This window comes from Brachionichthys hirsutus, unplaced genomic scaffold, assembly GCF_040956055.1.
Source record: "Brachionichthys hirsutus isolate HB-005 unplaced genomic scaffold, CSIRO-AGI_Bhir_v1 contig_1405, whole genome shotgun sequence".
NCBI classification, from domain to species: domain Eukaryota; kingdom Metazoa; phylum Chordata; class Actinopteri; order Lophiiformes; family Brachionichthyidae; genus Brachionichthys; species Brachionichthys hirsutus.
This window is the reverse complement of record NW_027180323.1, coordinates 557,743-629,831: the sequence shown is the minus strand read 5'-3', so window position 1 is coordinate 629,831 and position 72,089 is coordinate 557,743. Positions and strand designations below refer to the sequence as shown.

The 72,089-nt window shown below is 40.4% G+C and overlaps 3 protein-coding genes across 3 annotated transcripts; all 3 read right to left on the bottom strand.

Moving 5' to 3' along the window:
* Nucleotides 1-5,005: 5,005 nt before the first annotated feature.
* Nucleotides 5,006-12,711, bottom strand: LOC137912741 (CD44 antigen-like). Its single transcript, XM_068756876.1, has 8 exons — nt 12,645-12,711; nt 7,446-7,611; nt 7,127-7,269; nt 6,974-7,027; nt 6,059-6,451; nt 5,579-5,641; nt 5,357-5,435; nt 5,006-5,219 (listed from the first exon to the last, which is right to left on the bottom strand). Exons 1-8 carry the CDS (start codon nt 12,709-12,711, stop codon nt 5,006-5,008), a joined length of 1,179 nt encoding a protein of 392 aa, XP_068612977.1.
* Nucleotides 12,712-18,416: 5,705 nt separating this feature from the next.
* On the bottom strand, nt 18,417-31,499 carry LOC137912736 (pyruvate dehydrogenase protein X component-like). Its single transcript, XM_068756872.1, has 11 exons — nt 31,364-31,499; nt 30,193-30,276; nt 28,284-28,384; nt 27,122-27,318; nt 25,749-25,847; nt 23,521-23,695; nt 23,186-23,333; nt 21,179-21,237; nt 19,894-20,052; nt 19,439-19,503; nt 18,417-18,672 (listed from the first exon to the last, which is right to left on the bottom strand). The coding sequence occupies exons 1-11, from the start codon at nt 31,497-31,499 to the stop codon at nt 18,417-18,419; spliced, it is 1,479 nt and encodes a 492-aa protein (XP_068612973.1).
* Nucleotides 31,500-33,504: 2,005 nt separating this feature from the next.
* LOC137912728 (ETS homologous factor-like) lies at nt 33,505-38,896 on the bottom strand. Its single transcript, XM_068756862.1, has 8 exons — nt 38,821-38,896; nt 38,097-38,375; nt 36,834-36,878; nt 36,673-36,714; nt 36,499-36,561; nt 36,374-36,418; nt 36,096-36,291; nt 33,505-34,399 (listed from the first exon to the last, which is right to left on the bottom strand). The coding sequence occupies exons 1-8, from the start codon at nt 38,894-38,896 to the stop codon at nt 34,300-34,302; spliced, it is 846 nt and encodes a 281-aa protein (XP_068612963.1). The 3' UTR covers nt 33,505-34,299.
* Nucleotides 38,897-72,089: the final 33,193 nt, after the last annotated feature.

The following is a 72,089-nucleotide window of genomic DNA, read 5'->3' as shown; positions in this document are numbered from 1 at the left end:
ACCCTAAAAATCTAGAAAGCGATAGCACTGCACTTGGCTACCAGGTGGAGATTTGGGTCGCACAAACAGAGACACTTCAATGATAGAAAACATTATTGGAGACCTTCAAATATTAAAAAAAAACAAATATATTTTAGCCACCAGAGCTCAAGACTGTTTCTACAAATCCTAGATGCTGCAGTTATCTTTCCACATTGGTGCGAAGACGATGCACACGTCACAAGCATTATGCCAGACTGTAGGTCAGCTACCAAGTAATAGCATATATATTCCTCTCTCACACACACAAAGCTTGACTAATGGCTGTCAACCCTTTTTGTAGTCTGTGTGAGGAAGAGGCGAGACGTTTGTGACGAGTGCAGAATTGATTTATTTGCCAGCATTGTTTTGTCCTTTTCTGTGTTGCTTCTCTGAACATGTGCTTAATGGAAATATTCATTTTGAATGAACGGCAATTAAAGAGCAGAGCAATCTGTGCTGTAGATCCTGCAACAAGCTCTCAGACGTCTTTCGTCACAACACAGAACACACACACACTTAAAACTCACTACATTTATAGATGTGAATATAAAGCTGCGGAGTACAACACTGATCCCCGTACATCCCCTCGAGTCTGATCCTTAGACTTCAGGCTCTTCCACACACACACAAAAGTAATAAACTCTCCAGCAAAGAGAAAATGCAGAGCGTCATCAGTAAGGGTTCAATGATGAACCACTGCTGCATTCAATCATATGGTTTAAGAAGCATGAATACAAAATATATATATTTGGCACCACTATATTAAAAGCATGATATTTTAAAGTGCCTCCTCGCACTTTTTGTATATAGTGTAGGTAACATATGTCTTTGTTCATTTGCTTTTTTGGGGAAGAGGGTCTCTGAAATGGTATGTAGTAATATAGTTCCATTGCTGTGACATTTTTGTGTAATCCTCTAGAACAAAGTATCATATATGTCCTGAGTAAGATTAGACAAAATGTGTAGGAGAGGAATTTGTGTAATAAATGGATTTGTTTTTTATTTTAGCAGTTATCTAGATCTACTTACCCATCACAAATCAATATATGAATAGCTTTTTTTAATCTAATGTAAGCCTTCTGAGTGTTTGTTCCATGAAGATATAAAGGAGTGTGCATTCATTTCCATTGTACATAAATGAATATATAATTGTTACGTTCAGTGCCGAGGCAGAGTTTTCCAGATATGATGGTGATCCTGAAGCTAAAAAAGGGTTTGCACAAAGATGAGAGCATTAGAGCGAGAGAGGGATGGCGATGTGAAGTTTCTGGTTTTCAAAAAAGGGCCAACGCGCGTTACTTTGATGAGAATAATAGTGTTTAGAAGGTCTCCAATTAGAGAGATGATGCAATGAAATGTCTTACTTATCTGACATGTATGATATAGTGTTGTGAAATGAAATGCAACCTAGTTGTTTCAAACAAAAGAACAAACAGTCATATGAACCATTTAGTCTTAACAGATAATACTCAAGCACCTTGAAGCTGGTGCATTTAAAGCTGCAGCACAGATTCATTGGGACATTGTCCACCTCACACTTACTCATATTTAACCTCTAATGTGCCACCACCATCCCAGAGATATAGAACTCCCCACTTGGTAAACTGCCTTTACTCCACTTTCCTTTTTTCCACCAATTTCCACACATACATTTTGCATGCATAAACTCTCTGAAACTTGCTAAAGTAAAAAAAAAAAATATTATTGTCATCCAATTTATTAGTTAATTGGATGACAGTGTTTCAACACAGAGCCAGTATAACTTCAAGTTTGTCCTTTTTTACTGAAATATGTCTTTCTGAAGAAACTCCCAGGCAACGTTTATAACCCACTTCCTTTCAACAGCGTTCTTTCCTCATCTTACTTTTCTAGGACTTCTCATTGTAAAGCTGTTGTAATTCTGATATTAAGGCAGAGTGTATGTGTTGGGGGGGGGGGGGGGGGGGGGGATACTATTAAAAAATAAAGTATTCTTTTGTGTCTATGATATACATAAATATTTGTTTCTACATATCATACAAGTGTTGTACCTTTGGTGTACATATACAAATATAACTAATAAAGGTTGATTCATAACTAAATATTGGCTGATGGTCTGTCTTTCAAGAGTATTGAATACATTTTAGACATGAACACAAAGATAGAAATACATTTCCCTTTTCATGTCAGAGTAATTATGAGTCTCATGTTTACTGATGTATTAGTCTAAAAGCATTGCAAACTGCAAACCATTAAACTATTCAGTGTGAAACACAAGCCATGACAATCGCATGCATCGATTACTATATTTCAAGATTATTGGCTGAAAATCTTCAGCTTACCTTGTCATTTACCCAGAGCCTCTGGGTGAATGACAAGTAAAATGATGCACATACCAAAAAAGATTATATATCTTCCTCAATTCCTTAATTAATTAAAAAAACACCTGTGCACCTCCTACATGGGTTTGCTCAGGCAATGACCACACCAAGAGTGATACAAATGATTTTTTTTTTTTTGCAGGCATCCAACCCTCAAGCAATCCTACCATTAAAATACCCAATTAAAATAAGCATTTCAATTTCCATATAATTAAAACACTTACCACCAAACACAGCAAAAGGCCTAGCCAACGCCCAACGCCCTGGCATCCCATGAAAACTGGCACACTCCCTTTTGACACAGCTGTTTCTGTTTAACCGCATGTGGCCAATCAGCCCCGCCCCGAGGTACAACCCATAACATCAGGAAATGAGGATTGGAAGTGCCAAAATAAAATAAATAAATACACCATTAAATAATTAAATAAAGGTGTAATTAATTAATTAAACGTTTTATTATGTAATTATATATGGAATTCAAAGAATCAATGTGTTATTAAATGTGTCATTAATTAATTAAATCACCAATGATTATATGAAAAAAATATATATATAATTATTTATCTATTTAATTCATAATTTCATGGTCCCATGTTGCAGTGTTTCCTGAATTTATTTTATTTGTCAAACTCGCCCACTTTTTTTAGCAGGCGGGCTCAAGCCTGGCTAACTCAAATCTTGTCTAATCCATTGCTTTGGCCTGAAGTGTTTGGAAACATGGCTGCTACGATGATGGAGGTTCTTCATGCAAGCCGAGAAAGCATTGGAAAAAATGAATATAAGCTATTGAAGAGGTATGCATTTTAGTCATTTATATTCAACGCAGGGGGCGTGCCCCTCCAGGTGACACCGGGAAGGCAGCACCCTCTGTAAGGACGCTGTCAAAAGGGCTGCCTTTATCTCAGTGTTCCCTTCCTGTATGGATGCACTCCCATCATGACTTCAGCGCCATGGAAGTCTCACTTCCTTTTTTAGTTGGGAGTCAATCATTCCCTCCTTCCAGTCGTCACACACACAAAGAGTACTCGAGTGAACAATTTATTCCTGCATGTCTCTTTTCAATACACATTTGTTCATTTTAGTGACTTTTACACATTTTTTCAGCAACATAAATCATTATTATTTTTTTACCTACACTAGAACATTTGCAACTCCTCCTCAAAATGAATCATCTAAGAGCAAAAGCTGGAAAAAACACAATAAAAACACCAGTCAGAAGCAAAGTCTGTCTTCATGTCTAATTCAGCATTACATTGAAAACGAGCTGTCACTCGTAGAATAATATTGATGACGCAATGTATGAAATACCTCACCAATGAGAAGGTCAGTAGAAAAAACTCTGGCACTTTGTGTTCTTGTGTGAATGTACAGAGAAACACAAGCTTCTTTTGTGGCGCCCCTCCCCCGACAGGAGCACACAGACAATGTTGTCGCAGCCTCTTCTTATGAAAGCACCATCACTGTCGCCGTGTGTTTACAGCCCATAATCATAGGTGCCACGTATAGTTGGGTCTGTAAAGCTAAACTGCTGCTTGTCCCGAAAAAGGGTTCAATCTTGCAAACATTCATTATCCCGTTTTCATTTATTCTCAATCAATACGGACACTGTGTATAATGTAACTGCGCATCATCTTTAACATCTCAATTATCCTCAGGATATAACTTCTTGACTTTAAATGTCCAAATCAGCACACGTGTATGGCATTTCAATTGATTTCAATAAGTGCATTAGTTTTGCCTTTTGGAATACCACACATCAATTGATTCAAGGAATAGCCCCTCTACTTTTTTGTAAAAATCGATTCACAAACGTGCCTCGGAGGGTGGTTAAATAACACTCACACATTTTTTTGTTTTCAAAGTATACAAAGCCCCCTTCCTAACAAACAACAAATAAAAGAGCACAGCTATTGCTAATGCGTCTCTAAAAACACGTACTTATACACAGGGAACAAGAAACGGGGAATAACAGCTGCATAAATAAGGAACTGACATCCTTGAAAATGGGACAAACGAAATTCAGTCCACGGACAATGAAATATACACAGGTCCACCCGCCATAAGCAACCGAAGCATGTGGAAAATATTGAGGAAGTTTTTCTGTAATATATCCGGTAAAATACCACCCAAGTCATTGTTGATGTACCTTTATTGATTTTCATCTGGGCAGAAACGCCCTGAAATTTAAAACCACCCATTCCATAAAAGACAGTAAATTAATTGAAATTTGGGTCCTTGCAAATTAGATTCTCACAAATTCCTTTCTTTAAAACCAATTTCCATCCAGACGCATCGCAAAGCAAAGCATGCAAATGAACAGCTGCGACACAGTGCACGCTCACACACACCACCTGCTATGCACCAGCGCTTTCAGCCTGAACAGCTTGGCATATGGCACAAGCAGAATTCTCCACGTGCTTTGTTGGACCTCTCACTTTGTGCCTCAGAAATATACTCTTTCTTGACAAAAAAAGCAGACACGCCCTCGCTCAGTCTCCTTCCAGTGTTGCCACCAATTTTACCCCCATCATTTGGAGCCCCCCCCCCCCCCCCCCCCCCATCCACCTCCATCCCTCCATCCTTCCTAATCTCACCTACGCTTTACTCTCCACCTCTAAACTCCCTCACGCCAGCTGTTCTTTATCCGGCGACTCTTCCAGCGTGATGACGGTGAACTCCTCTGTGTTGCCGTTCTCTTGGATCTTTTCTTTGTTCATGAGGGTCACCATTTCCTGCTCTCTCTCCTGTGTGTGGGAGCTGGATGCTGATGCTGCTGCCCCATTTCCCTCACCGCCATCTTTGGAAGTGATCATCAGCGTCTGCTTTTTACCGCACCAGCTGCAAGGGCACATTTTTTTTTTTTTTTGTCACATCTCAGTTTGAAGCAAAATATGTAAAAACAAATATTATTGACGATCGCCTGCTGTCTCAGGAAGTTAACTTTGTAAGTTTAACAGCAAAAAGAACAGTCATACCTTTTTCTTTTGGCAACAGCTGCACACACAAGCAGAATAGCAGCAACTGCCACAATCACGCCGATGACTACCAGCCAGTCTGGAGGGAGAAATAACAAGCCAGCAGGATTGAAGCTGTCAGTCAAAAATAAAAAAGTGTGTGGATCCACATAGAGACTTTTCCTCAATATAATCTCACAATGTGCTCTTCAAGATGTGTGTGAAGTGATTTTTGCCACTCACTTGAGGAACCACCGCTCTCCTGTTGACCTGGCTCGGGCACTGCAGGACTCGGGACCTGCTCATCACCATTTGGCTGTTGCGGTTTTGGAGCTGCATGTCAGTCAAACATTTGAAATTGGCTAAAGCTAAATATATATAAAAGAATATAACAATGTGCCTTATTTCAAAGTGTTCTGTTTGTGTTGAATATAGTAACCTAGAGAGAAAACTACTGACACACCTCTTGTCAAAAATGTGCTCCAGAGCTGCGCTCAACACTAGGGGGCGCTATGTGTTATTAATGTTCCTTTAGTGCCCCTCAAACCTGTTGTATCTAATATCACAACGTGTCGTCCTTCATTAAAACTGCTTGCAGTGCTCCTTTTTTTGTCCTGTAAACTTTTTTCTTCATTTCACTGTGTAGAAGGTATCGTATGTGTGTGTGTGTGCGTGTGTAGGCGTGTGTGTGTGTGTGTGTGTGTGTAGGTGTGTTTGTGTGTTTCTTACGTCCCGCCCTGCCATCACGTCCGTTGTCCTCTTTGTCTTTTTCTACTGGAGGTAGTGGATTCTCAGGCTCTCCAAAAGGGGCTGTGGGAGAGACCTCCTCTTCCCCTTTAGCGAGAGGTGGGAGCATCCCAGAGCCAGCGGGCTGGTCAACCTCTCCAGGAGAGAAAGTGATCCCTGTGTGGTTCTTGCTGTGTTCAGCCAGGTCCTCTACCAGAGCAGGACCCGCTGTGAAATTCATTGCCTCCTTTGGATCCTGGGTTGGGGAGGCAGTTTTCTCAAGAGCTCCTTCTTCTTCAGGCGCCACAATGGGGTCACTGCCGTCCCAAGGTTCTGGTTTCCTAGAGGTACCCTGGCTTACTGCTGCTGGGGACTGTGTTGAGGACTCATCTGATTGGACAATGGAGAGAGCAACGCAAAGCAGTCACTTTTGATATGTTTCAGAAATATTGTCAGAATCTACTTTGAATATTCGTCTCAGTGCTGCGACATCCCTCCTGGACTGTACATGGTTTCTTACATTTCAGGCTGCCTTATCAAGTCAACATTTATGTCGGAAATAAAAGACGCATGCTCATTATCATGCATGGCTGACAGGGGCTGTATACATATTTAGATTAAAATTAGTCATATAAGAACTGTTCGAGAACGGCCCCTTCATCGAGGAAGAGTCCAACTGAGTCCTGCCTTTACAACAACAACAAAAAAGAGGCTTCATCAGTTGTGAAAAATGTATGAAAGAATTCTGAAATATTAGCTTTGTCTGTTTCATCAACGAGGCCAAATACATAAAGACCCAAATTGGTTTAGAAATGCTGTATGTTTTTGAAAAATGTTATGTATACATAATATGAACTGTATACGACTGTTTAATTTTGAATATATTGTCACAAATGTGCGTATTGTACTAACCTGATTCATCTGGGGATAAGTGGAACTCGTTTTGACAGTCCTCGCCACGTTCAGCTGTCTCATGGGAATCAAAGAAAGTAGATGTAACCAAAATGGAGATGTAAACGGACATAATATTACGGTGTAAAAGCATTATCATGTGGATAAAGTCACCCGATTCATCGTAACAATAGGCATCAAACAATTCTGCAGCATCTTCTTGTGGCTGCTCGATCAGTCCGGTCAGGTTCACGGCACAGTTCTCATGGGGCGTGTGTCTGAGGATGGCCGTGCTCATATTGTTGGTCCAGCCATACCTGAAGGCACAAAGAATATGATGTTTGCATTTTGAGTTTTTAATTTAAATAGTGGACTTTCATAACAATTTCGGGTTGATTGAACACAACCCCCCCGAAACTGACACATTTCAGAACTTTGTTTTGTTTTGTTCACAATAATGAATATAGTTCAAATAATTGCTTTGTGTTTTTACCTGCACGTTTCCATTCCAATCAAAAAGGCGTCATTGACTTGTTCTGGACTTGCCATAACAGACTCCAGCTGCAAACACACCTTCTGAGCAATGTCAAAGTTCAGGGAGTGACGCTTTTCTCCCTGCACAAGAAAAACGCCGTCATAGCTGCAGCTGCGCTCGTTCACTGTAGGGACAGAAGGAAAGATGCAGGTTCAGCCGCATCATCAACAGTTGGAAATCTGTGCAGAGTTTGCACGGCTTATGTTTTTAGTGATGAGTCTAAATAATTTCTATAATAATATTTGAAAATGTTATGCAGAGAAAATGACATTTAAACCTGGGCATTTGAGACTGATTTGATTTCCTTGTAAAAACATGTTGTTTAACATATCATTGGATTTTAATCCTCTTTTCATATATCTCCTAAAACAAATATATATTTACAAATATTTACAATAAACAAGTAGTTAGATAGAGAATAGGTTCTCGACATGACACCAACCGCCATCTCCGTTTTCATCCCAAACCCTGACACCTTCCTCACGTCTTTGCTGACGCTGTGGTTCAGACTGAAAAGGCTGAACATAGGAGCTGATCGCTGCTATAGATTGCTGCTATAGACCGCTACGATACTCCACAACAGCGGTGAGCTGGGTGGTGCAACCATAACTTCACACCCAGGACGCCTTGTGACGTAAACAGCATCAGCGCACCCCAAACAAAATGGATTTTACAGCTTATAAGAAATACTTATATATTTTTGTCTATGTATTTACGTAGTAGAGGTATATTCTTGTATTTTTAGGCTGATTAGTAAAAACCAGTCAGGGGTCCCTTTAAATGCACATATCGTTTGATCGGGATCATCACCAAAATGTTTCTTGCTATCTTTATACACCAACTATGAAAAGTAAGTGAATCGGAGTTGTTGTGTATTTTTAACTGATTTTTGGATCCGTAAATGGAGTTTTCAATGTTAAAATAAAATACAAAATCCTGACCTAATTATGGATCAGATCCACAAGACATTTTGCATGATAGTGCATATCAGACCCTTTTATCGGTGAATGAATTGAATGCATATTTTACAAGATAAGTTTTTTTTTAAAGCCTCCATTATAAGTAAATTGAAAAATCCAGATTTGTTTTGTACCCAGATGGGTATCCGGATCGCTTTCACAGTTTAATAGGATTTAAGTTCGACCAAGACCCATCTTCAGATTTATTTTTCATCCAGCCGTTTTTCAGTAAAACTGACAAACAAACAAACAAACAAACAAATGCTGTCAAAAACACAACCTCCTTGGCGGAAGTAATAATCAGTGAAAACATACTTGCGAGTTGGATTTTGAGTCAGCGTTTAAATGGGAGTCACGAGTTCACTGGTTTGCTCAAATGAGCTCTCTGTCAGAGAAACACGGATCATGAGACCGGCAGCATTTTCATTTTCTGTGTTTAGCCCCCAGGCCTCGCCGAAGAGATGGTACTACTCCAAACAAAGTGTGCAAACAAGCACGTGTTTAACACTTAGAGAAGAGGGAAGGACCGATCAAAAGAATGTGTTGGGAGAGGCTGTGAAAGATGCCTAATTTTAACTCACAAACAAGACACCACATCTAGAACTAACCATAGGTCACACATAATAATTCCCTGGAACCATATTCCCTTTTCTAGTTTGGGAGGAAGTAAACATGAAAACATACAAGGAGTTGGTGAGAACGTTCTTCCTAAGCTGCAGTCGAGGAACCATGGAATCCTGATTCCTGTCATATCTCACAGTCTTATAATTCAAAGACAGAACAGTGTGCTTAAATATAAGCAAAACTAAACTTCAGTTCTTCATGTCTGAAGCTTCGTTCAGAGTTATTAAACAGAACTTATGGCCATTTGTTGTTGTATTTTAGCGTTTGGTAACAGACTACAGCAGTTAAAAGTGAGTCGGCAAAATGACTGTACAACTCAGCCTGCATTATGAATAGAGACGCATAAATGGCAGAAGAAAAGCAAAGCAATGTCAAAATATTACCATGAGGAGAGACAAGCCAGAATCCAAACACTTATGAGACTAAATGAGAGTCACAAAATTGTTATTTGTTAATTTCTGTCCATGTTTGGTGCGGTTCTTTTGGACAAAACCAATTTTGAAAAGAATATTATCGATATATCATTCTCCCCTCAGGCCGTTATGAGTAAACAGAGCACTTGCAGCGTGAGCAACTTGCTGTCTTGGCAAGAAGAGTCTCTCTTTCTCTCTCTAACAAACACACACACACACACACACACACACACACACACACACACACACACACACACAGAGAGAGAGAGGTCTGAAAGAACCTTAACACATGCCGCCACATTGCCAACGTGTCCCTGAAAGCAAAGGGACCTGGCCTTGCAAGCCTGCCTGCAGAGATCAAAGTGAGGGCAGCTTACCATCGCTGAGCTGAAAAGGGGTTTGACATGAATCTGAGGCGTTATCATTAGTATGCAGAGGGAACGGTCATGGGTGTCTTTAAACAGTCAAGAAGGCTAAGGCTCCATTGTCACCTAATAGAGTTGAAACCACGGCGACTGCAACGTCTGGCTTCAACAGAGCAGCTTGCCAAAACTTCCATCTGCTGTAGAAGTAATAGACGAGCGTGGCTCTCCTCTCATGCTTCACTTTCCCGTCAACTCTCTTTTTCCTCATGTTTTCTTTCATTGCGTTCCGTTTGTCTATCATATACTGCACCAACCATAAAGAACAAATTACCCGGCGTGCAGCTGTGCACACACACACACAAGGCAGATAACGGCTCAGACACACACCCAAACGTCGTAAACCATAACAGCAAAAGAGCCAGTGAAGCTCAGTATTAATGTCAAAGTTGTTAACATTCTAATTTTTATTGCCTCTCTCAGATGAACCGAACTGAAAATGTTTTTCAATTTCAATGATTCCAAACAATGATCTGGATTGAAGAATTTAATTATATCATATTTTTCAAGATACAAATGTAAAGATAAAGAATAATTTAGTACATTTTTTATTAATATTTTTGGGTGTTGACCCTTGTATATAAACAGCATGGTGGAGCAGTGGTAGTGCTGTTGCATCACAGCAAGAAGATCCGTGGTTCAATGCTTTTCTGTCTGCATGTTCTCCTTGAGTCTGGGTGGGTTCTGCACAGGATCTCCAGCTTCCTCCCACCTTCAAAAACAAGCACCTTTGGGGAATTTGCCACTCTAAATTGGTGTGAATGGGTGTTTGTGTGGGCCCCTGCAATGACCTGGTGACTTATCCAGGGTGTACCCCTCCTCTTGTCCAAAGTCATGTTATGCTCCAAGTTATGCTCCAGCATAAACCTGTAACTCAGATTCTGATAAGAGGTTGAAGACAAGGTGATTTCTGATTGTCTCGTCTTCAAGAAGATGACTGACTGAATGATCATATATTTCACACTATATTTATGTTAAAGTCCATATTTTAAAACATCATTGACAGCATACCTGAAGCCAGGTATCAAACACCTCACTTGCTTTTTTTTTATAAATCCAAATATGATGAAGCATGTAAGATGACTTTGCAAACCGATGGACAACCGAATCTTTGAATCAAAGTAAACGTATAGATCAAGTGATTTGCTGTTTTGCCTGGAATAAAATCACTTACCGTGCAAAGGAGGGCATGTAACGTAGGAGTACTCAGAGTCTGCACTGGGACATACTTTGTCTTGGTCAGAACCCAGTCCCAAGTCCACAGGGCCTCTAAGCCCCCCCTCCCCTCACCTTTAAAAGCAATGCAGGTCCATAGAAAAGACTACCTGCTAGAATCACACTCAAACTGCCCTGCTGCTTAAATGAGAAACTCAAAAGTTAGGAGAGAACTGAGAGTTTTCAGTGTCGCGAAAAGCGTTTCATTCGATCATCAGATCATCACATAATTTGCCTTAGAGACATGAAATTGACAACTTATGACGTTTGGAAGGAATCACAGACAATACTTTCTTTGTAGTCCCATGAGCAGCTGGATTTATGATGTGCGGAATGAAATTTGAAATGTCTTGATTGTATTTTGTTTTTGGCAACATACAGAAGAATAGAGTTTAAAGATGCAACAGAAGAAATGTTATTAATGTAATGTACGTGTTTATGACTGGATTGGAGATGCCAGCTACAAATCACCAAGATATTTTATGTGGAAATAGATGCCATTGGTGGACCATCATGAATCCACTCTTTGTCGATCACGTGTCCAGCTCAATAATGAGCTTCAGCCAGCAAACAGCTGGACAATATCTGGCCCAAGGGCGGCTATAAGCACCATGGGGTACTCAAATTAGTTTGAATGCTCTAATACAGAGACAGATGTGCAAACGCATACAGACTCAAAAGTCCCCAGCACAGCAAGGCGCCAAACACATATTGAACCAATGGATAGGTTCCACCCTCTTCCCTCCTTCATGAAGCATGAATTGAAGATATCTGTGAAATCTCAAACTTGCCTTTAAGCACTACTCAAATCTAAGGCTCAATGATGATTGTACTTTGGTGTAGAGCCAGAAGAAGCCCCTGTGAACAACCACTTCACCACCTCCTCAAGAAGAGAGCCAAATAATGAGCCCAGACCTGTTAGAGCCAGTGCCAAGTTCACCTTAGCAAGAAAAAAAAAACATTCAAAATCTCTCGCAGAAAGGGCACAAAAGGGACAAAGAAAATAGGGGAAAACAGTGCGAGGGGAATGCTCGAGGTAATTCTGACCATGCTGTGTGTCAGAGAATCGAGTTTTAAGCATGGTAAAATAGACAAATATATATATGTATAATTTTTCTCGCTCTAATTTTGCTTTAAAAAGAAGGATTACACAGATCCTTAAAAAGCCCCATTAAATCAGGCACTTTTCCCAGCATGAATGTGTGTGAGACGGTGAAAGAGCAAGACTGCCTGTCTCCTTTGTGTCTACCAGGAGTCTCAGCCTGCCAGACATGAGCCCGTCTGCGCTGGTGTAGCACGCACTCAGCCGGCATCCACTCATCCATTACACAGCAGACCACAGCCTCGTTCATTCACTTCCACGTCTATACACAAACACGTATTTAAATTTAAATCAGGGGAAAAAAGGGGAAAAAAGAATCCAGTCCGACAATAAAATCTGAAGAGAAAGAGAAGCTGTCTGGTAACTTTGTCACGCAGAATAAGGTAAAGAATTAGAAATCCCCAAACAAAGAACCCTCTCACCTTGAAGCTGTTCTGACCCGGAGGAGGCCAGTAATCCAAAGATGACCCCCAAGAGAAGGGTCCACATCCTGGACAGAGCGTCTGGCGATGCCTGGGCGAGTAGCTGGGGTGGAGTAAAGGTGTGTAACAGATCTCCTCTGGTCCTGTCTTCTCTCTGCCAGGAGTGACGTGTGGTTTGTGTGTGTTTGTGTGCGTTTGTGTGTGTGAGAGAGAGAGAGCTAGAGAGAGAGAGAGTGCAGAAACCTGTCACTGTGGATGGAGGTGAATTGAGTGTGCGGTAGCTGAGCCGACTACTTTGCTCCAACTTTTCAAATCCGAATCCAAATGTCTGTGTCTGGTGACACAGACACAGAAGAGGAAGAGTGGTTCATGTGAGAACACACCCTTCTGCCTCTCCCACACTTGCCCCACCTCTCCTCCCACTCCACCCCAGCACAGCCTCCCTTTTCCCCTCTCTGTCTCTTTAACTCCCCCATTTTCTTTACGATTTGAAGCAAAGAAAAGATGGATAAAAAAGATGACATTTCCTTCTGTCTGGCTGCTTATTCGAATTGCCCTCCCCAGCCTCCCTCTTTCTTTTTTTACGTCCACGAGTGCGACAGCTTCTGAGGACGCATCTGGTCTTTTGTTCAGTGCTCTCACTCCACTTCTGATTCATCCAATGTTCTTGTCTCCTCTCCCCCTCCTACATCTTGCTGTGATCCTGTGCCACCAATCAAGGTCACATTTAATTCACAGAAACACACCTAGTCTTGAAGTTTTACTTGTCCAAATTGAAAACTGCTGCACAAACGCCTTATCTTTTTGTTCCTGTTGATTAGCACATGTATCTGACATTTCACTTCTCAGGGAATCCCCCCTGGCGATAACGGAATCTTGTGCTGTTTGCTTATGAAGTAAAAGTCTGTGATGCTAAGACCCAACTGACCTGTAATTCTGTGACTTCCCTAGCAACCAACTGTAATTAATATGTAATGGCTCAGCATTGGCTTGTAGCGCTGTCAGTTCAAACAAACATTCCAACCGGAGTAAAAAAATATTAAAATAACAAAAAAGATACTAGTCTTATTCTTGCCACTAGAAGATGTCCACTGCACAATTTAACTGCGGTCCATCCAAATGCTGTTGAGATATTGTTTCAGATTAGAGGCACCTGGAAGATGAAAAAAAAAATAGATAGATATTCTGACCAAGATGTTTTAATAGTTTTTAGTGACCTCCAATTTGGGAACAACCACAGAGCAGCGCAACGGACCGTGATTAACCCAATGATCATTAAAAAAAATCTAAATCAATGTTTTTTGGTTGAATTCAACCACTAAGGTTTCACAACCAGACACTAATCAGTAGCTGAGAGTGAGTCACCCCTCTTTCCATGGAGATACACACCATTTCCTGTTTTAGCTGTTGCCATGGTAGCACTGAATTGCAGTTCTAAGGCAATAACAGAACAAAAAAAAGAAATTTGTGAAATACACGACAAATCATGTTTCTTATTGATAAAGTCTTGTTTCTTTCACATAAATCTAAATATTTCCCATTTATATAGGCATGTGTGTACATTGAATTCATGTATTCTCACCTTGCCAACAGCTTGTTAAATACTAAAGTAAATATATCTGAATTGAAAATGATGTATGATCCAATGTGACGACAAGAACCGGAAAGAAAAACAACGATATTGAAATCCAGACACATGAGATTGAGATGGAAAGAAAAAGACTTTGAAGATTATCCCAGTCTGAGTTTGTTTCCTACTCAGAACAATGACTGTCCTAGTTTCTTTCTGTGGACAAACAAACGTTGACTCAAAATGCAAATAGGACACACGCCTTTAACGAATGGTTGGATGTGATTGATGAAATGTATTTCAAACAGCTGCATATACTGTACAAGTAGTCCCATGCAGACAAGAATCAGAAATGGGAACAGAGCGCCCCAGTCAACTTGAAAACGCTACAGAATCCACAAAGCACCTGGTCACAGAGTGTCTAAGCAAAATAAATGCGCTCATCTTATTTGAACTAATGTTTAAGCTTAAACATAAATGTGATCGAATGACTCATATGTTCCCTTTAAAGATGAAATTGTTCTGAAAGACAATGTAAAAAACAATAGCATTGCCAGTCAGACTGGCCTGATAATGACCAACCAGCTAACCAGGGGTTCTAAATTTGAACAGTAGACCAAAAAAAGTATGATTACTGGGAGTAAACAGTACACAGTTGTGTACAGATATGACTGAGCCCTAAATTTAACATCAGACTGCTTATTCAGTCAATAAGCATGTAAAAAAAAAAAGGGAGCAGGACTTTCCATGAAGTTCTTCAAGGAGTCTTTATGATTAGGAATCATTGCGGTACTGGCAGACCTATGTCATCCTCCTCAGCATTCCTGTCCGCCTCCATGCCTTTTTCCTTCTGACCAAGAGTGGCCACTGGAATGTGATGAGAAGATTCCAAGACGGCCTTATATGTACATTAAAGTGTGGTGAATCCACCACTCGGTTTCTGAGCAGACAAGTGTTTGCACAGATGTCGCATGACGACAAAGTCTAGGGGGCGTCCAGCGACTGGTAACAGTCATTCATGCACAAGATTATAGAAAGCAATAGGCTCCCCAACATCTGGACGTGATCCAGCCGAGGTAGGAAACATGGTCTCGTAGGACTCTTTAGGCAGGTGTTTGTTTCTTCGTGTGAAAATTCAACTTCCTGTTCAACTGACACTATTGAAATACAAACATCCTTCTTAGCTGCTGCATGCGCAGGAGTTCTCTGAGGAGGGGAGGAAGGTTGTCAGGAGGGTGTCCTTTGTTAGGTGCATTTGGATAAATGCTTCCTCACCCTACAGTGTCCTACAGGATAAATCAGTTATCCAGGCTGCATGGGAGCATAGCTGAAGCTTCAGTGTGGGTCACATGACAAGTGAGCACATTGATCGTAACCTCTCAGGTGAAACGTTTGTAGATGTCACCGGGTTTCTGGTTAGTTTACATGCACTTCCTTTATAAGAGGACATATAGGTATTCGGATGAATGACGAAGAGGTGTAAATGTAATGCTCAAACAGAAGAGGGGTGACAAATTCATGGTAAATCAAAGTCGACATCTCAATTCACAAAAAAATGCTAGCAGTAAGGGAAAATGGGGAGACCAGAGGAAATCCTGACAACAATGGTTGAACAAACTTGAGCGTGAGATAATGTGGATGACGGCAAGCCTCTGATCAAGCCTTGTGATCATTCGCAAAGCCCATTCACACAGGGAAATATGCGACTCTGTGATTGAGAGAGTCAGGAAGGGATCCCTGAGAGGCAAAACAGAAAAAAAATCATGCATTTTTCAATGATATTAACATCCATTTGACTAGGACTTAAAAACATAATGTGTTCCACACATCACTGGGAGGGTCTGGATGGAGAAAGGGTGGAGCTTGTAGACTAGTGGACTGCATAGCACCATGCCCTGTGATAATTCAAACAATTAAATTAAATTAAATTAAAAATCGGAAGTACACACACTTCTTTTGCGTCAATCCCTCAAAATGCTACAAATCAAGACATTCAAATATCAGCATAACAGAACATAACAGAAACACACACACTTTGGTAACCACAGCAACCAGTTCCGTCACCTTGCACCGTGTGTCCGTGAGTCTGACCCACACGCCAGCCAGAGCCTGCACAGAGTTCATCAAAGCATCTGTGGGATTTCCTATTCCTGAGCCAAGCCCTTCTTGAACCCTTGAATAAAAGAATATGAATTCACCATATTAGCATGCAGTACCTACCAAAGTAGAACGTAGGGAATATAGACTACTAGTCTGATAGTAGTCTGTTTCATAGGCAGGTTTCACAACATAACAATGACACAGGGAGGCTTTATCTTACTTGACTCAAATGAAAGATGGCGCAAGACCGTGTGACAGCTCAGAAACCTTTCTCGGAAATTTTGCACTTATATATCACCGGCTATGACGTTTAATTTTGTTTTCCTGTCAGTGCGTTGCTGGGGTAACAACGTCCTGTGCTTCCGTTTTTTTCTATGCATGCTAATAAACACCAAGTACCAACACATGTTCCTTCATGTCACTTTAACTTATTCCCCCCACCCCACGACATGGTTTGGTGGCAGGTTACACACATTTTCTTCCTTTGCCGAGCTGCTTCTACACACATGCAAATACTGTACACGCCACAACAGTTGGAAGTTAGTCTATACCAACTTTTCCTCAATGTCCCACTTTACATTGAGGAATAGAGCACCGTTTTTGTCTCCTGACCTTTTGAGTGGAACTTCCATCACCGTGGTAACTACACACGTGTACAAGACATTGAGCCATTCCATTTGCCTTTAATGTAAAGAAAATACACTAAAGGGCGGAGAAGAGCAGTTATTTGTGTTACAATCATTGTTTAATCCTTGCAGCCTTGGTTATTGAGGCTTTAGAATGATACGAGTCAAGTTTATTTCTATCTCTACGATCCTTAATTCCTTAAAGAAATGTAGAAAACGCACTAGAAATCACTTCATGCAGCAAAAAAAGAAAATAAATACAAAAACATGTGCATATCTAGGATGATCTGCATGACTGGTGCTGATACACACGTTAACAGCTGTTCTGCTCATGCTAAAAGCAAACGTGAACGTCTGTTAGCAGAGGCTGGCCTGTAAACTCAGCCCAGCAAATTATCCTAATTGGCCGCTATCAAATAATTATTTAATCTCCTTAGATCCTAATTAAAGAGAAAGGGACCCACACATCTGGGGTTTAGCTCTAGAGCATCATGAAGGTGGGGAGAAATCTGTTACAATGAAGCACACAGATACTTCATGGCTGAACAACGCGCTTTATTAGCATCTGAGAAAAGAAAGCAAATGAGTTGACGTGATGGCATCCGTTTAAATAAGTTAAAACATAACATGAACAATTCAGTTCTGCAATTGTGTCTGAATTTTTTAACAACACAAATGGTTTATCTATTAGAAATTATATTTTGTACAGATGTTTATAATAAATACATTTAACAAATGAACACTGCATGGGACAAGTTGTATTAACAACTGGATGTACTGGAACAGAAATATTTACAGTAACCGGACAGCAGACCGTCACCAAGGCAGCTCAGCTTCCCTATCATGCCATTGCAATTATAAACATTTGTACCATGACAGACTAAATATTTGACTCCATAACACGGAAAAATCACGCTCCTTGAATTTGTTATCACATGAGTATCACGCAGTTTGATTCCAGAAATTAAATGGTTAAACTAATAGCGATTTTTATTTAATAGGATCTAACTATCTTCCACGGCAAGCTACTTTTGCACAATTTGAATAGATATTTACTGCACCATTCCAAAATTTAATGGGTTCTTCCTTTTTACGCGTTTGACCCTCCCACGAAGTCCCATGAAAAACCAACAAACGCAAGACAGAAGAAAGCTGATGAAAACATGATCTGCTTGATGGAGGTAACCAGAATAACCAGTTTAGATATACATGACTGCTGCGATAGAGCAAACACTCCCAATACAACGTGTCTTAGCAACATTTTGAATGACCGCTCTGGCAGAATCCCTGTTTAACCCCTTCATTACAAAGCCTGGTAATTGTCTTTCAGCAAGCCACAAACGGCGGTTCACTCTATGAACAAGCCTACTTTCTAAGCTCTCTGCTCATCAAAGGACAACACAGACTCTGTCGTGCGGGAGTTTCTTGCTTTGCTATTCCAGTCACATTCACAGAGCTATTATTCATAGGGGGGTTTCAGGCCAGAACCATGCGTTGGGGTTCTTCCAAGTTGGCACGGAATTTATCAAGAAACCGCGAGGCTAATTCGTCATCCACCAGTCGACCGTCACTGGACAGCGTAACGGTCATCAGCTGTTGGACGTGTAGGCTCTGGTCATCCTCACACAGTCGCAGCGCGCTCCGGGAGCTCCCAATGGCAAGGATACACGCTTGTGGGGGGTTGATCACGGCACTGAAACCACTGATTCCAAACATCCCGAGGTTAGATATGCTGCCACACGGAGAAAAAGAGGGAGGGAGGAATGGGATAAGAGAAGAGGCAGCAGACATACTACATCCTTATTCAAGCTCAGTTGTGGAAACCTTTACAGAATATGCAAAATATCCAACAAATGTCTAAAAAAACAAAACGTTACAGCAGCAACTGCCTTCAAATTTACTCCAAATAGTTATGTATAGTAGGTAAGAGTGACCTGCGGGCAGCTTGCTGTTTTGATAATGAGAACTGTAGCTCAGGGGAGGAAGGGCACACACACATCCTCAAGAGGACAATTCATCCCACCTGGATGTCGCAGAAACCACGTGCGTCCTAATGACATTATTAATTCTAATGAGTTGAAGGGGCTCCCTTCCACTTCTATGCAATTGACGGCACAGTAAGTGATCGAACTTGTAGCCCAAGACCACATTCAGTTCAGGCCTGCATGAAATGCCGGCTGTGCATAACTGATTGACCAGAGTTCAATCATATGATGGAAATTTATGATGCCTCTTATCGACAAGCTCGAAAAGACATTGTGAAAATGAATTATATGACACAAATTAAAGGGCAGACAGTTTATCCAATTAACATTGTGTAACTTGTCAGTTACATAAAAGGCTAGAAATGAAAATATTGGAAAATAACATAATTTAATTTATATATTTATAGTATAGTTTAAATATTATATTAAATATGCATAACATATTTAATTTCTAATGTGATGACTTTTGATGCGCCTTTTCTTTCGCCAGGAGATGGGGAGTTTGATGTTTACCTGAAGGAACCGCCCTGGTACTCCTCAGGGAGAAGTTTCCCATCACGTGCCTTCTGGGCCAGCGCCTACAGAAAAACTATACATCAGTCAAGCTTCAAGGTTTAATATGATCACATTAGCCCTAAGACAGGGAACACACAGACAATGCTAATACATACATAACACATTCTCGGGCCACCTAACTGTTTATACAATACTGATCATCAATACAACCCATGGCTGAGATATTCCAGTCAGAACAGAAAGAACCAACCAGGTGAAAGGTGAATGACCTTCTCCTTCTGGCTTGTCCCATCAGGGGTCACCACAGCAAATCAACCTTCTTCACTTCACCCTCTCCTTTGCATCATCCTCCTTCACTACGTCCATGCGTCTTCTCCTGGGTCGACCTCTAGCCCTATTCCCTGGCACTTCTTGTCTTTAAATCTTCCTGTGTTGGGTTTTCATTTTCTTACCTTCGCATTGGCTGAGATCTCCTGGACCCCTTTGTTTGCAGCATCCTTAATGATGGGGGTAATGAGGCCCTTGTCAGTCGCCACGGCGATTGATATGTGGATTGAATCAAGAGCATGTGGTCCATTTTCTGACCATGTCACATTCACTTCTGGCATTTCCTTGAGGGAAAACGCACCATTGGGAGAGAAAAAAAAAAGCTGAAAGATGAAAAACCTTTAATAACACTTTACTTTTGTGTACCTCATGAATGTAGAAAAACACACCAATCATCAACAATATGTATAATATGACCTGCAGAATGCTTTACAATCAATAAAACAGTCAGAAAAGAATCATTTTGCTGGTGAATGTGGCATCAAATCTAATATATGGCATAAAACACATCTCTATTGAAGGCTGGGGCCGTGAACAAACAGAAACTTAAACTGCGTTCAAAAGGAATAGGCGTTGTCAAAAAAAGTCACTTCCTGATGTCGGGTCAACCCGGGGGGGGGTCACAGTTCCTTCTGCCAGTACTCTGATGACATGGCGTTACACAAGTAGAGCACATAACTCAGCTTAGTGAAGGAATCCATTTACCGGACACAGCTTCAACAGCAAAACAAGTGTTCGTTTCCTGACTCCAAGCGATACGCTTCATATTTTACACTTGCATTGTCTGGGAAAAGTACCCGTTGTAATGTTCCGCATTCCTCACATTTACAATAGCAGATGCAGTCAGGTTGTCAGCTGCGACTCAACGTGCTTATAGCAAAGCTTCATACAAATCACATCTACGTCCCAGATGAGTGGCGCATGTTAATGCTCGGAGCCACGGCATAACCGCTAAAGATCACGTTACACAAAACGCAATAAGCAATTCTTATGCTACTCTCCAGGGAGAGTTCGGAAGAAGGACTCAATTACCATTGGAACAACATTTATTTAAATTCCTAAGATCAACCAGTAAATTATTTTAAACATTTAATTTGGAAGAAGAAAAAAAAAAACCCCTCCTGAAATACTGAAACCATACAGTTCAGAGACTGTTGCTACCACCTGGCAAGATGGTTAAAGAGTTTCCTCAATATAGACGGACATATTTCTAGCAGAGCTCCAAGTTGAATAAACATACGTCTTCACATACACAAGCTTATACTTTTACCTCACTGTTTTTTCAACTTGTTTTAACCGATGTCTTCTGCTGCTGTAACATAATAATTTCCCAGAACACATCAGGTACAGCATCATCTATTCTAGATAAAGACCAACAGGATACAGGAATGAACTCTCAGCAACACTTACTTTCAGGGTAACAGCAGCTGCCTTGATAACGAAATCATTGACCGATACTTTGATTTGTTCTGAAAAGACAAAGAAGAAACAAAGTCTGTGAGGTGGTCCAAACTGACTACTGCAGGTAAGCTAAAAGACAGAAGAGGGGTAACAGGAAATGAACAGACGCGTGTGTATTCGACACAAGGCTCGAGAGCCACATTCCCTCTTGGGAAAAATGTCTACCTTTGATATCTCGCTGACCAAGACCAAGCGGTCCTAATCAGTCCCTCTTCAAATGACTCGCTTTTGCTCCCCTGCACTGCGTGACACCGGGAGGTTAGGCGGGTTTAGGCCTGCAAAGGCAGCGCTGCCAGCTTTTACTACTGTTCATTAGTGCAGCCCCAGACGGTTATGAACACTTTGAGCAGAGTGAGTAATGAGCTGACCATGAAATTGCGCTGCCCCTGAACAATGAGGCTCCACAAAAACAACCGGCGGTGTGTGCACGGAGACAATCCCTCAATACACACACAACCTCTCTAATAGGTCTGGTATGGCCGTGCCCGTTTCCTCCATCACAGGAACAGGACCCAAACAGATGTACCGTTTGTTTGAACACTAGGCAACATTTAGCCAAAATAAGGCCAACTACGCGATAGTGCGCTGAACAACATGTTTAAAAATAGGACAGTGACAGAATCACCGTGAAGCTGCGTCATCACGACGAACGGTGCAGCAGCAATTTGAATTTTCTTTGGATTCCGTGAATAGCAGCCTTTACGGAAAAATGTTTCCTTTGAGAGGAGCAAAAGGGTGAACAGAGTTGAGACACTTTCCTTTCCTCAAACCTTCCTTCACTTTTTACACACACATCCTGACAAGTGTTGCGCAGGAAACCTGTGGTTAGCCGACAGTTGAGTACAGATGTCGCTAAGAAAAGGCCAAGAGGGTAAAAACCTGAGGAAGACTGTTAGAATGCTGCTGCTGCTGCCTCTACTGCCTTTGAACAAATCTCTCAAGGCCCAGGCTCAAAAATAATGTTCTGTATGCTAATTAATTTATGAAGAAACGGCAAAAGCCCACAGGAATCGTTTCATATCTCCCCGACAGAGCAGGAGCGTCCCTCTCTACCTTCAAAATGCTCTTGAAGACACAGGTCTTCCAAGAGCACCTGCTCTCGTTACAGTACTTACCTTTCTCCTCGTCTCTCTCGCCTCCCTTCCTCGCTCTAATATTCCTCTATCCCTTGAACTGCAGGACTATAAGGTCGTAATTTTGTTTGCATCAGTCTCAACTGTTATTGAAGTAGTCTGCTGATACAACGTGGTTTCTGAACAGGAGTGGTTTTGTTTTTATAGACAGGACTTCTGGGTGTGCAGTCAGTGACGGGGTGAGCTTGACGGAGCTACTGGGGCTTAAGAGTGTGAATCAGCAACGTGCTAATTCCTGGTTTGTGTATTTTTACACGTAAATGTTGAAGGTTTTCGACTCAAAATGCCATTCGGGGAGTTAACGTTCAAGATTTTCAAGCTGCTAGTCCATAATTATTTGTTAGAAATTGTACAACACAAAATACCAGGTGAGTAAACCTGTCAGTGTGAACCTATCTGTGAATTTGTCTATTAGTCGTTAGCTTAGCAATGCTAGATTCAAGCTTGATATTATAATATCAAGCTTGAATCTAGTATTTCCCATGTGTATACACATGGGAAATACTGACACCAGTGTCAGCTTTTACCTAATTGCAGGAAGCCAACTGCTGGTATTGCAAAAGTATCAGAATTCTGTGTCTAATCAGAGCTTCTCTTACTCTTACAAAGATAAACGTCTCCGTTTCATAGGTCTGTAGCATGGTCGGGGTTTAAACAAGGTGCAGATGAGACTACAGATTGAGTGGACATGCATCAATGCTGACAAACAGCCAGTCATTTGAAAACTCTGAAAGCCACATCTTCATGGAAAAGTTCACTTAAGGACAAGATATCAATACGAGATGATGAGAACAAACATGTAACCTCTGCCTCGTGCTTTTACCTTTGGCCAAGTCTTTACGGAGGTGCATGACGGCCGCCATATCACAGTCAACCGAGGCGTATGCATGGGGGATGGTGGTCTTCGATTGCGTCAGTCTTTGAGCAATCACTCTGCGAATATTTGAAGCTGGGATCTCTGTGAATGTGCCCTGAGGAAGACGAGTAGAGGGAAGCGGTAAATAACTGAATGAGTAGGAGGGTATTTAATTGGACTGGATAATTGATTGAGTAAAAAAAAAAAGCTAATATCAATATGTCATGTTTTGGCAGCATAACACATTTATGAAAACGTAATATGGTGGCATCAACAAAGAGAGAGATAGAGCGAGAGCTTACCGGTGCTCCTGGCTTTCCTGGTACGGAGAGAGGAGGTATGTTGGGTCTGCTACCTGGGGCTGGAGGAGGATGAGGGGCAGTTGTTGGTCTGGGGACAGGACTTGGACTTGCTGGGTCAGCTCTTACTGGAATAGCTTTGGGGGCAGGTGAAGTCTTCAAGAGATTCAATGCATCTCTGTTAAAAAATAAAAAATATATATTCATAGTTTAAAAAAAAGAATGCTTTTAAAATAAAGTGAAATGTAAGTAAAGAGCCAATGCCACTCATTTTGACCTGTATTCTGCTGAATAAAGTACAAGACAAGGCATTTAATCTTTAAACTGATAAGCTGTTGATTTTGTGAATATGTACACATTCTGAATTTGATGCCAACAAAGTGAAGAAAGGTTTGAAATAAGCAGTCTCTAATTTTGGGCGATGAAACAACCACAGCATCTTTTTTTTTCCACTTGCACAATAGCAGCTGTTTCTATTAATGGTAGCAGTATTTACTTTTGAACTGACGCAACTCGGAAATCCCCAAACAAATTTTCTGAGAACGCACTCAGGGTGTAATTCGGGAATAAAATATCTAATAAAGAAAAAGAAAAAAGAATAAAAAACCAAGACAGCAGATAGACTGTAAAAGATGATTATGCAGGCATATTAACATAATTATAAAATGTTGAAAAAATGGTAAGAAAAAGAACAGAGGGATTCAAGTGACTGACTTGAAATTCAGTATTTATTGATTAGTTTTAAGAATATTTACACACAAAAAGTCAAATCATCACTACAGTGGCCCCTACTCATTGATGAGATAAAAGCCTTTTGTGTTGCTGGGGGGGGGGGGGGGGGGGGGTGCTATTCACACCGACCATTTACAACCCTACTGACAGCCAAGGCAAAGGAGCTTCTGGAGGACTGGGAGAAGGTGAGGTGAATATTAAAGAGGTAAAGCAGTTCTTATATTCACAAAGACGGATAAAATGGTCAAAGAAAGTGCTCACATGAATCAACGTGGTCTCATGCTGCCACCTAGGATAGAGAAGGTGGGCGAAGGCACTGGTTTGGTGTCGAGTGTTACATTTCATTTTCTTGCACATTTCAGCAACCAGTCATGGCTGAATGTGGGTCAGGGTTAAAAGAGAACTGTGCTGTCGAGTGATTTACTATAAACCTTCAGACAACATACTGACTTCTGTCATATCAACAGAATAGCGCTTTACGGTTCACACAGCAAGTACACCCGAATCACAAAACAATCAAATTAAAATGTGTACCGGTACCATGCATGAGGCAGAACGAGAGGTAAAGTTTCACACTAAAAAGATTCACCTTTGAGGCAACTTCAAAGTTCAGAGCACAGATTAACAATAATGAGGGGGGAGATTATAAAATATTGTTTTACCCATGGCATAATGGATGTCATCCATTGCTTCTTGGTGAATATTGCTACTTTTGAAAATGATAAAGGACCAAATTGGAGTTTTAAAACGTGTGTTTTTATTTTTCCAACATCCAATCTGTATTTAATTCTTGCTGTCGGTTATGTAAGAGGCTATGATCTCATCTCTGGGTCACGTGACGTCTTCTATTCATGCCCACTATAGAGGGGCCTCACTAGCGGTGAGGGTAGAATGGGAGGGGTACCCTTCCCTCTTTTCAGCCTTATCTGATGTGCAAAAATAAGTGATTAACACTAAAGTGTATGGAAACCCAATAAAAACAGTTCCATATTCTGTGATTGCATCACGATATTGTACAGAATTATTCCAACTGTTGGTTTGATTTGTAATTTATTATTTTCTCCTGTACATGTATGCCTTTATTTACATGAGAAAATGAGAGAGCACAAAGGGTAGCAGAGGCAGCTGTGGCTCAGTTGGTGGAGCAGGTCTACCAGTGACTGATAAGTCAGTGGTTCAAATCCCGGCTCTGACTGTCCACATGTCAAAGTGTCTTCGGGCAAGACACCGATCCCTAAATAGCTCCCAGCGGGCCTGGCAGCAGTCGCCCACTGGAATGTGAATGTGTGTTTGAATGGGTGAATGCGAGGCCCAACTGTAAAGCTCTCTGGGCAAGTTCCTCTTTTTTATTCCAATACCTCATCTCTGCCATTTTGTTTTTGTCCGACTTGCATCCATCCAGATTTAAGGCCAGGTGGCCGGAATCGACCTCGGTTGTAACTCGGATAGTACCCGTGTATAAAACAGGCCTTACAGCGATCCCAGTCCTCCATACTCACTCCTTGGTGATGAGTCCCCTTCGTCCAGTCGGTGTGGCCAAATTTGGGTCAATACCATGGGTATCCAGGATGTGTCTTGCGGCTGGACTTAGACGTAACCTGGACAAAGATGTGTTAAGAGTGAGGAACAATTTGCTAAAAAAAATTAATTCATCTTTTTAAATTTAATGTTGTCATATTTTTGTATTTATTTTCTTACACATTTGTGGTCAAACAAGAGATCTAACCTTGTTTGAAAAGGCCCATCAGGTACAATCTTTGGCTATTTTTCTAGCCTACTGCACCTGCCTGCTTTAATATTGCTTATTCCTCTGTCTATCACCTAAAATAAATCATGCTTGCCATACAAGACTTCCATGTTTCATCTTTTATCCTTTTCGAGCTGGCGAAGATTTTAGAATGTGGCCAGGCTCAGCGTAAAATGTTTGCATAACAAATAGACCTGTATGTTACGTGGAAGCTCTCTTGCGTTCCACACGAGTATTTATTGTGTAAACAGACGGTGGTAGGATCTCACACATTTTGGAACGTGAACACAAAAGACTGTCTTATTCAGCGAGTTTCAGGGCAGCAGATAGTGGAAAACCTGAAATCAGCACAGCTACTAGATATGCACTGAACAACATGGAATAACATGTCATCCAAGTATTTAAATGCCACTGTCAACCGGTAAGATTTGTTGTTGGCTTATTTGGCGTCATACAACTCAAAGGCCACAGTCTGTGATGGTGGTCATTGGGAGCACTGGCTGTTGATTCAGAACAGCTGTGTAACAACAAAAACCCGTCGTAAAAATATACATTTGAGAACACACTCTGGCATTGACAAGAACTAATTTTAGGTACAGTAATACCTTTACATACGTGTATAATTCGTTCCTGGACCAACCTCGTAACTCAATTCGCTCAAATGTAAAATAGATTTTTCCCATATAAAATAACTTAAAAATAAATAAATAAAAGAATCAGTTCCACCTGTCTAAAAACACCCAAATCAACGCTGATAACTATGGAAAGAAAGTTTTTAATTGCTATACAGATACACACAAAATTACAACATAAATGAAATGTGGTGAATATGTGAATTGAGCAAGTGAAGCGCGCTCGGCCATCGAGCGTCAGCATCCGGAACATCTTGGAGTGGGTGTGGGGTACCAAACTGCTGTTACTGCACCACTTTTCACAGATCAAACAGTTAAAAAAAATGCTTGCGCCACTATTTGTTCAACGTGATGACGGACTGTTCTGTTACTAACATTTTCTGATGTTCAGGAGCACTCCTCGGTAAAAGAAGTCAATAATAGAGGTCTGTTAGCAGTGATGTTGCATACAAAGACAAAGCCACAAGTGAAAGATGGAAGATGCAACACTCACGGTCCTGGTGTGGAGGGTTTCAGTGGAGGAGACGGAGAGGGAAGGACAGGGGGAGCGGAAGGGGTGGCAGCCGAATGCTCTGCAGGTCGAGCTGCTGCCTCTGGAGGGGGAATCTCAACCTGCTTCCAGTCCTGCCCTTCCTCCACCATGAGGGCAATGAGAGTTCCCAAGCGCACACCACGGCTACCCTCCTCCATCTGTACAGAGGGTAAGAAAGGCACTTAAACAGCAAGGAGAGAACAGCAAAACCAATGAAGTCACCTCTTAAATGCAACCAAGACTCACTCAGTTGGGTGTCATGTCATTTTAAAAAGGCATAGCTTGATAGATTTTATATTTTCCATTTCTCTTTTTCTCGCTCGTATTTTTCTCTCAGCGTAAATGTAACACATCTGCTGCTGCTTTCCCTCTCCATATTCTACTTGCTATTCTTAGAAAATATGGGAATAAACTATTTCACTGGAGCTTTTCAGCCAAAAGCCTCCAGAATATGAACTCTCATTTTGAAGTGGATCTGGTTACGGTAAAATCTTTGAAACAACAAACTGAGCAGGATCGGATGCAGCCCATCATTCTCCCCCAGCGTCAACTCTAAAGCCCCTACCCCACAATTCCTGGGTGGTTGCTATGGAAACTACCTCATCCCCACTGTGGCAAAGACAGTGAAGGATGGAGTAAGAATGTGAAAGAATTGAAGCAAGGATAGTGAAAATCAAAACAGAGGTGCAAGCTTGTGGTATCTAACAGACAGACAGACAGAATTTGTTTCACTTCTGCTTTGTTCATGTTAGGAAGAGGGTGTGTTGTTCATACATGGACAATGAATAAACAGACTCATTCCCGATGGTTATTTCCTGGTGCAGATTGAAGGTGATATTTGAAAGGTCTACAAGACAGTGTTGAGGACAGCCATGATGTATGTCTTAGAGACAGTGGCTCTGAGGAAAAGACAGGAGGCGGGGCTATTTTGCTTTTACAAATAAAAGGAAATCACAAGGTTTGAGGTCGTTAAGAAAATAACTATCTACAAGACGTACTAACAAGACAACCTCAACCACCAATAAGTAAAGTAAATAAATTAAGTAAACCTGTTACTTGCAGATTAATTCGCTCATCTAATCTTCTCCCTCAGACGTGTTTACATGTGCTTTTGCTCACTCACCAATATCTTCGCCATGATACCATCTTCATTAGACTCCATGACAACAACCGCCTTGTCTGTCTCTATCTCACAAAGGGCGTCGCCTGTTGCCACCGTCTCACCTGTAAAGAAAAAGAAACATTGCCAGAACTTTCAACAGAATAACATTCACTCGGCAACAGAAGCACCAAATTACAAAAAAAATAATAATAATCGTGATCGGAAACACATCAGCAGCATGTTTAAAAAGAACTGGTCTTTCACAGGGGCTATTCACACATTGAGAAGAAATTAGCTGCCAGAAAACAAAACCAAGAGGGAAGAATTCCACGGAAAGGACATAAAGGTGATGCAGAAATCTATCCATAGGTTTTTGGGTTGCAACTCAAATGAAGACTCTAATCAATGTTTCATGGGAAAGAATGTGAGAAACAGAAACAGTGTGTTTGACAGAGGGAGAGGTCTTTCCCTATCCTTGCAATCTCAGTGGGTTCCCACAGGTACACCACCACAGGAGAGGCCTAGAATATATCAGCATCTAATTAGCAGTGGAGGAACACAAGATTTAGAAACCCCTTGGTTGGTTCTCTCATGCTCAGATATTAATTTTGTGCTACACCTCTTGTGCCATAACTCAGAGAGAAATGAGCCTATTCCTCCTTGACAAAAAAGTAAAGTGATGTTGGCAAGTAAACAATCCATTCGTAGAGGAAATGCATGTTAGACAATAATAAGGAAGTGTGGTATAAAGAGGGTCAAGGGTAATCCAGAACTGACAACTGGTCACATCTCCATCTTCTTGGCAAAAAATAATACAAATCTGTAATGCTGTGCATCGCCTCCATAAGTAGCAAAACATAGTAAAATTACTGACAGTACAAGGGACGACAGCAGGCAACATCTAAATTAACTAGTTAGTGAGCTGTTTAAGGTAGAAAGATCTGATGAAAATGAAAATGGCTGTCAGGAGGGCTGAAAGAGCATAGAGTATTGATATCGGAAGCCCCCGGGAGTGAGCAGTAGTGGAGTCAAGATTGGATTTGTAGGAAGCCTTAACACCACATGACCCCAGGGATTCGGTGTGATGTGCAATATTAAAGATTAAACAGGCAACCCTGAGTTTTTTTACCCCCACACTTTTGGAAGGACATTTGACACAACCATAAAAATAGCGAGATATACATGTCAGGGTTACGTTAACATGCATAAGAAACCCTGTACGTTCGTGCAGAATATATAGTGAATTTTCCAATTCAACGGAAATGATTGCTTTCTTTTAAATTAGCATCCGGAAGAAGAAAAACAAGTCGAAAATAGGTGGTTTTCCATACATAAAAAACACTAAACATTCCAAACGCAGGTGTAAAGCAGCAACCTGGATGCTGTATTTTTCCACTGGGAACTTTTCTTCCCCCTTCTCGCTTACGTACACACATTGGTTTATATATATATAAACCAATCTCCCCAAGTCAAACAAGCACATGGTAACACTAGCCAGCAGCCAATCAGAACTTTGCACACTGCCTACTGATAAATGACAGTATGACTGAGGCACCTGCCTGAACAGAGTCACTGCCCAGTTTCCATGCACCAATTAGTTCCCGAAGGTGGTCCAGTGCTCAATCTTTCCCTTGCAAGACAATGTCATCTAGAAAATGGGTCCATTATTGTGGAATAAAGGTGTGTCATTTGATCTGATGAGCACAAAATGCAGAGAATGTGACTCCGAGAATAACATAAACCATCTAAAAGCAGGCTAGTGAATGTGACTCCGAGAATAACATAAACCATCTAAAAGCAGGCTAGTGAATGTGACTCCGAGAATAACATAAACCATCTAAAAGCAGGCTAGTGAATGTGACTCAGAGAGAGGGAGAGGAGTGTTAATGAAGGCGGGCAAATGAAGTCCTGTGTCACATGATTCCATTACCTTCTTTCTTCAGCCATCTGACGAGGTTTCCCTCCTCCATGGTCGGGGATAGAGCCGGCATTTGCACTTTGAGTGGGCTGACACCTACAGGACAGAAATAAAAATACAGTTTAAGGGTGGCATCTGGCTTCGGAATTAAAACAGAAACCTTGCACAGAAATCATCTTCAGAGCCTTCTTACAGGTAAACATCAGCTAAACTACATGAATGTCTGAAGCAGCAGGTCCAAGAATAACCATGTTTGATCCCAACGAGGCCTCAGGAAGAGCAGCAGTGACAATGAATGCCACTATGACAGCAAAAGGAAGGCGGGTCCCTCCTTTGACATGGGCTGACACTACAACAGTGGCTTAAGAACATATTGTACTCTCACAGGCCTTGGACCTTCCACTGTTACCAGGTTGCAGTCACGCAGAAGGCCAGATCACTGCAATCACTACAGGTTTAGTAGAGGAAGACATCAATCCAAGTTGCAGGTGCATCACTGCTCTGCAACTAGCCTGCAGTGCTGCAGACAGACGCTTCATGCACCGAGTGTCGAGCTCACACACACAGAGCTGACACTCGTTAGCTTTGCCAAAGAGGTTAAGGTTTACAGGTGTTGTGAAGTGGATCCAAATAATATTATTTTTTATTCCTTCTTTAACATGGCAATACGATGTTTTCTAACCACTTCCATCTTTTACACATAACCGCTCTAATGGATTAGGATGAAGCCTGCATGATCTTGAAACTGAGTCCTGAAGAGAGATAAATAAAGTGAAAGCCTTTTGACTCCCATCTCCATTCTGAACACTTTTTTACTGGATGTGATGAGCAGAACCATCCTGACTGTTAGTGTGTCACATGCTACCAGTATATTCCAGCTATCATGGGTCAAAGTGGGGGAAAGACTTTGCGTTTTACATACACATTAAAATATCCGAAATTTGGAAGAGACTTCGCGAAATGGCTTTTATTTGTACCAGTCTCTGCTTTCCTGTGCAATGACAATTCGAACACTCCACACTTTCCAGAATTGATATTTGTATTTTAGGTAATATTAAAATATCGAAATTAGCAAACCAGTCGAGAAAATGACATAGGGTGAGTAAATGCAGAAGCTACTTATAGAACATGTCGGCGGCTGCACAAGGATCGGAGGACAGTAACCATCTTTAAATTAACTCACCCAGGAAACATGGTGACGGAAAGAAGTGTCTGGCATGCTTCTGCCATGGGTGTGGCGTCCACAAACATGTTTTACAATTAGATAATCTAAATCCTAGTAGAATACCCTCACGACCCAGACGTAAGGAGGCAGCCATGTTGTCGTCCTCCGTCGTTACAAGCTGTCCATTCTGATGCCTGTCGATAAAACATCTGTAAAGCTCAATTTTAAAATTAGGGTGAAAATTGTTGGCAGTTTCTAGTCATTGAACGTATGAACATGTCGGATAAATCTGATCGACGATCGGGATTATCATATACTTTGCATTAGTGATTAAGGCTTTATTCAGGCTTAAACGAGCAGGCTCAAGAGAAATAACCTTTTTTTTTGGTCCTTCGAACGTCAAGTAACGTCACTGCCCTCTGCTGGAAGGAATGCACGTAGCTCCTCTATTATTTATTATTGTGTACCATGTTTTTAATCTGTGGAAGAAAGAATACGTTTGATAATGTGATATGATAAGGCTTTATATTAGTATGTGTCATTTGTATATATATATAATGTTGGCATCTTGTTTGATGGATCTGATCGTGTGCTGTTTTTCTTATACATCATGCATCCCCTTGGACCAAGTAAAGTCTTTGTCTGTCTCCAGAATCTTACCGATGAGGTGGGCCTCCAGTGCTGGGTATTTGGCTGCTTCTTGATCATTGATTTCCTCATCCATAGTATGGTATCCATAAGGTATTGAAAAGGAGTTAAGTGAGCGTATGTGTGTGTGTGTATGTCTTACGACAGTGTGTATCAAGGAAATAAATGCGTGATTTTCCGGTCAAGGCTGCATGAGGAAATCATTAATAGCTATTCTAAAAATAGATAGGACCAGGAACATGATTTCATTTTAATAAAGGCCTGTACATTCACAAATACTTCTTCATGTTTTTGTCTCATCAAAAATATATCAACAACAACTCAGCTGTGATTTATAATTCACTATCAATGCCACCACAGGAATCTCAGATGGGTTTTTTGGGATCTTGCAAATAGAAGAAGACGTTTTACCTGTAAATGTTTCCGATATATGCTTAGTTTATCTTTTATGAGTTCTTCTAACTGGCCAAGAACTCCCGTGTACCCGTCTCCCCACGCCATAAAAAAAAAAGAGTGAAGCTGAATGCGTGATTCGGTTCTAATATGTCGAACTCACAGTTTTGGTTGAATGCCTCATAGCTTCATTTGACTGTGAAGAGAAAGCGATAAGGGGGCCTGATAAGCTGACGCTGCGTATCTGCTGAGAGCACACAATAGCCCCACTGAGCAGACACGGCACACAGACACGAAATCCCAGCTGGGAGTCATTGTGCCCATGCTCAGGCTATCTTTCATCACTTCCCTTTTCTTACTCTAACATCTATCTGATTGAATAAATGCACCCCCTTTTTTACACAATAAAATAGCTCTTGTGTGGCTCATTCAAATCAGAAATATAATAATAATAATATTCTGACAATAAGAGATAAAGCCACTTATGCAAAGGCATCCATTGTTTTACCTGTGCAGCACGGTGTAACACGGTGGAGGAAGTGAAAAAAGTTTACCTGTTCATGCATGTTCTCATCTTTCTCAACAGTTGTCTTCTACACCATTCTCACCATAGTAGACGCAACAAACATGCAGCTGGAGCTAGATTCATGGATTAAATCTATTCTTTACAAAAACATTTTTTATCCCATTCTTAGTTTTGTTACAACCGGTTTGGGTTCATTTTTCCACTGTGCCATCAGTTCCAGTTGCTGGGGCAACCAAGTACTTGTTATGCTGGTTTAACGGTACTTTCCCTAAGAACAATACGACAATGCAACTCCAAATTCTCTAACTTAAATTTGTTCTTGACAATTACTGAAGACAAGCTAAGATAAGTCACACACACACAAGCAGGAAATGTACACCCACTTTAGATCTATGAATTGCTTATTTACCTTGACATTGATCACATTCCAATGTCTCAGCTAACAGTACAGTATTCAGAAATGAGACTCCGATGAAACATTTATGCCCCCCTGTGCAACAATTCCTCATTGATTCATTCATAAAGCAAAATAACATTTTACAGAAACAGTTAATGATACATAAATCCACAATCATTTGCCTCGTTTTGTGGCTATTTTGCAGTTTATTCTGTGCTTTACGTCCATCAAACACATTTCAAAGAAATTGCGACTTTATATGATAACTGCTTGATTGACTTGCTAGCAGAACATAGCTGTCACAGCGATTTTGATTTGACAGGCCACTGCTGTAGACACATTACAAAGTGTGATTGCTCAATGTAAATAATGCGGCAGCATCTAACAATGGAACTTGAAGGCACTTCAATCTGAAATGCATTGTTTGCTTTTTGTCAAGTGACGTAACAATATTGCAATCAGAAACTGCTCATCTCACGGCACATTGCTCTTCAAAAACAAGCTTATCGCAGATTCAGTGGGAAAAAAAAAATCTTTAAACTGTAAGTTACTTTCTGTGATTAGGCCCGATAGACCTCTGGCCAAAGAGTGATGCAATTTGGCATTGTAGCTTGAAAAATGATTATATATTTGTCATATTGTACCTAATTTCTATTAAAAGTATCAAGATGTAAACAACGACACCCAAATTATGCAAAAGCACTTCTGAAAAAGTGAGTTTCATATAATAAAACACTCTCCCTTTATTTTTGTATTAAACATCAACAAAAAATGACAAACGTCCTCTATGGCTCAATGAATGTGAATTAGATATAGCAGGTTTACAGTTGATCACTTTAGCTACTATTTCAATAAAAAATGAAAATAAGATGGTTAAATGTAAACTGTACAAAAAACAAACAAACTTAAAAATGGCCAGAAACAGTGAAAGCAAAAACAAAAATCACATTTTCATACAATGTCAAGCAAAAATAATAAATAAATAAATTGTCACTTCTCTGACTCCCTCCATCCTCTTGCATTCCTTCCAAACTTGTAAACGAGTCTGCGGCCATCTACTCGTTCGAGGATTTCCCTTTTGTAGTAGTATCTGTAACAGAGGACAGTGGAACGACAGTGTACTTTAAAAACGTAGGACCTTCTGATCTAATAAATATGATCTAAGTCAGAAAAACTGCACATTTAAAAGCATTCTTTGAATATTTTAAATCTGGTGATTAGATACCACTAATGTGTACACTTTAAATGTATCAAGCCAACATCGGCCTTCTGATCTAATCTAAGCGGACCCCACATAGTGCACTGCTCTAGATAGATAGATACTTTATAAATCCCAAGAAAAATTCCAAATCTTCAGCAGATTATACATTTCACACTGAATATTTCTGTGTGACATTTCACTGTTGCAGTACATATTCACAGGTAAAATTATCCCTAAGAAATGCTCTGCCCCAATGTTATAATGGTCTATTCTTGCATTCTACATTCTAGCATGTAGCTATTTTTATAAGCTATTTTTGTAACACTGGTTTTTGCAGGGTCTGACAAGCACCTACAGGTGTCATTCGCGTCATTGTCTTTCTCTCTGTGTGTGTGGTGCTGGTGGTGGTGGTGGTGGTGGTGGGGGGTTTCGGGAAACAGCGGATTCTGATTATAGGCTATAATGTAATTTATTCATCCATGACACGGAGGAGAGACATATATAAAGATGTAACCTGGTATGAGCAACCCGACAGCATCCAGAGCAAAATCCTCACAAGAATATAAAGATGATGGCAACTTTTAGTGGGCCACAAGGAATGACTGATATGCGGACACTTCATCAACACACATTCATTTTCGATATGGAATGTAATTGTGGAAATGCTCCTACATATAGGGGTTGCACTCGCACAACTGCGTATCGTAAGAGTGGCCTATTGGCAATGGAGAATGTATTCCACCTCAGGATGTTCAATCAGTGCTTTCATCAACTGGGCGACCTTTGTTAATTTGTTTTAGTAAAGTGACAAGCCCAATTTTCATTGCAGTCTGTTGCATTGGATTGGAAAAATATATTTTCTTTCAAAATAGTTTTTAAAGTCCCTCTAAGTTCTTTATCATGCACTCAAAAGAAAGGAAAATAAGTTTGCTTGGTAGGCATTCCTGCGCTTTTGTTATTAAAAATGGAACACCAATCTGCAGCTTGATAGCATCAAGCTGCAAATCCTTCTGCTGTAACACAATGAAACAAAGAAAAGCAGCTTTGCAGCCAGAATGAGAACACCAGGCACATTGCTCAGTTTTCAGTGTTTTGCACGACAATGACATTAAGCTCATTAGATGCGTTCATTGGAATGAAACGCCCTAACTATTAAAGGAGATGGAAGATTTTCAGAGGAAATGACCACTTCAGTAAAGTAAAACAAAAAAACAAACATTTAACAGTTCAAAAAGTCAATTCTCAGTAATCATCAGCAAGAAATGTTAAGCGTGCACTTTAAAGGGTTGCGTTGATTTTTAAACCTTAATGATAACCTATAACCTATAATTATCTCAAGTTGTTTCAATATGTGTTTTATAGTCCTTTAAACATTTTCATTCCGGGAGCAAGTGCAGTTAGCTGCTTAAGTAAATTAGATTCGGAACAAAAATGCAATGTGAAATTCTTCCTCCCAGATTCTAGAAGCTACAGAATGTGCAGTAATGTGTTTTTTTCTTCCTGCAAACAAGTTTTACTCCCCATGAAGGAAAGCTTTTATATGACAATTGTATTTATCGATGTGTAGGATAGTGTACAAGTGTACCTCATTGCTCGACTTAGTTTTTCGTAGGTCATGCTACTGTTGTTCTTCTTCTTGCCCCATAACTGTGCCACTGCCTCTGACTTTAAGAATCGGAACACTCCCTCTGTCCTGTCCTCCCATTTGATCAGTCCCGGGTTTCTTTCAGGGTTCAGCAGAATGTCTCTGATGAACTCCCACAAGTGGGTTCCCCTTGGGTCTATGGAGAGAGGAAATTTAATAGGAATTAAAACATCAAACATCTAAAGAAAAACATCAACATTTATGTATATATTTCTTACTGTGTCGTTTGACCTGATCAGGACAGCTGGAAGGAGTTTTGATATCTGACAAAAAAGGAATCAAATGATTGATAAACTGTTTTATCTGCACTATATTATGTTGTATGAATTTGGGAAATACTCACCAGGGCTTGAAGGGGTTGGAGAAGCAATAGGTGTGGGGGGGTGAATCGGGGAGTTGTATATTTCTAAATGAACAGAAGCACAGTTGGTATTTCCATGTTTTGTGTGTGTGTTCCTATTTCATTTTTGACTGAAGCATGAGAATGAGTTAAAACAGGGTGACAGATTTGCATTACCTCCGGGTGGATAGCTGACATCTGTGAATGGACAGAAGTCTACTGTAACGTAAAAACACAAAGGAACAGAAAACACGATTCCTCTGTAAGGATTCATTGGATTTATCCAAGCAAACAGACAAAGTTTTTTTTCTTTCTCAAATCCTAATTTGTTTACTTACATTCTGGTTTGAGTTCCAGTTGCCCTATTTCTACGTGATGCTGTCCTGTGTGGGTGTGAAATGAAGGAAGGAAGTAGTTGTCAGCATGCAGCAGATTATTCACTTGTCAGTTGTTTGATGATTTGCTTTCATATTCAAAATGAGAATTTTTGTCAACTCTTATTTGAAGTTTTGAAAGCTTCTTTACACTTTCATTCAAATTTAGCATGAAATCTGAATACTATTGTGCTTCTTTAACATTATACGTGGCATGCTGCAATGCAACCAGGGTGAAATGTCAGATTTATTGTATTTTGGAGGAATGGCACTATATGAAAGAAATAATAGTGACCAAAAGAAAAAAAAAAATAGAATACATTGATGCAAGTATCTGCTTATACATTTCTAGTAATAAAGTGTAATTCAGTAAAACAGTACTTTGCAGATGACGCTGCTGCTGTTTAATTACCGGTACTGTAAAATTGCAGCAAAATGTTTTAAGGGACCTACATTTCATGTCACACTGTGTGCATCACTTGGTTCAAATTTCAAATACAATTCTTTTCATTACTTTATGCTATCTGGGTACTGTTTAAAAATACAAAAAATACTTTAGGCACTTGTTTTCAGTGCAAATCGAGCCAACACATTTACTATTTTCATAATATAAGGATGGATCGGGGGAACAAGTACCTACTTTGTCTTTGATTTTTCAACAGGAAGGAACATAGAAAAATCTAATCAAATTGTTACAGATTATTACTCTTACAACCTCACCTTTATGCAGCAATTACACATACTTATTATAGTTTCACAATATCAATTGATGCATATGAAAAGGCAACAGCGTGGTTTAATAAAATGTGGTTTGGGAACAATGGCAGCATTGTGTTCTGGTTGGCCTGAGCTCGTCTCAGAGTGGTTAAACCTGTTGCGCCTGTTCACGTGTATTGAACTGTCAGTGACATCCTCTCACACAAAATTATTTCACTGTTTTGATTTCCGTGAAGCCACGTTGTTTATGCGGCCAAAAGATGAAACTTCAGGCCTGTATGCTCCATCTAAACCTTCAAACCCAAATTAAAGATAGTGGACGAGCCAATTCTTAGCTTGTTTCTCCACTTCACAGCACCTCTGTCCTTTGTTTGCCCTCAGCCATGAAAGAGGCACTGTCCTGGTACAGCTTGAGGTGTGACCCCTTTTCTGTGATTTAAACTCAACACAAATTGCCCAGCTTCTGTTAAATTGGGACCAGTAATTGTATTTTTGGCCCCTTTAGCCCACCTCTCAGACTTTCAGGTACTCCGGACCACTTGAGATCCGTGATGCTGTGGAACAGAAGGGGTCCCACACTGCCTGCAGCACGGACAAAGTCCTGGTAGCTCATGCTGCAGAGTTGGTGGCCGTCCATATCAAAGTTTTGGAAGGGAATGTTGGAGGTATCAATCTGATGCATGTCCATAACCTGCTGCAGCCACTCCCACACCTGATATTTAGTCCAGAACTGAGGCTGGGAGTCACAAGGCCACAGTCGACTTGTGTAACTGGACATCACCATCGGACCTGCATAAACATCAGCATTTGTATAAGAAATCATTGTAAAAAAAAAAAAGTATTTTTCTAAATCATTGTCATAAATTATTGCCTCATCAAATATAAATTAATCTGCTGAATAAATCTATCAGTAATTAATCTGAGAGTTGTTGAGGTCCTTCTCAGTCAAGAATCCCTAATCCATTCCTTGTTTCACAGTTCCGGGATCACCAGATGAGCAATAAATCATTAGGTAACTGCTAAATACATTTCATTTCATAACCATTGAGAGAACTGGCATGTTTAATAGTGCGTAAATAGAATGCTTCAGCAAAATAAACTGCTATAATTCAGCAGGAACAAAAATAATGTTGTTCAGCAATTTAATCAACGTATTTGTGTCAATTGTGAGTGCATGACTAAAACCTGACACAGGTGTCAATTAGAGTGTGTCAGCAATGATCATGACTCTCACCTTCAGGGTAGGAGGTAGCAGGGCCCCAGCAATTGGTCAGCTGACTGTCCAGGATGGTGGATGGAGTTGAGCTCATATTGCAGCTCTACTCTGATTTAGCATGGCCCAGGGACTGAGGCAGGAGAGGAGCAGTTTATGTGGTTAGATCTATACATGAACAAGGAAAAACAACGAATTAAATATTATAGTAATCTGTATATTTATATATATATTAACATTTTAATTAAAATGTTATATTTTTGTTAAATACAGATTTTTTTTGCATCAAAAATGCAGATGCAATATAGTCTGCTTCCCTATCAGGTTTTCCGGAGATAGAAAAATAAGCTAAAACTTGTGATGTCGGCGTCTCAAACCCATGAATGGCCAAGTGAATCAAATAATAAATAAAGAGTTAATTAAAGTCATGGAATCAGACCAACATTTTAATTCAATGTAGAGGTTGATATTTATAGGAAAGCAATTCCACATATACAGTACTGTCCTTGTCTTTCTTACAGTTTTGCTTACTGCTGGTGGAGTTAACACTTCATGCACTGGATCCAGGAAATGTCTGTGTATTTGTATTCCTGAACAATTCTATCTCATTGCACAACCATGTTGACTGTTGATATCAGTGCCATATTATATGGGAAGATTTTCAACCAGCATCGATGTGACCATTTCATGGTATGCAAATGACAATGTTTACCTTCATGCCACATTGCCCGTATACCCAGGCCTCCCTGTTTATTTGCTGGCCTTTTGCCTGGTGCTGTTGATTGAATCAACAATTTTACTTGTGCATCTTTTTTTTTTTTTCAGTGTTCCTACACGTTTCCTTCTGCTTGCACCATCTTCACGTTATCAAATGATTCAAATGCCATAATTAACGGGACATAAGATGCTGCTACTCTTTGAGTATACTTATACTTATGGTACGTTGATTTTATGTGATTTGTTTATTTCATTGTCTTCAATGTAGACTGCGTCCTTCTCAGACTTAACGTTTCACTTGGAGGCTATGACCCGTTGGTATGACGTCACTAAGGCCCCATCAGCCACATCTGTATTTATACAGATGGAAATTTGGAACTACAGCTGTTTAACGTTAGATACCATCTTCAGCTTTTGATCACGGAAATATAATGAAGAAGAAGGTCAATTATATATTATGAACACTAGGCAGTGATATAAGAGACCGCAGGCAACACTGCACACATGTGCCACCTGCTGGTCGTTGCTGGACACTTCAACTAAATCAAATCCCCTGTCCACCCAACACTTTACTACTGTATTGCCGATGCTTTGATGCTGCAGGAGTGCCAGCAAATAAAAGTTGTCACGTCCTTGCATACAAAATTAAATAAAGGCAGGCTGTAAACTTTATTACAAGTATTCCAATTTCAATCTTGTCTAGACTGGACCGTAAATAGTTCCACTGTTTTGTCTACAGAGGTGGTGAAAGGTTATGCAGACATAATAACTGAGCTATATCTCACTTTTCACTGCTCTTAGCCAGTATTTTGTATAATCCTATGTGAGTTACATTATAATTGATTCTCAATGAGACATACAAAAAGAACGATTGCTGCTTATTAATTTTATATCGCTATCATTTATATATACAGTACATTACAGTATGTTCTTGCTTTCTAAATATAATTTGATTTGTACTAAAAAGCACTTTAAACTTAATTTTAATTCATTATTGAACATACTAATTGCAAACAAAGGTGAGTTTTTTGTTGTATGTGAAATCAATGTGAATAGAAACACCTGCTTCAGACGGCTACACAATCTTTGGTTAGTGACACGGACTTCACTTGCTCCCCTGAATATATTGGCCATGCCTTTAAGGCAGGTAATTAATATGCCAAACTCTTATACACAGTACACACAGTAAGTACCATGCCACAAACAAACTACAACTGTGGCAAAACGCTCAACCAAAGTTTTTCATCTACTGTGATGTGCATTAACAATTGCTGATGCCTATTACTGCCACGTAGAAACCTGTTACAATTTCAGCTTTGGCATCATTCAATAATCGAAGCTTGTTGCAGCAACGTAGGTATAAGTATGCGTGTGCGATAGTAGACAGAGTGTTTCCATTATAATACATTCAGTCGTTTTTATAACTCGCAGGTTATTACTCAGAATCAGTCTAGAATCCTACCAGATCAGTGGCTTAAGGTTCAGTCAGGCTTGATAGACGTCTCGCAGATCTACTGAAAGCACGGTGATTTAGTGTCTGGAGATCCGAAGCAGAATAGATGAGACCTTTGGCTTCACATACCTGTAAACGAACAGGAGAAGGAATCATGCAGACACACTTTCTCTTAGCTCACTATAATGGCTCTGTTTATCCATTCTAACTTCCTTTATCTGTTCCAATTGGTTACCTTTCCGGGATCATGCCAGGCTGGCATTTGCATATCCCACGCCCACACGCCCACACGCCAACAACACCTAATATAACTTTTATATTCTTCCTTGGCACTCTTCCATGTCACTTGCTTTCCCAAGCACACTCTCACTCAAGCAAGATGACAAGCAAGTGTGTGCCAGCAAATTCACAGGCATGAATTCAGACACACTCCAAGCCCTTAGAAGGAATGTGAAATTGGTTTGTCATTGCTAACGTAGAACTTGCTTGAGGTGGAGTTCAAGCTCTAGAAAACAAAAAAAATAATCGCCCAGTGTTATGTTGAGCAACAATTATTGTCTTCATTTCAAAATGATAAGGAAACTGCTGACAGTTTAGGTACGAGACCCTGAGATAAATCGTTTTATTATTTTTGAAAGTTCATGAAAGATAAATGCCAGTATGCTTGAAAGGATTGTTAAATACATTCGCCAGGTTTAGCCATTTAGAAATGTCTCAAATTATGTTTAACAGCATATTTAAGCTTTGGACGAACTAAACCCACACTTTGTGTTTGAGGGAGGAACGTTGCCCAGGTGCAGAATGGCTGGGCCAACTGGTGTAACACTGGTGTCCAGGTGCAGAATCGCTGATATGAGCTCTCCTGCATCGCCAACAAATCCCAATCAGCGCCATGCAACAATGGCTGGAGTGGAGAATCAAAAGCAGTGCTACCATGTATGAATTCTGCCATTGTTCGTATATAACTTATTTAACTATATTAACTACTCAACCTTTCCAAAGTACAGTAAAAGAGGACTTGATATATTACATTGCACCAACTCCATGCCAAAGCTATGACACCAAAAATAAAGTCTTGCCTTGACGAATTAGAATAAGAAGAAAACGGATCTTTGATTGTCACTGCACTGCAGAACATAGTACACACAACAAAATGTCATTTGGGGCAAATGATGAATTTTGAGTTGACATTTTTAAAATTCCTTAGAACACGTTTGTCCGGTTCTGTTGCTGTTCTTCCGTTGACATTAACCAAATGCAGGGTACAGCCTTTCCAAACTAAAATTGCAGGCATTGAAGAAACATGCATAAATACTGTAAATGTGTCTGAAAAGCATTTCTGCAGATCTTAGAATCCATTTATATCCACAGTTGCCCTATTTTGTCAAGGATCAGATGGAGCTCAGACATTCTATTTTTAGTTAACGCCTATTAGGGTGTGGGCAAAATCTAACAGCTTTGATCTGAGATCTCAATCTGATCTGTAGCCTTGTAGCATTCCTATATCTCTTGGGACCAGAGAGTGTCCCGTTGATGACTGAAGTGACTTTGAGCAGAGAGGAACTGTATAATAGGCTGGAGCAGAGAGACGTGTGTCAGTTTTTTTCAGATGTAGTGTAGAGGGTACCAGGAACTCATGCTGAACAAATACACTTAATTAAGTTATTCATATATATATAGTATTATATTGATACTTCATGCCTTGTAATTCGCTAACTCTTAATTGGAGTTGAATCGTCTCAAGAGGCTGGCCTACTGTCTAATGGCCTTCTCTGCTTACTCATTGCGTGCATGTGTGTGTGTGTGTGTTTGTTTGTGTGTGTCTGATTTGGATTCCTGCCCACAGCTCAGGCTCAGCGGCAATGAGGGAAATCAGGGAATATCCCTGAGAGTTCCCCTCATCTTCCCTTGCTTGTGAATCCTGCCAATCTTTCTCCAAACTTCCTGAAATGATCTGATTCAGTTCTACCTACAGATGTTACACAAAGTGCAGCTGATTTTTCCTCTCTTCGTTTTAAAGGGTGAATTTGCCTCAAGAACTCAGTTGTGTTTGGTGCCAACCAATCGCTCGTGCATTGACCAGATTTATTGCAGTAAGATTAATAAACCCATCCATGAGTGACCTGAATTCACATTAAATCCCACTGTGCTTAATAGCTTAATCATATGTTTATTTATTATTTTTATTTTTTGCTGCATTACAGCAAGAGTAATATCTGGCATTTAATTTCATGGATCTCCGTCCTGCTTTTTATGGTTGAGGCAGGTCAAACTCATGACTTGCTTAGTAGTAGTGTAAAATATTCAAGCTTTATTTGAGGATGTGGTCAAAAGTTTCCATTTGACAGGAAAAACCCTCCTCCTGTCTTTTTTGACAGGAAAAAGAAAGGAGGAGGGTGCAGTTTGCATGCTCTGATAAACAGGCGCTTATTAGCATCAGTATGTCTATTAGAGTCCCTCATGCCTCCCCTCTTTTATGAGTCACTTGCCATTCCAGTTGCTGTCTTCTTTAATACTTTTTGATTAGCATATGATCTGAGGGGAAAGATGGGGAAAAACAACTTTATTAGTGTCAGCTATTGGTGCAAATGACAAGTTCACCACCTAAATCATCATTTTACATTACTTCCCTGTCAAAGAGCAGTGGCTGTGTAAATGAGAAGTGCAACAAAAAATACATTATTCAGTCTTCTTCCTTTCATGTTTCATATTTGAACCCCAGCATGTCCACTTGCTTGGAGTCAAGCTGCCTGCCTTGGTCACTCGGCATGGTGAAAACGCTTTCTGCATGTCTCATGAATGATGCATTCAGCTGCAGGGGTGCTAAGAGCAGGGCTTCAATGAGCTTCAAATGCCTCTTCACCTGTACAATGGCCATGAGCTTGATTGCGCTTGATGAGGCCGGCTGTTGGTCTCACCTCTGCCCATAGATGGTACTGTTGTCTCATGTACTGCCGGCGAACTCCGAAAGCAAGGTTGTCTGTAGAGTGAGTGAGTAACACGGACACGCTAAGTGTCAGCTGTAAGTCATGCTTCGTGCAGTCTGAAATGGCTATGGATGGGGCTTTGCAGGTTAGAATAACCTACATGCACTATCTTTACCAACTCTGGAAGGAAATATCACACAGGCTTAGAGAGGATACATGAGATATAGGGACAAAAAGGAAGGTCAGAGCTGTTGACAGTGCATCAGGACTGGGTTTGACAAACTATACTATACAAGCTTGTCTTTAATCTCAGAGTTGGGTCACCAACACAGTTCTGCCAGGGCATCAGCAACTGCTCGTTTCTCAGGTGTTCAAGATTGTGCAGGTATAGAAGTTGCTGCCACAGTCTCCGTTTGAAACGGAGACTGTGGCAGCAACTTCCATGCATCTTTGTGTAGAAAAGTCCAGTAAACCTGTGAGATAATAAAAATAATTCCTTTGCTGAGAATGTTTCCTTGATATTATCGAATAATTCTTGAATGTCATGCTATCACCAGTAGCTGATCGTTTCGGTGTTCATTTTACAGACTTAACTGTTTTTGTTCCTTGCTCTCATTATCATGACATTGCATTCGGCAGCTGTTTCCAGTGAAAAAGGTAGACAGACAAAACATAAAGTTAGCCAGTAAAAAAAACCCAGATGCTTCTCCTTTGCTATGAGATTTACACCCAAGCATCACCAAGAAGTGGGACTGACTTGCAATTTAGCTACGATCTCCAGTATGGAGAACTTGTTTGGAGCAGATTTGGAGAATATTAGTCAACACACACTTCTCTCGTCAGAAAGTCAGTCAGTAAAGCTCTCATTCGACCTGGGGAAGCCAGAAAATTACTCATGGGGACCAAAAACCCGTGGCTGGGATCTATTTATATTGTTTGCCGCTGGACTTGAGCCATTCTTCTTACACCTGGTTAATAACACCTCTGTCGGCTCAGCTCTATTGTGCTCTCAATATTCCGGCAATGGTTTGTGCAGCACTTCTTTCTTCAGGCTTTCTGGATGCACTGGAAGGTATATTACCGTTCACCTGGAGCTCATTTTCATAAGCTTGCATTTTCAAGGCTCCAAAACAGCATTTCTTGTTTAAACCAAAGGGCAGAAAAGCCTGATAAATGATCTCGTCTGAAGGGTCCACCTGGTTTAGACAATGGCTCTGACCCTGTGAAGTCTGGGATAAATTGTGGTCACACAATTACGACCAGCATCTTCTTCTGAAACGAAAGGAATGCTGACATTTACATAAGTTACATTAACAGAACGATTTATTCATCAAAATCAAGCATCCTTTTTTGGACGACTAAAGCTTTAAAAAAATACTATTACTATTACTGTCAGCAGCCAGTAATCTAGTTTCTTAGGTCCGAAGTTCACGACAGGAACTAAGAAAACAAAGCATGAATAGTATGATACATCTGTTTTAATTATGCTAAAGGAATGATCCACATGACAATGCTTTTCTTTTCTTTTTTCTTTTGTCAGTCCACCCACCACATAAACTGAGTCTGAATCTTTACAACCATTCAGTTGCCATTGGATTTGCTTCACAGATTTCTTTTTGGATGGAGGTTGTGTCAGTAAATCTAACTGCTTGGAGTCTCTTTGGTATTAATATTGATTTGGGCTGTGTGCCGTGTTTTTGTGATGCGGCATCCTGCCATAGTGTATTACTCTATGATGGTTTAATCCTGGGAGGATATAGCGCCGAGGGTCTTGGTGTCAAATACATGTTCCATCATTGAAGAAGATCTGTGGTTGTGAAGATTAATTTCCTTTCCATTAATATCTTTCTCAAATAACTTGACCTTTTTTCATAAAGAGTGTGAGATGATATTTTATGGGTTTGAATGTTAAGGCAGTGCATTTCACAGATTTCTTTTTACGTCTGATCCTGTAGATAAATTTATATACCGTATTTATCCCTCATTACGTCCACCGAAGAGGTTACGGAATCGCCGGCATTTGTTTGTCCGTCCGTCTGTATACTTTTCAGGAAATGTAGGGCATGATACCAGGAACAGATGATACAGGATGATCAAGAAGAGTTCCAGGATTATTGATGCATCTGATGTATCTTTGAAGATGACTGAGCTAGAGCCTGTACAAAACTGCCCATTTCTGTATTAGTGTTTGTTTTTAATAATAATGCTAATGATAATTAAAAAAAAAAGTAGCACTCTTCTGCAAAAAACAGAATACTTACAGTGAGTATTTGTTCTTCTGTCATCTGTGTTATAGCAATTTCCAGAAATGTGAAAGGTGGCTGCAGATGGCACCAAATCAGATTTTGCAGACATAACAATAAATCTGTAAATGAACCGATAGTTTGTTTTCCATTCTCCATAAATTTAGTGATGTGCTTCCAATCTCTGCTGCTTCTTGATGTTTCATATCAAAGTCAAGAGTCTATTGATTCAAAGACAAAAAAAAAGAAAATGGAAGTTAGTAACCTTCGCTAAGTGCATACACACACAAAAATAAAACTGAGGCGCTGCAGCACAAGCCACATTTTGCTGACCTACTGTATTTTTCTAAAAGAAGAGCAACCAGTGATGGATGACAGGGAGAGAGAGATGGAGACAGAAAAAGATGAGGTAAATGATAAAAGGAGTTTTGTTCTAGGACATGTGAATAACACGTTTGGTTTCTAAGAGTGATGAACCACAAGCCCTCCTGCCTGACACCACTTTCTCTCTCTCTGTGTGTGTGTGTCTCGATTAGGAATTAATAGGTTTTTGGTGAGAACATTTAAACTGTAGCTAATTTGAAAGCTTCTCTGAACCACTTTGACAGTCTGAAAGTGTCACACTGCCACCCACAGAGTGAAGAAACGAGAGGAAAGAAGGATGATGTGTGAGGCTACACAGAAGGAAATGAACGAGTGAGGGGAAGAGGGTAACAATTAGCATTCCTGAGGTGGCATGTGTAACTAATTATCCGTGAGCACTGTGACAGAGGGGTTGTTGAGTGCAGTGATGGGATCCCCGCTGCTTAATGAACATGTCACCAGCTTTTGTCTGCATGCTGAAGGAAACACTTGATGACCAGTGGGTATCCCGGGAGCCTGTGTGTGTATTTATATATAGTATGCATACAAGAACATTTGCTGTCAGATTGTTGCACAGTATTGTGGTGATAAGTACATTCTCAGTGAGACAACAGTCATTCTCTCTTCCTGACAGCATTCACATTCACCATAATTTAGGTTCTCATTAGCACACTGAAAATATTCCGCTGATGATCAGTATTCTTCATCATTAATATCCTATTTACTTGCCAATCAGCCATGAATGGATGTCTATGACTGTGGATTTTATTTAAAAAGCATACATGAAAACCTTTTTTAAATGAGGGGTGAACATTGGTGAGCTGTTAGACAAGTATGCACCTGGTCTCTTCTCTTACATAGATCAGTAGAATATTAATAATAATAATAATGCATTGATTTTATATAGTGCTTTTCTAGATATGCTAATGAATGCTAATGCTCTCCGTCCATAAGGTGAGCGTTAATGATGAGATGATGGTTGCATCTCAGTGTATTAGCATTCATAAAGGAAATGCCAATACTCCTGGGGAGTTTGTTTGCCTTGGTGGTTTCGGTCCCTTCTTTGATTTTTGTTTCTATTAATTATTATGACGGCATATTGAACAATGTGCCGCAAGGCAATGGCTCCAACGTTATGTTATAAAAGTTGCACCAAGAAATGCTGATCGTCAGCATTCAGGAAGTAAAAAAATAAATTAAAAAAATCCCCTTTTAAAGTATACAGTGTACACACACTCCTCAAATAAATTTAAATCACCATAATCACTTTCTCGAGACAACAGTGAGAAGACAAAGATTAATGGTGCAAAAGAGCTGTGGGGGGGGGGGGGGGGTCTGCACCATATTGGCCATATTATTCACTTCCTTTCGTCCCCCATTGTTTCCTAACAGCTGAGAAGTCTGAGATACATTATTGGAGCTAATCAGAGTCGAATGAGGAAAGCGCTGAGGTGAAACAGCAGAGATTACCTCCCACCTCAGCCTGTGTGTTCTCAGTGCCCTCATTCACTGAGCCTCTGTTCACATGTTCTCTGATAGAGGTGGAGGGATAAAGGCGAACAGGGGCGATGGAGGCGGGGGTGCTGATGAGGTATATTGAGAAATGTCTATTGCACCCCTAAGTCAATAAGGTGATGGAATTATTCTCTCATACAATGAAGTCAAAATGAAAAGAGATGAAAGTTACAATAGAGGGTGATTAAGGCTTGATGATTTTTTTTTTTGGGGGGGGGGGGGGATTTGCAGATGATAGAACTTCTAGCCAGCATGCCAGCGAGTTGAAATAATACAATTGAGCCACTCATCTCGGTCAAAATAGGCTTGCACAATCAAAGTAGAACATTGTAGAACAGCTTCAGTCTTCAATTATGCTTCATCGTGTGGTTTGTTGTCTGTTCAGTGATCAAATTGGATTGCAGCCTTCCCTTCTCTCAGCTGGGGGGAGTGTATGTCCAGACTAATACAGGCATGAGAGGTGAGAAATTAATGGGCCTGCACATATGGGCAATTCCCTAAATTGGGTGTTAGGGATATTTAAGGGAAGGGGGGTGGATGATCTGGCTAAAAAATATTACATTATGATCTATTTAATCCCAATCAAGTTCCAAGGGATACATTCTGATCTTCTTTGTCAGTTTTGACAAACTCTGCTCATCTTCAGACAGACTTAAATTGGCCTAAATTAAATTTTCAAACTGAACATAACATTTGAGATCTCACTCTTGCAGACAAAATTCTATATTAGTGTCAACATTTTGTCGACTTGCCAAAAGTCTTAGCCACGTTAATTACGCCACTGTTAATAAAGGGTCTGCTGCTGATTAGAGGGTTGATCCTGAGATCACTGGTTTCACACAGAAGTCAACTATGGAACACCCTTTTGTGTGGCAACATTCAGGTATAGCCACACCCACATCTATCTATTTAGAGCACTGCAGCTCTGTGGACTGCACACACACATGCAGATCGTGCTTCTTGTGATCTGGAACACAGTTTGGAAGCACTTGACTATGATGAATACCAGCAAATTCTGCAGAGAAGACAGCTCTAGGAAATATCGCCCTGCTGCATGCCGTCGGCTTGTTTTGGATACCTGCGGACAGGAAAAAGAACCTCCGGCTAAACCTGTGTTTGTGCTGGATGAAGAGGTTAGCAGCCTTAGAGAAAGAGATAATGCATGTGAAACAGTGCACTGTATGGCATGTGGTCTATCAGCATATGTTATGTGGCTGTTTAACTCCAACTGATCATTGATTACAGCAGCAGTGCTTTGCTCTCTAATGTTTTTTATAATTTCCCAAATTTCCTTTGGGGTCAATAATGTATTTCTCTAAAACTATGAACAGGAGAATTGGAAAAAGAGAGATGTCCAGCAGAAAGAGGAATGGCAACATAAATTTAAAGAGGAGGTTGGCGTGCACCTGCAGGCGTGCTGGCCTGCCACCAGTACACCAAAAAGAGCGCCACCACCAATGCTCACTTCGACACCCATAGCATCATCCTTTCTCTCCCCGCATGTCCCTGCTGGTAGCATGTTTTCCAAAATGTACCAACAGCATCCAGACATTGTCCTTAGAGACCTGAGGCCAGATGACTACGAAGTAATTCACCAGTTGAGCCACGGGCGTGTAGACCGGTACGGCTGCTTGTTGTTCAGATTAGTCACCACAGAGGAGGATTACCGCGCTTGGTGTGACAGCACCAACTGGCATGGATCGAGAGGGAAGTGGGAGCTTCCCCGAAATCTAAAGGAGTTTCTTGCTGCCACACTGCAGCAAAGGTTCCACAATATCACGGTGAGAGAAGAGAGGACATTTGTGAGAAGGATCAATCAGGTTCTGAGAATACCACGTCAGTCTGCTCGGGCGAGGCATAAAGACTTGTAATAAATTCATTGTTTGCAAAGCATCTTTCTTCTGACGTTTTTTATTTCTTTTTTTCATTATGAATTTCAGTTTCGCAAATGTTGATTTTTTTTTTTTAAATAATAAAAAAAAAACCTGACAAACATAGATGTCTAGCTACACTGACGTTGTCAATATAATGGAGTTAAAGTAATTAAAAAATATATAACAGAATATAAGAACAAAATAAAATGAATAAAAAAAAAATCACTCCTATAACTTCAACAGCACATGCAAAATTACAACTCGAATTGTAAATCTTAACATTTACATTAGTGAATGTGTTGATTTTGTAAAATGAAATCAAAGCTTTAACTTATTGTTTCATTTGGCTGCTAAACACCACATTGTTCATGGCCAATAATGACAATGGCCCCTTGATTAATTGCTCATTACTTAACTGCCCCTTCCACTATCCCCCGCTCATTATCGTTTATTAGCTATTGATGACGTCATGATTCATGTGACTCATTGGAATGCATGAAGCATGTGACATGTTTTAAGCCCCATTCTAACATTGACCATTATTCTTTTCAATGCTAATTTAGAGAGGCAGCCTATAACGTGAATGTTTCTTCTGAGTATACCAAGCTTAAAATGCAGCCAATACACTGGGGCAATGCTGGACTCTAAAAATGTAGTCATGTTTGAATATTCTTTTTCACTTCTATTTAAATTCTAACATGTGCCTTCTTTTTTGTCACATTAACTTACTCTTTTCTTGAGTTAAAAACAACAACAACAAAAACAGATTTTTATTTTCTCTTCAACACATGTCGCCACAGAAGATAAGAGATAATTAAAAAAATCAGATATTTTTTTTCTAATTCCTCTACGGATATTATTTACATCTCTCTCACTCGAATACAAACAGAGTGAGTTAAAGGAGAATGCGGTTTCTTCCCCCACCACTTGGGTGCTGCAATGGTGACAGGCAAATTACAGTAGCTATGTCTTTACTTTGCATATGCTTTCATTCACATAATCATATTTGTAAGAATATGCATTAGCTCTTTATGCATGGCGCCCCTATCTATTGCACAAACAAGATGTCTCAAAAGCTTCATTAACATTTTATTATTGTTCACTTTGTGGTCTGCCTATGGAGTCATGCAAGCACCTCTGCAGCAGGATTGACACTGCAGTTGAGAAGCTCAAACAGTCCATAAACATAGAAAAGGTCCAAAGATGACAACATGCCACTGCTTGGCTTCATCATCTGCAGCACACCAAACAGCTTAAATGGGTGTCTGGGGGGGGTCATCATCTCTGAAGGCTGCCTTATGGGGGTGCATAATAAAACCAAGACTATGAACCTGAATGTAAGTGCCACAGCCTTGCCTGTGGCTCATGCTACAACTGAGAGAGAGAGAGGGAGAGGGGGGGGGGGGGGGGGGGGCAATACATCAGAATGAATGCCAGACAGTTGCATCCTCTTGTGTGACATCCTCTTGACACGTGCGTTTTGTTGCACACTGGTGGAATACAGTATCTTAAGACATGTATATTATGTAAAAGTTCCTAATTAAGAATAAGCAAATTTGATTAAATTAACCCCCAAATTTAAGCTGACTCATCACAGGTTGATTCTCTCTCTACCTGAACCTCAGACTTCTTGGTCGTAATCACAGTGCACTTTTCTCTGAGGTTTACTTTAACAGTCCGGAATGTAATACTATTTTTAAGCTATTGAGGAGAAGCGGTCTGCCTAAAACCATGGCCTTAGAAAGATTTAAAGGCATATAGCAGAAGGATCCAGGGAGAAGACCAAAGAGCTAAAAAACCCGTCCTGAAACCGGAACACCCAAAGCAGCTGCCGTGCTTTCATAGATGTGTGAACCTTATTCTATATTATGATGGCGATGATTTTGACCCTGGCTTCCAGATGGAAGCATTCAACTAGCTGGGAAAAGAAGTAAGGCTATTGAGGTTATTCACAGTCCTTCTGCTGACTTATGAATGCAAATGTTGCAGAAAGGCTTTGGTGTAAGGATTCAATGAACTTTGTGTACATCCGTGATTGATGCGTGACGGACGGTGAAATGATGCAGTACAGTACATGACTTGTGGCTGATCTTATTTCTTTCATAGCGCGGCCTCTCAGTGGATTGTTAACTATCATATGGACAGTTGAATTTGTGGCTCCTTCACCATATCTGCGTAATGACCATTTTTTCCAAAAAAAGTCCCTGTGAGACTCATTATCCGTGATGGAGAGGACAAACATAAAATGATAGTCACTGTGCTTTCTGATGTCCCCCCGCGTGTCTCTGGGTGGGAGACTCAGCATCTCCTCTCTTACAATGAATCCAGGGAACAAGGAAAGTATAGTCAGAGCTCTTCAGCATCACACTCTTGGATTATGTTTACTTTTCTGCACTGATGTGCTCCTTGAAAAGAAGTCCACTAGTTGTGTGAAAGACAGCATCCAGTTCAATGGTTTTTCGAATAAAATCTCCAGTCTCCAGTGACCACAGGGTTTTTTTTAGGGTTGATATTTATTTCAATGGGAAATGTGGATGTTCACTGCCATAAATAATAAAACAACTAAAAGATTCAGAATGACGTGAGACACCTAAGCTTCCACGTGAAACACATTTCCAGGACAGCCTTCTATCACTTGCATGATACTGGAATATTCTGTCTCAAAACGATGCTGAAAAATTCAACCATGCATTTGTCACCAGAACATAAGTGATCTCACATTCTTTGCAATGGCTCGCTGTAAAATCTAGATTGCAATAATAAAATATTACCTTCATGTTCAAAGCCCTTAATTGACAGGTACTAACAAACTATAAAAAAAGACCATATGACCAACTCGAACATTACATTCAAAGGATGCATGGTTGAGTCAGCACCGACTTGAGGTTTCTAAAATGACATTTTTATCCCTCATCAGAAAAATACAGAATATCTGAACATGCAAATCACAACCTGATAAAACACATATATGTGGTGAATTACTTACACGTTCCTCATTACGTATATGCTGTATATTATAATAAATAACAGAATGAACTTCCAAACTTTGTTCAGTCTCACGCATCGTGCTTGTAGGCCTGATTTCCTATACACGTAGAACAAATTTGCATTCTCAGCAGATGAATGTGAATCTACACATGCATCATTTTACACCGTGAAACTGCAACATTTAGCTGTAAGAACAAGATGAAAACACATTTTTCACTGAAGGGGAAATTTCATATTTAGTTGGTTTTCTTTATGCAGTTTTAATGTGTCCAATTTAAAATGTAGCATGAGTTTTTCTTTCTTGTTCCCCCAAACTTATTTTAGCTTTGTTATTTTAACTTATAATAGCAGGCCTCATGCAGTCACAGTATTGATTTTTCCGGTGTGTCTGTGTGTGCAGTGGGCAAATACACAGCACTCTGTCAGTCTCATCTTGTTTTAACGCTCAATAACTTCTAAGTCCATGTCTGCTAGAAGTGGCCTTGCTCTAGAGCAGAAGAGGATCATTCTCATGAAAGGTTACCTCATTTGGGAAATGATAAAAAAATATTTAATTTAGCACAGCAGTTTGAGGACATACATTGTAAATGCTGTGAAATTGACCTGTAATAGGGTACTAGCTCATTCCTAGAGACGGTGTCCTTATGTTACAGAGGCTGTAAACTGGGTTAGCATCAGTTCAAAGCAGTGCTTTTCTGATTGCTGCAGCGACAGCTCTGTAAAAGGCTCTATCAAGAAAGCTGACCCTGTGAAAGACATTTGGGATTGGATGTTAGGGCCCCGAGTCACGATTTGTATTTATCACACGTGAAAAGTAAATGCAGATTTAGATTTTTTTTGGCACCGTGGTCTTCCTTAGGGGTTGGAAAGAAGGGAAGCTGTACTTAAATTGTATGTCAGAATGGACCTAGTTGTCTCGTCTGGCTCAATAGTTTCTATGTCGAAGAAACTATGATCCTGTCTTCGCAGATCTATCTCCACCCTGTTCACCTGTTCATCCTCATCACCTGTGCCGACGTAATCACCTGTCTCCCATCTGTTTGATCACATCTCTTTTTATACTCAGCTCTGACGTCACACCCCCTGCCAGATTGTCTGAGGCTTGTTCCATCTTTCCAGCACCCTTATTCAGGCCTTGGATCTTTTGTGCACCTGCACCGGTGCACAAAATCGGTGGAACCTCTTAGGACTTTCAACGGAAACAAGCCCGCAAGGGCTTTTTTGAAATGCTCCTCTTAGACAGGATGTTTGACGTTATTTGTACTGTAATACATGCTACTGTGTGACTGTACTTGTACTCTAACATTCTATCTAATAAATATATTCATCATCATCACCGATTGCTTGCTCTCATTGGATTTGTCTTCCCGATTGTAGTGATTACCTGGTTTCGTGCACTCTGCCTTGTTTCTGGAATTGTCTTATTGCCTGCCTCCATCCTGATTTGTCTGCTGGTTATTTGTACTGACCTTCCACGTATGAATATTAAAGCTCAGTTCTTTTGGAATCCCCTTCTCCTGCCGTGCATTTGGGATCTTACCTTCTGTGGCCCTGTCAACAGTAGAAGCAGGTGTAAGATAAAATGGGGCATCTCCTACAGACCATAACAGCTTATACGTGACATTAAACATGCATGAACTCAACACAAGTGTGTGTGTGTGTGTGTGTTTGGGGGGGGGGGGGAGTAAATGACTTGCAATAATAAATTGCATCCGATGCTCTTCCATGACCGAAAAGTGACATTGCAGCTTCACCCCATTAGATTACTTTCACATGGAAGACCACAGGACTGTAAAATCTCATTTCAACGATCCACATTCAATCGGACTCCAGTAAAACATTCCAAGACTACATTTATGTCAAACATTAAACGCAGCTTGGCTAGCTTTGATCGCCACTCACCTGAACTTCTCCATGAACCCAATTACATTAGGTAAACTGCTGATTCAGACAACAGACTTTTAACACACTATTAAGAAAAACCCTGTGCCAAGAGAAGCAAAGCAATCACTCCTGTGTGAGAACGCAACTCCCAATGCAGCAAAAATTTAATCATAATGATAATTGACTTTTTGCTGGATTATTTTCCTTTTATAGATATGACTGTTGGTTTTAGGATAGCGGCATCTAATAGTCATCTGACATGAACACGAGAGTGATTTATTTTTATCCTGACTTTAAGTTCTTCAGTAATGAATATTTGAGTCACACCGAAGTTGTAATCAACTGTGAAATTAACATTTCTGACAGTCTGCTCAAACAAGTAAACAAGGTAAATTATATATTATGGCTATAAATTGTGAAGCTGCAATCGTGGCGTGCAACGGCAAAGTTAGAAAAGGATTATTATAACGGGGTCACACAAGTCTAGAATGATTTATTGCCCTTTGTCTCTGTCTCACTGTGGCAATGAAGACTGTGATGTATGGTCTTTTATTCTCACAGAGAATACCATTGTCTTCTAATGCAAACAATTCCACGCAGGCAGTATGGGACGGCTCAAATGCTGTCCAGCTGTCCTTTATTTCACACATCAGTGGCTGCTTTCCCTTCACTAATACAGACTTGACATGAATCCTTCTTGGATTGTTTATGTAGTACAATACGAGGCACAGTGTACAATTTCAAATATGATTAACCTCTTATAATAGTAATTGTGATTTCATGTCGAGGAAAAAAATAATGTGTGCCAGTATTTATAGGTAATGTGCATTATGCGGACATAAGTGATCGTAAAGTGTTCAATTCAGCCTTTATTGCATATACCAGACTTTTAGGCAATGTTGTTATTCATCATACACCGAGAAGTTAACTTCAGGATGTGTGTGTGTGTGTGTTTCCTAATATGCACACTTTAAGCGACCTTCAACAGAAAAAAGGCAACACTAGTGTGAAAACCATATCTGATTCCCATGGCATGGGAAGCCTTACCTTTTTTAGAAACACACTCTTTTTATCACCTTGTTTTTCCTAATGTGCAAATGCAGTATTACTTGAACATCCCTGTCTTTGTCCCACCCTTCATTTCTTCCTCATTGACCCGTCTCTGTCAATCCCACTGCAGAACCCTAATGCCTTATTCCTCCACCTGGTGTTCTCAAAAACGTGCCTGCCCTTGACGAGTGAAGGCACCACTCGGAATCCATCCCACATCAAGAATGACATCTTTCACTTTCCGAATCGCTGGTGCAGCACCTCTGTATGGCAACATCATTAGTGGTCTCCAGTCAACATGTGTACTTTCACATAGCTGGCAGGAATCTCTGTGGGGATTTATCCACTCCCTGTGTGTATGTAAGTCTGTATGTGTGTGTCCTTTGTAAATCTCATGAGAAAAAGCATTCGCTCTTATAACACAACACTGAGAGCCGTCACACCTCATTAATCAAGCAGGAATCCTTGTTTTGTGCTGCCATACACCTGTATGCTTTGTAAAAGAATATCTACAACTCCATCGACACACAAGGAAGATATGCAGGCTGCTCTCTCTCTCTCTCTCTCTCTCTCTCTCTCTCTCACTCTCACGCGCACACACACACACTCATGGACGAGGTAGAACAAGCTTGATTTAAACACAGTTTCCACATCATTGTCCTTCCCCTTGTTCCGTGTGACTATGGTCCAGGTCAGCTAAGATTTATAATTGGGTCCAGGATGGGACGCTGGATACGTACAGGGGATAATGGGACACCCCCTCCACACATACACACACCCGCCGCACAACTCTGTCTCACACACACACAAATGTTCAAAACCCAATTTAATTTTTCCTTTGTTCCCTCCCTTCAAGGCAGCAACCTCTCTGTGAGTTGATGTCCCTTGAACACATTCAAAAGAAAGCCAATATCCCATTGTACTCTCTACAACCGCCTATTATCCACAATACATGATAAGATTAACCCTGACCATGCTTTGACTGCTTGACTCAAGGCAGCGACGGTGCTCCTGTTTAGTCTCCATTGGTGCTGCACACAAAACTATCCTGTAAGCTGCTCCAGCTGCATCTATTCCTGCCAGCTTCCATCTATATTTCTATTCATAACCACAAGGCCATAAAAATCAGGGGGTGTCTGAAGGAGAGAATTAAAGCTGAGTATGGGTACTCACCTTGAGGTGAGATGGCAGTTCATACAATCCAGTGTGGCAGCAGGTGCTCATTCCCACACCTTCCTCTCTGTGTGTTTGTGTTTCTGTGACTGAATTATTAATACATGACAAATGACTGCCATTTTGAACAGGGATCTTCCCTTCAACATCAGTTAAATATAAACAATGCAAAGACTGCTTCACGTAATTGTTCTATCATCATCTTCTCAGAGATATGCTGTTGCTTGTAGTGTGTTTTCGTCTGTGTGCATCTCTGTGTTGTTTGTGAGGCAGGAAAAAGAGCAAATAAGTGGCAGAGAAGTGGAGATACAGAGAGCAAATTTATGTTTGACTGATAGAGGAAAAGAGTAATGGAAAAGGACTTTAGAATGGATGACAACACTTTGTGTGCGTGTGTGTGTGCGTGCACATGTGTGTGTGCATGTGTCAATGTGTTCACCTGGGAGGGAGGAAGCTGAGAATAAGATCAAAGGCAAACAACTCTATTGGCGGTCTCCATAATTCAGCAGCTATACCATGGGTCATAGTCTTTCCTTTGAGGTTGAGCTGCAGAGATGAATCTTTAATGCACTCCTGTCTGGAAATAATGGATGGCATGGACCAGCTACTAGCAAGCTCTGCTGCAGGAGTTGTGAGGGGGGGGGGGGGGGTGAAGGGGAGAGTATACGACAGGCATTGGCGGGATTGTGGCCAGAACGTAGGGGAGACAAAACAAAGGATGGATGGAAGGAAAAAGATGGAGGCTAAAATATGTCAGCTCTTTCATTTTTGAGTATCTTGGTTGTCTGTATGGACACTTTTATGTGCTCGCATGCACGGCACACTTTATTTCCTTCCACGGATGACACTTTTGAAAGCTGCATTGCTCTGAGGCACCCTTAGGGTTGGGAAATGATTGAACTGTGCCACCCTTCCCACAGTGACCCATCAAGCCTTTATTTTCCCTCTGGTTCCCTGGTGGTCCCGCCCCTGTCCACCTGCTCTCCCAGCACCTGGACTAGAAAGCCACCGCTCAGTCAGCGCACCATGAGGAATGTAAATCCAATGCATACTTTGGGGTGTGGCGATAACAATGCTATTTGTGGCAAGCAGAGAATCACACAAATACACAAATATGAGCATCATCCTTAAAAAGTATATTAATTAGACTGAACGTAAAGTTCAGTTCATGTAGCAGTTGTATTACTCATGTTATGCTGTGTACCCTCAAACAGGCCGTCTTCAAGTCCCCCATGTTTATAACCCTGACAGCCCAGATGAGCTTTAGTCCTTCTGATGTTTAGAGTGCTGTCAGAGCCGCGTCATGCACTGCGCCGCCATGCTAATGCATTGCATAGCTGTGCCTGAGGGGATGGAGGAGAAGCTATCAGAGTGGAATAGCTATAGAGCTTGTGTTTACCGCTCAGCAAACTAGTCTAAAGGAATATTGCATTCAATCAAATCCAGAGTGCAGCACATTTACGAAAAGTAATATATTATAAAAGGCGATTATTAAAGAAGGAGCGAAATTGGGTCACCCTCAGCCCGAATGACGAGCTGACTCGTCTGAGTCGAAACAAAGTGTAAAATACAATAAATGAGCTTGTGATGCACTAAATCAGGCATCACACTGGCCCAGCTTCTTCTCCTATCTGCTCTCAAACACACACACACAAACACACACATATTTCAGCTTGCTCAAGATTACATCTCAGCATCTCTGTCAATCAAAAACGCACTTTCCGTCCATCATCTTGATCTCTGAGAGAACAAAGGGTGTGGGAGAGGTGAGGTGGGAGTGAAGGGGGGTGTGGGGGGTGTCGGTCGGGGAGGAAAAGCAGGTTGTTAAGGTGGTGACAAAGGAAGAGAAGGATAAGGACAAAGAGAAGGAGTGGGGAGTAACAGTTGTCTGTATTTGACAATGAACGGAGAAAGAAAGAAACCCTTACCCTTTCTTTCGTGCGGACTATATTCCATATTCCGGTTTGTGTGAAAAGAAGCAGCCTCATGACAGCAAGATCGAATAGTGACCTTCATTATGAAATGACATTGACTCAGGCCGATTAGCTGAAATGAACAAGATTTCAAAATAATACTCGTTTTTTTAAAACATATATATATACATACTCTGCGACCCTGTAAGGGACAAAGCAAACAAACAAAATTATTTTAACCAATATAAAGTATCAGTACATCTTTATTGTATTTTATTTATAAAACATAGAAAACCAACCCGTAGTCTTATAACTATCAGCAGCAAATAGTATTTGGATTATTGACATGTCTATTTCATTTGTCTTAAATTGGAATCTTGGACACCCATTCTTATTCCTTGCCCTTGGTTGTGATATCTGAAAGACGTGTGTTTCCATAACATTTTCAAACAAGCCAGATTATTTCCTTGCAGTCAAACTCAATTTTAATTTTTGCATTGCAACAATAGTGCCACGAGTACACCTCTGGTTGGCCCACAAATGCGTCTCTTGGGGATTTGGTTGGGGCCTAATTAGCCATGTTGACGGATTGCATACGATAGACCATGTGTGATGCTCTTTATGTAAGGCGGTCGGTTGTCGCTTGTGAGACTCTCTGGTCTAAAGTCTATGTCAGGGGTGGGCAAACGCTTTGACTTGTGGGTCACAATTGCTTCTAAAATTTGCCAGGGGGCTGGGCCAGGAGCAGATGTATGGGGTGTTTGTGTGAGCTCATATAAATAACATGTAAAAGCCATTACATGAAAGGATTTGGCCTTTTACAGGTAGCATTACAGGGAAAAGGGACAATGAATGAGGTTTAATTATAATAACATTTTATTTAATGATATAATTTGGACAAGTTTGGCGGGCCGGATTAAAAAGACCAAATGGCCCTATATGGCCCCCGGGCCTTAGTTTGCCCATGTCTGGTCGGTGTTAACACAGTAGTTCCTTTTCAGAGTGCTAGCCATTAGCAGGCTTCTCACTCAACCAGCACAGGGGATTATGGGACTGAAAGGACAAAAACTGTGACCTTGGCCTCACACAAGCCACTTCACTGTCAGTGCATCGCTTCTGGATTGAGAGTTTGTCTGCGGCTTGCTGCGATTAACATGTGTCTGTGGCATATTCACATTGGTGTGTAGATATGCTTGTGCAAGTGTGTGAGTCAATGTTGGGATGTCACATGCTGCTCTTTGAGCGAAAAGGCTTCACACATAAACACTTTGTTCAAGGGCTACACTTATAGCTTTTAAAGTGGTGCCCTTGAACTAAGCCACCTATTCTATGAGACCCGTCAAGCCAAATAAAAGAACAACACACATCTGAAAATGACAAGAAGAGCTGGAATGTTGTCTCGCGCTCCCTGGGAAGAGCTGCAATCTCAAGTACTCAGTCGGAAGTTATATTTTATCTACTGGTCTGTCTCTATGAACCAATCAATTACCACCCGGATGATCTCATTCAACCTGAGAGCTTCACAGGAGCTAAATAGCAAGCCTCAGTATAATGTCACCTTAAAAAAGCAAGCACTCTAAGCTCATAATAAGATTCATTCTCCAAAACAGGCCATAACTCAAGAAACAAAGTATTTTTTTATATTGACTTATCTTTACAACTGCTGAATAATGTACTGTTTTTTGTTACACTGAACCCTTTTTCACTGTTGCCAATAACTCTATTTAGGAAAATGCCACACATCAATCACTCCTGGAGATGAACTGCTGCAAGCACGACTTTCCCTTCGCTGCCATCTCTGTCCTGATTGCCTTCCACAAATGCATGAACATGTGCAGATGAAATGTGCAACCGAACATTTGCACAGACAGATATGCAAGCTTTAAGTTGTAGGGTTAAGACAGCAGTTACACTGGGCACCAGTAGAGGGAAACAAAGCACTATCAGTTCCAAACAGTGCATCCACGGTGGGCCTCATTTGCAGCTGCCATGCATGGAACAACCTCACCATTGAATGTCCCTTATCATCCATCCTCCAACCAACAGAAGAAAACGTCAGGAGATTGTTAATGAATGAAAGCAAAATGAGCAACAAAAAGCACAGAAGTCTTTAGAGACATGTTCATGAAGCATGGTTTATTGGTAAAAAAAAAAAAAAAGAGCACATTATAATATAATCATGCTCAACAGTGAGAGGAAACTACACCTGGATCTACATCTGATGATGTAGGGATTGTTCATTATTCACTCATTGTTCACTTGATGTGATTCCCTTCCATTTAGGCCATTTAGGAGATGAAGAAGAGGATTCCTTAGAGTTTTCTGTACAATAGGAACATATTTTTCTTTCAACCTGATCATCCTCGCCTGCTTTTTCTTTTGTTGTCTTCCTTTTTTGCCATTCAATGTACTGTACAAACTAACTGAGAGGGAACATTGTGTGTTGAAGTGTCTTAACCTGGGACCTTTGATTTGGGCAGAAATAGAAAACGCTTTGTTCCATATATATTTTTGTATTGATTGATTTATTGAAGGGCAGCATGGTGGCACAGTGTGTTGCGGTTGTGTAGCACAGCAAGAAGGTTACAGGTTCAAATCCAACCTGGGGCCTGTCTGTGAGGCTTGCATGTTCTCCACGTGTCTGTGTGGTTTCTCTCCGGGTTCTCCGGGTTCCTCCCACCTCCAACAAACATGCAACTTAGGTGAATTGGTAACACTAAATTGTCCATAGGCATGAGAGTGTCTGCGTGACTGATTGTCTGGAATATATTATTCATACAATCAAGTCGCTAATCATCTTTTACAGAACTTCATCCGGGGAACAGCTATTTTTACTTAACAGCTATATCACTGCCTCCAGCGAAGCAATGATCGATGTGAGTGACAATAATAACAATGAAGTAGATGAACACAGTGCATTAGGGGATCAGGCGAACATCGAGAGTGAGAGCAGAACAACAGCAACATGTACCAATACAGGCAATACAGAGGAATGGTACCCACAGCACCCGATGTCCCACTGAAAGCATGTTCAAAGTTGGAACGCTTTAGGCATTCCATTTATTTATGCCAACCTGAATATGCTGACACCATTTTTCATCCGATGTTCATTCTACGTGGTTCAAAAGTCAGAGACAGAATGCAAAGATACCATCGTACCTCAAATTTTAAGCGCTTTGCACGTAAAAACCCCAGGAAGAGTAAAGAGTCCCGGGAGGTAGACTAATATGTTAGGACAGGTGCCACCGTCCATCATATCACTGTGTTGATACGCTGTTCCTTTAAAACCAGCGTGCCAGGCCCAGGCCTCCGTCGCAGTCTCTCCGCAGCTGACCAATCACTCGGCATTAGCAGGACAGATATTATGGCTCAGTTTCAAATACACATAGTGGACTGTTAAAGCATCTTCTGATGGTGGTAGCATCAAAATTGTTTCCAATAGTCATAAGAATCAAGACAGCTTTGTAATTATCAACGTGGATCCGGTTCAGCAAAGTGTGTCGGAACCTCTAAAGGTCTGTCGGAACCTCTAAAGCAAAGACAATGGATTTGCTGGTTAAGTATGAAAACTCCAAAATGAAACACTTTTTTTCGTCATAACTGTCTTTTCGGGACTTTTATTTCTTCATTCCATTTATTTATTTATTGTTTTCGCCAGGAGGTGAAGTACTCATTAAATCTCTTTTATGGAGAAACTGAGGTTTATGCTATTTTGCATTCCATACTTGTTTGATGTTTTCATTTCCAGTGGCTCATTCTGATTTTTCTTCCTCTCCACTTTGATTTCTTTATTCCTTATATTTTTATATGAAGCCTTAAAACAGGTTCTGCGCAGGACAGATAGCAGAAGGAAATAACATCCATTTCACGCTAGTACCCCGGTTGCCGAGCAGAGCAGTGACAGCGGCGGCGGGAGGCAGCTTTGGGTGCAGCCGGGGCCTTGACGGCCCCTGAGACACTCTGTAATTGTGCAGCTCTGAGGAGCAAGTAGGTGTGCAAATTCCAAAATGTGCCGTATAAGCCAATTTCAGCCAGTTCAATCACCGTCAAGCATTTACGAGTTATAAGAAGTAAAAATGTTGGCTCATTTCTGTATTGTTCAGATTTCTGAAAGAGCTTTTCTATCAACCAAGGTTGAAATTAAATTTAAGAGAGGATATTATGCAATATGTCCCTCATCACTGATCTCTCCAGTGAATTACTCAGATTAAAAAAAAGTTAATTAATACAATAATCAGTTAACATTATGGAATTCATTTGATTGACAGTTCTATATCTGACTAATACCGACATTAGAGCTCTTAATGACCTTCGGAACAACATAGGAATAATATATGAAATTGTTTTACTGCATGCAAGAGCCTGGGAAGCTCATTATATTATGGTGAAACTAAATAAGATCATGACAATTTTTGTGACTAAAAGAGCGGCGGGAATTTCAGCACACCTTATTACAAAATATATTACAGAGTACATCATTAAGGTGATATAGTGATATACTGTATTTCTATTTATGTCCCACACCATGTTGCGTTTTCCTTTTCCCCATTGTCCAACTTTTTACATGAAATAAATTCCTTCTCCTTGATGTATTGCCTTTATAGAAGAAAGTGTCAAATCTGCCGGATGTGAAGGATTGCAGGGCGACCTGGGAGTGCCGTGGGGTGAGCAAAAAAATAAATAAAAAATACCAGCTGATGTCAAACAGGCATCTGCTAACAGAGGTGGAACCTCTTTAGGCGGTGTGGGGTTGGTGACCACAGAGGAAACAAAGGAAACACTGAACTCAGGTTCATGACAATAAGGTGCCACTGCAAAACAGGGCAAATTGTACACAGTGCTCCTGGCATTGTGCACTGAGGTTTCTATCTAGCCTCAGCAGTCATTTTTTTTGTCATCCACAAGTCACTTGTTGGGCAGATGTCAGGACATCCAGGGCACGGGTCATGTGAGCTATCAGGTAAGAGCAGTAATGCCGACTGAGCAGGGGTTTGGGGTGAGTAGAGCACATCATTGATCTGTGGCACTGGAACCAACCATCAACAGACTCACACGGAGGTAATAAATAAACGATTAAATGTCAGATTATTATCCATCATTTTGTTCTAATATTCAGACAACAAGTTCAAGTCAAAAGAAAAGAAAAGAAAGACAAGAAACTATACAGCAATCATCAGTCTTCATCACATGCCTATATTGTATACAATACTGATATATATATATATATATATATATATATATATGTATATATATCAGTGAGACACTAGCATACTATTCCATTTATTCAGCTGTGATGGCTGAATAAATTCCTCAGTGATGACAACAAAGAATATAGAAAAAAACCACTCTTATTCGAGTGCTCATATTCTGCCACATTCTGTGGCTTTGAAAGTCACTCAAATTATATCCACTTGGAGCACTGTGGCAGCCACCTGCATCTATAAGGCAAGAAACCCCTCTCAGCTGTAACATCTTGCAGGCGGGCTGACCCACGATCTTCCGCTTTGACCACGGCTCCTTGGTATTCAGCCACCCGACCAGATCAGAAGCAACACCGTCTCCTCCGCTCATCTCACAGTAGAGCATTTCTGCCCATTTCACTCAAGTGCTCACGGTTTCTATGCGTCATGGTCCCGGGCTCGTTTCATTCTGTGCTTGTCACAGTCGTGGGTGGTCAGTATAGTCACAGTTGATTGGTTCCCTGTGGGGACAGAGAGATACTTCTACAGTGTTTCTGAAAAGAGATTCATCTAAAATGATCAAAAGAGTTGCTTCAGTGCATCAGCCAGCTCTAGTTCTTCTTTGACCCAAGCACAAAATGCAAAAAATTAGAAATGGGTACAAAATGTTTAACTATCAGCAGAGTCATCTCTAAACTCCTGACCACAGCCTCTTATTTAGGATTATGACAACACACAGCACCAGTCTTGCAACATAAATATTCTGTTAGGCCAGCACTATTTGGTCTAGGAATATGATGATACCCCATGAACACGGGGTATCAGGCATGCAGGACTTCATCATTCTCAACTAGGCATGTTGACTTCTGAATCTGTGCTTAATATCCTGATGAATTATGGGCTGAAGTTGCCCTCTGGTTCAAACTCGACAGTCATTCTCTCGCTTCAGATCTACGATACTGCCCCAAGAAACAGTGAGAACTGGAGAGACTTGATGAATAGCAAGGAAAGTGACATGGCAGCAGGAAATTAAACATGTAATACTCAGGATGGAGGATACGGTAATCAGGACTTCATTAAAGACATTGAGGAGTAGAGGGCATGATTTAAGGCCAGATGTATACTATATACATCTGTATACTACCTTCCTGCTGACAGCAATGATGATCTAAGGATTATGGGGTGGGGGGGATAACAACTGGGTGTGTTTCAAGAGACCATGTAGCCTTGTAATGAGGTGCCATTTCTGGTGTGGGATAATAACATCCTCATGTTATTAGCATGATATAAGTGTCAGGAGAAGAGTCAACGTTCTGCTAATACATGTGTTGGAAATGAGCTTTATTTTACCTCACACAGGCCTCGGCTGCTGAAACTTTGGACATTAAGAAATGAACTAAACAGAAAGATGCATAACATTTTTCTTCTTAAGATATGGTGGCTATTTAAGAGATACAATACATTACACATGAGCTATGCAGGGAAAGGGAAATACAATTCTAGGACTCTTCCTAAGCTTTTAACAGCTATATTTAAAATGTCTAATGGTGGGAAATGTGCCTCATGTTGCATTTATTCTATGCTTCACACACACACACATACACACATACACAGAAAATTAGGACTTACATCACCAAATGTTAACTTATGTCCCACCTGACCATCCAATACAAACAATACACTGTTTGCTCACAAAAAAATAAAAAATATGTCACCATGATTGGGTTGTACAATGTTTTAGTGTTGTACCACACACCTTTGTTTTTAAAACACGAAAAACACGAATAACTATAGTTTGGCTTGTCATGCCAGTTTTAACCAGGGCTAAAGTTCCATTATAACCTTCTAATTTCATTGAATAAATTGTATAATGACAATTAAGCTTCTTCTTATTCTTCTTCTTCTGTGTAAATTGTGTTGATTGGGTTCATATTGTCCTCCTCAAGTTTGTGATACAACACTTTATTAGAAGGAGAGTGTGATTCTCGCCGAGCAGGCTTCTCCCTGCAGGAGCCTGATGGATGGAGCCGGATTATCAGGATAAATCACTACCTGCTCTCCTTTTGAAGACGTCTTTAACTGCAGCCAGCCAGCGTTTCTCTTCGCTGGTTGATTTTAGATTAAGGTTGTCTTTACCTTAATTTCCTTGTTGTGGCAGCATGCAATTAGAATTGATCATTGTAATTATATTTTGATCTGATTTTGTCATGTTGTATAATTTTCATGGAGCTCCAATATTTAAAATTATTTCATGTAGGTGAGAATTTAGTTGCTAACAGTAATACTTTTTCTTTCCTGAAAATCAGGTTTTTTTCAAAGATGATAGCTTCTAAAGGCTTTTTTTTTCAAGATAATTTGATAAGTTCTCAAAAGCATTATTACGTTTAGACATTATTCCTATGCAAGCAGACATCAGGCCGTTTGAGGCTGATTGAAGCGGCACATGACATGTTGAGTGATGCTTATCTTTCTCATTGAACTCCCCTCTAGCTCGAGCTTCTGGGGCTCTCTCTTTCAACCCCTCTTGCCTACCTTAACCCCCGTTCCATAGATAATGGATGTAAGGTTGATGAATGGAACTAATTGCTTTATAGCAGGGCTGGACATGCTGGCAGCACAATCAGGCTGAATGAGGAGGCCTTGGGGAAGCCATTACCCTTCCTATTGTTGTAAAGGACGGGAGGATGAAGCTTGGCCGGTACATCCTGGAGACACTGGGTCACTGACACAGACTATCTCCTGGAGCACTGTAGTTTACACTGCAGTTTATTGCCTGTACTTATCACTTTCAGTACAACAGCAGCCTCAAGCGGCATTGTATCATATCATCGTATCTTCTCACAATCACATCAATTTTTAATGATTTGAACCTTCCATAATATTTTTTTATACCAGCAATAGACCATATAGTCATTTGCATAACCCTAACCCTAACCCCATTTGCATTTTGACATGTTTGACATTTACGTCTACGGTCAATAGAGTAATTAATACACCTATGTTGTATGCTTTTTAGTAGTGTAAGGATTCCATTGAAGCAATTCACAGAGACACAAGCAGGACATCCCATATTATCATTCATAATGACAACACACTCGACGTGTAAAGCAATCATAGTCATTATGTTTCTGACTTGCCCAAAGTGCTTCAGGAACGACTCTTTTCACACAGAGCAAAGGTGATCACACACTGCAGGCAGAGCATAATGTAGAGTGCATTTTAATCAGCGCTGCCTCATTTTCATGCATATCTTGAATTTGAGCCAAAGAAAGTTAAAGGTAAACATCTGGTTAATAAAAAGACTGGCAATTTATTGACATTCAGCCATTTGCCTCAGCCAATGAAGGCAGTATGATAAGGTGAGGCAACACACTATGTTCAAACTGAGACAGTTCAATGTGACTGAGGGAAACCAGAGTTAGCCTGTGTCGAGTGCCATTTATTCAGGTCATGGAAGGGTGAATCAGATTTCAGTTTTCATTCACTTTTGTACTTACAATTGCTGCAGAATGAGAGCCAACCATGCTAATCATCTACACAAGAACATGTATTTTTCTCACTTTGGTTTTGCACATCAGTTCACTTACAGCAGAAATGTGCTTCAGCGTCCTTCCAGTTATAGTTTATTAATGTTTGTATAAGGCTTAGTTATCCTGTAATCCCAGCACACAAGTGACGCTGGTGCTGCCAAGAGAAACAAGACCACCTTTCCTACCTAACAGTGGAAGTGCTGAGGTAATTCCAGCTGTCACTGCTTATCCAAATCAAAGGCACATTTTCCCTCAATGCAGTTTCCTCTAATCACTGGAACAGATTACAGGCATTGCTCAAACAGTTTCACAACTGCAGTGGATTGGAAGGGAGTTAGTTTGTCAGGAGGCAATCGGTGCCAAATGGAATCGGTTTTTGCCTTAGCTATAAGTTAACCGTGATTGTCTCATGTGTCTACAAGGCGTCAAAAGCGTTTTCTCTGAAAAGTCACCATGCAAATAACTAAATATGTGTATGTGATACACTCAGCAGCAATTTTAAGTGTACCTGTGACAGCCCGCAATAAAATATATCTCTACAAACAAACAATTGTCAGTATTGACATGATTAAAAACATGCCATTTTAGCCAACATATATGAGAATACAGAAACTCCTCTGGATATTATGTAAGTCCAGTACAGCAACAGCGCAGTCTAATGAAGACCATCGGAGGAAATTGTATTGGATAACATTACACTGTTAGGTAAAACTAATCCAAAATACATTGAGCATGTACATCTCAAATGCCTTAGTGAAGAAACTCTCATCAGTGGCTTGAGTAGTACAAATAAATAGAAACCATCATTCAAAGAAACCATCACTAATTACATTCTCAGTTTGAGTTTGACCCATAATGAAATTCATTACAACGGCATTGTCTGTAAGAGAAGTCCCTATTGTTTGTCAACCTATGTACAATCCTTTGTGGGTAGAGGTAATTACTGGTGGTTCCTCTCCCTGTAGACTGACACGGTGACCAAGCTGACAGGTGGATTGCTGTGCTCTGCATATCTGGGGTCAGAAAACAAATTGATCTCTGGGATTAATGCTGGCCCCCAGAGGACTCGGTGGCAGGCAAACTGTGTTTTTGTAATTATACTTTTACATGTGGCTACTATCTCAAGAGTTGCTGACATATACGCTTTAGTATTGCACAGATCCTCTGGTGCAAAAAGACTATTTTTATTTTATTATTTATATATTTTCTCCGTTAATGTATTATTATAATTTTGCTTAGCAAGACAAAAAAAAATAACTGGACCATTCTTCACAAATGCAATGTTTTATATTTAAAAAAAAAGATCTCCACAATCTTTTAGTATCCAACCACCTCAGATTTATGATCCCAAGTGAAACCTCAGCACTATGTTACCCGCTATGAGGCACCACTGAATCACTATTTTATAGTTAAAATGGATGCTAATATATTGATAATCTTGCTTTGATTTTCACCACACCGTTATTTAAGGTGACCTACCTGAAGCAGTGCATAAATGTTTCACAGTCACCACATTTTACAACTACAGCCTGAAGGCTTTAAGGTACATTTGTCACTGCAACAGCAAGATATCAAAGATTATATATATTTCTTCCAAGCCAAATATTATAATGCTGCATTTATCTGGACTGATTCAAACCCGGAGAGATTAGAATCAGGACAGAGCGGGTGCAGAGCGGAGCGGGTACAGGCTGCTCTATGCTTCCAATCTTTTTTATTTCTTTAGTTTAAGAGCAGGATAATTCAAATTCCAAACTGGAATTTGAACCCATGAATTATAACATTTTGAACAGATGACCTAATACCATATGTTACTGTTTTCTAATGTGGCTGTGGTGATTATACCACAGAACAACTCAATTAATTTGAGGACAGATTGTTCCAGCATGGAGGCAGGAGGGCTGTTCTCATGCTCATGATGTACAGGTTGAATAATTGATAATAATGTTTGTGCCTATTAATTGGTATAGCGGGGCAGCTGATTCACTTATTCTTGTGAAGGACAATGAACATGATGATGATGACGAGTCACTGAAGATAAGTCTTGTCAGTAATTGCTATTGACATTGCTTTAAAGGTTTGCCATAAAGGTGTTCCTGTGGGGGTTTTTGTTCTTCTTTTTATCTCAACAATTACAGCGAGCAGCAGAGCAAGCAAAAGCCCTTCCAGTTAAGCAAATAGAACAAGAGTCACATTAAACAAGGCTCGTAGAAAATGCATTACTTTTGGTTGAACAAAAGTAGTGAAAGTATCCATCCATCCATCAATCCATCTTTCACCGCTTAGCTGGAGCCGGGTCGCCGAGGCAACAGTTTCAGCAGGGGTTCCCAGAGGTCCACGACCCAGACACCTCTTCCAGCTCTTCCGGGGGGAATCCCGAGGCGTTCCCTGGCAAGCCGAGAGACATTGCCTCTCCAGCGTGTCCTAGGTCTTCCCTGAGACGCCTCCCCTGGGAGGCATCCAGGAGGCATCTGAAATAGATGCCCCAGCCAAGTTATTGGACTTCATCCTGTGAGCAAATGAAATGCAATGCATCCAATAGTTTTTGAGATTCCACCATTATCAACGTCATGACAGTGATGGAGATTTAGCATTAAGGTAATTGATAAAATATATACAATATATCTATATCATGCAATAAATGTTTGGTGCACGCCTTTTTATGTTGCACGCAGTTATGTTGAAAAGCATTATTTAGTGTTTTGCTCATCTTGTTAAATCAGAATATCCTCACAGCTGGGCTTTTCGTCGCTTGCAGTCCAGCAAATGATCAGAAGCTGGGAGGCAGTGAAGTGACTCATCATCATGTTTCTCTCTCAAGCTTTATTTGCCATCATCTGCCTTTCTGTTGAGGGTACTGCTATTCATTCTACCACGTATGTGCGTATCAGAGCAGGTGACCAAAAATACTAATCCAGGATCTCTATACGATGCAGCAGAACATGCCTCTGAGACAAAAACACAACCATCTGATGAAGTGGGAAGAAAGCAGGTCGTTTCAGGCATTCCAGGCTGATATTTATTGAGAAAACTGATAATGTACTAACATTGCATTTGTACATATTTGCCTTTAGACCTGCATCATTAACTTATTGTTGCTGTTATTATGGTTCCAACACCAGTGTTGTGTGTGAGGCATATGCTTCCATCAAACTCCCATTAACCTTGTGCCCTGTATGGTTGAGATTATTCTCTGAGATTCCCCATACACAACAGAGTGGCCATTTACAGCTCAATGATGATTAACAGAACAAACAAAACAGTTGCTCTCCAGGCTAAACTCAAAGAACCATGACTGCATGTGTGCTGCAGATTAAAAAAAAGACATGAACATTATATCCAAATTATTGTTGTCAAAGTCAAAAAGACCATTATTTTTTAAATATCTGATAAAAAAACACACATTTTATGTAAAATATGGGAAAACTTTAATACTTAGTAAAATAATACTATTCTAATTTTGTGTGTATGTTGTGCTTCAATAGCTTTTGAGGTCTTTGCATCACTTTTTAAATAATAGAGCAGCGATGAGAATGTTTTTGCAGCGATAAATACATTGAACAAGTTGTATTAGAACTTAAACAGGAAGTTGAGTTGAACAATCTTCACACACACCCACAAACACAACATAGAGATTTAGGTACGTCTTTATTGTCATTAAAATTTTCTGGATTGTGATAAATAAGAGTCAACATCCTTTTTTTCAATGGCCAATATAAGGCAGGATTATTGATCTCATGCTCTGGAAAGAGACCATCAAAGACTTGTTGAAGAAAATAAGAGGTGACAACATTCCTGCTTTATGTAAAACAGCCTTCAGAGTCCAAGGTTAAGTGAGGCAAAGTGAATATGATTGTGCTGCCGGTCTTAGTAGAACTGACAAGGCAGGTGACATTAACTTTTTATTAATTATCATTTACAATACAAAATGGAGAAATAAATGTTATTTTTGACTCTGGAAATGAGGGCATTGCCCAGTAGCTCTTGGTCTAATCCAGTGTCGGACAAAACAAAACAAAACAGTGGTCCCAAATGGATCCTGTATCTTCTCACCCCAGAGCATGTTGTTAGCACTAGACCGTGACTCCACAGTCCACTCCTGATGGCCACTACCACAGCCCTGAGCTCAAACGGGCTATGATGTATTCTAGACTGCATCCAGTCAGAATCCACAATAACCTAGCATATAGTAAAAATATGTTAATGTATTTATCAGGGTTTATGTTTTCAGAAACTTAGCTTGTCATGAATACAAAACAAATAGTCTGTCCAATTGTGGAAAACCCTTAAACCATCCTGTCACTCAGAATATTGCTCTATCAAAAAGTTAAATACAGTTTAATCTGCATTAACATGTGGTGTGTATATACTAATAAGATAAACATGGATCAAATACATTAGAAATGGCAGAAATGAAAACTCGTACAAGACAGAGGCTTTATCTTAACTGTATATGTTGGAATCATCTTTTTTTACCATT

Bases quoted from the DNA above. Each gene is read 5' to 3' on its own strand.
- LOC137912741 (XM_068756876.1), bottom strand. From the start codon at position 12,711: ATGTGGACCCTTCTCTTGGGGGTCATCTTTGGATTACTGGCCTCCTCC. The intron at 7,028-7,126 runs GTGACTTTATCC...CCCATGAGACAG, and splicing joins CTATTGTTACGATGAATCGG to CTGAACGTGGCGAGGACTGT. The intron at 5,642-6,058 runs AACACACAAACA...AGCCAAATGGTG, and splicing joins TGGCAGGGCGGGACGTAAGA to ATGAGCAGGTCCCGAGTCCT.
- LOC137912728 (XM_068756862.1), bottom strand. From the start codon at position 38,896: ATGAGCTCAACTCCATCCACCATCCTGGACAGTCAGCTGACCAATTGC. The intron at 36,562-36,672 runs GTAATGCAAATC...CTGTTCATTTAG, and splicing joins TGTCAGCTATCCACCCGGAG to AAATATACAACTCCCCGATT. The intron at 36,292-36,373 runs GTAAGAAATATA...CTCTCTCCATAG, and splicing joins TGATCAGGTCAAACGACACA to ACCCAAGGGGAACCCACTTG.
- LOC137912736 (XM_068756872.1), bottom strand. From the start codon at position 31,499: ATGGCTGCCTCCTTACGTCTGGGTCGTGAGGGTATTCTACTAGGATTT. The intron at 23,696-25,748 runs GTGAGTATGGAG...ATTTTTTAACAG, and splicing joins AGGGGACTCATCACCAAGGA to AGATGCATTGAATCTCTTGA. The intron at 19,504-19,893 runs GTAAGAAAATGA...GTTTTTCTGTAG, and splicing joins AGATCTCAGCCAATGCGAAG to GCGCTGGCCCAGAAGGCACG.